The sequence below is a fragment of the Poromitra crassiceps genome (genome assembly GCF_964638095.1).
Source record: "Poromitra crassiceps genome assembly, chromosome: 3".
NCBI lineage: Eukaryota > Metazoa > Chordata > Actinopteri > Beryciformes > Melamphaidae > Poromitra > Poromitra crassiceps.
This window is the reverse complement of record NC_139625.1, coordinates 84065298-84137386: the sequence shown is the minus strand read 5'-3', so window position 1 is coordinate 84137386 and position 72089 is coordinate 84065298. Positions and strand designations below refer to the sequence as shown.

Genomic DNA, 72089 nt, shown 5'->3' with positions numbered 1-72089 from the left:
AGCTTGTCTGTAAAGTGGCTTCACTGTATGCTTTCTTGGACATAATATTACTTTGCTCAATGAGTGACAAATTGTGTTTTCGGATATAGGGGCTATCAGCTATTTTATAGTTGTCACTTAAAATGACTTTATTTAATAAAGTCAGTGGTGTGAGTGTGAGAGGAATTAAATCAATAGACAATAACATTGGTGTGTTTAAAATGAGATATTCCACTAAATATGGCTAAAACAGATTCAAACATGCAAAAAAGGCCTAAAAGCTTCGCCCCCTCTGGGCTGATAGGGTCGCTCCGGTTTCTCTGAGTTGACGTCACAGCCACATCAAAATGGCAACTTGCATCGTTAGTGATAATCACATAATTATTATAAAGACGTTTGTTGAAGTTTTAACACAGAATTTGAGGTCTTAATTATAATGTTAACGTTTCATATGTGTTTGTGTCATCTGTGTTTCGCTCTGTGTGAAATTCAGCATGTTCGGTTAGCATTGTTCGCTAGTAGGTAGCTACCATGCTAACGCGGGTTGCTATAGCAACAGTTTGGTTTCCTCCCCGAGCGGGAGGTGCAGCGTGAATGCAAATCTGTCCGGGCCGGAGGTTCCGTGTTGAAACTTACGGCAGTCCGAGTTGTCTTGAATGCGATATTAGTCACAAGATCTTTTTAATGCTTTTCACTGGTTGGATTTGGTAAAACCCACAGAGAGACATGATACCCATATTTCTGAAATTATGACTTAATTATCAAATTAATAAAGTCCATCTTAGGCAGCAGACTCCTGACATTTAAATGTGAGAATTTCAGGGTGTCAGCAGCTCTTGTGGTGAATTTAAATCAGCAGAATTCACATCATAAGAGGGAACAGAAGGAGCAGGATTGACAGAAATATTCACCAAGTTGCCGTCTATGACTCCACTTGGCCTCTAAATATAGCGAGGAAGATGTACAAAACAATAATGTAATGTATCTCGCGATACATCATGTTTGTATGCCAGTGGGTGGTGCTAGTGAGCGAGATGGGGGGTATCGGTGAGAGTGAAGAAGAGATGACTACAGGTGACAACACTAATATATCCAGTGGCTGGAGCTGTCCCTCGCTCTTCTAACCAGGGATGTAGGCCGGGTCCCCTTTAGTGAAGCCGTTGCATGTTAGATCGCCGCTCTGGCGGCAGGTGCCAGTATACGTCACAAGGCCCGCCTCCCCATGTTAGTGGATGGGGAAATGGACAACCCAAATAATCACAGTACCAGGGGCGTATCTACGGGTGGGCCTGGGTAGGCACAGGCCCACCCACTTCTTGCCCTGGCCCACCCAATTTTTTTATTTATTTATTATTTTTTTTTTTTTAATTGGTTGTTTTCTAGAGGCAAACTTGCTGCTGCATTGCTAGCCAATGGTTTGTTACTTTTGTAAAAACGCAGGGCACATCATCTCCAGAGTCTAATGCATGACAACTTCATGACATCTAGGAATTTTGTTCTCTCTGTGGATAAATAAACCAGAGGGCGTCTTGTTCAAACTTGAAGCAGCCTCAGTGTTGTTATTTTTTAAACTCACAGCAGTATATGGATCAGTGGTTCTAATTTCTGTATAAAGTAACAGTATACACACAAGTATAAGCATTCATGTATGCAACATTTGGCACCTATATGTAACCTTTTAAGGTTGAGATAATTGTATTATCATTATATGGTCCAAATATTTCAGTAAAGCACTTGAAACACTTGAAATATTCTTGCTTGGGTGGTATCATTCTACTTGAAATGATGGTCAAATGCATTATTTTTAGTAAAATAACACGTCAAATTTTTCGGGCAGATGCCCGGCCGAAGGCCGGGCATCTGCACCCCTTCCTATCCAGGCCCACCCAATTTGATCCAGGCCCACCTATAATTCAATTTCTGCATACGCCCCTGCACAGTACACGTCAGATAATTTTTTTCCAAAGGTGGTTTGTATCATTTTAGATAGTTATTATCATGCTAATGCCTGTGCAAGTGATCATTTTTCTGATCAATTTGTTTTTAAGTAGTTATTTGACATATAAAAAGGGATGATTGACAGCTGTGGCAGCCAGTCTCAAGCCGTCATTGGCTGGAGAGGCTCTTCATATTATGGAGCTAGCGTTAGTTTTACATAGACAAGACAAGACACAGTGCTGCTTTGATCTGTTGTACCAGACATATCGATGGACCGCAATAAAAAGGACATTGTTTTGAGAAAGGTGCACGAGGAAGTAACGTTGGTTGGGGACTGAAGTAGTAAATTCAGAAAACATGTGTTTTATTAGTTACTCCAGCTACGTTATCAGTTATTTTAATACACAATGGTTTTAATGGACACAGGCTAGCATTAGGTGCTTGTGTTAACTGGCTGTTTTGCATTATTTGTCGGCTTAATATTACTATAACCGAACAATGATAGCTGGAATAACTTACCAGGTTTTCCAACTCCCGGCTATAACATTAAGCCTACACAAGTGTACACAACCACCAGCCATTAGCTAATCGCTAATGGGTTAGCGTTAGCTTATACAGACACTGGATTTTTTATTTTTGGTAGTAAAGCAATAAACGTTTTTATATCTCAGGGAAGTGCTTTGACTGTGGGGATGTTCGTTCTTCACAACCTCCTCTCTTAGCTGTTGTAAGCATATACAGAGAAGAGACCAGGCAGCCTGGCTAACACACTCGGCTAACGTTACCACTGAGTTATATTAAATAGAACGTTACTTGGCTGCCCTACTCACACTATACCAGTAAACAACGTAGAGTAAAGCGTCAAGGTTAGATTTGTTAAACCAACATTTGCGCCAAAAGGAATTAAATCATAAAGTTAATCAAAATGCCACGGAAACATTAGGCTAATCAACACAGAGCTGCAAACATCAGTTCATCTGATAATTTCCCCCAGTGAGAGGCTGAGAGAAGCCCTGGTTCGTCTTCAGCCCCGGAGGTCTGACTTGTCTGGCTGATACAACTCAATCTCCGACAACGAAAATCAGATTTTCGTACAGGCATCATTTTGATAAACTGATCTCATAGAGGGAATCTTCCTGGTTACTTTTGGCGAGGCAAAAAATATTACAACTTAAAGTGCCATATTTACAGAGCTAGACTGTATATAAATACACAACGCACTGTGCACAAATCTAGAAACAGCAGCTCTACATAAGAAAGTTCAGAGGGGCGGGGACCTCACAGAGGTTCTAACTCAACGGACCTACTGCGCATAATCTGGTTCACTGATCTGGCAGGATTTTGGCTTCACTCGACCCTGCTGGGCGGAGATAGCCACGCTCGGTCCATATTTATTTATGTCAATGCTTCTAACCACATGGGGGAACTAATGTGGTCTGCAGGGGAGAGGGAGGTTTTTAGGTGCGGACCAGGGAGTGACCGGAAGTGGACATGCTCCAGCCACTTCATGACCGGCTAGCCAACTGTGTGTGTGACTTAAGTGCGACTCAAGTCCAAGTCCCCATCTCTGTTTCACAGCAACTGTTTTGAGGTGGTAAAGCAGGAAGTAAAGGAGGTGTAACCAATAACACGAATGAGCACCCTGGCACTGGAACACCTACATGGAATGGAACCATCATTAATGGTGTTGGTTACACCTGCTGTACTTCCTGCTTTACCACTTCAAAACGGTTGGTGTGAAAAGCGTATTAGTTCAAACACATGACTGATCATGCTATTCTAATCAATAGACTGAGGAAAATTGGATGGTATTTCTGAAACACTGTTGAATTTCTAAATTAATTATTTACTGGTTCATTAGTAAAGATCGTTAATATTATGCTATTAATCAATTTGTTCAATCAGTTTCAGCATAATAGTCCCGCATCCATCTGACACTGTTTGACACGTTTTCAAGTTGTTGAGTTCCTTTCAACTCTGTTTTTTGCTGTTGGTTTTGTTTTCCACAGACAGACAGACAGACAGACAGATGGACAGACAGACGGGGTAATCAGCAAACAGAGCTAATGAGAAGAGCCTGGATCCACTCTGCTGTGTGCCTGTCAGTCGCTGCTGCCTCTGTGACTAACACACTGCTGGATAAAGGACTTAATTGGCTTCAGACACACAACCAGATCAATAGACGACCAGAATAAATACAGCTACTGTCATACCTAGAAGAGGAGCACAATAATATCTGTGGACATTAAAATCGGACCTATACTGTATCTTATCTTTTTTCCATCTGTTTCTTCTTTTCACAACTTAATTGGAATATTCTTTGTGTGCAGGATGCTATTTCTAACCTTCATTATGGACTTTAAATTGCGTTATAGAGCATTTGACAAGATTTTAGTTTGTTTGCAACAATGGAACATTTCAGTCACAAAGTTGTCAGAATAGAAGAAACGGGAACCTTACATCCAGTAGAAGAAAGACGGATGGACAACGCTAGGTACAAAAACACCTTCTAACATGTTGAATTTGACATTCTTTTCTCCATTTCCTCAGCCTTTAAATGGGCTAAAAAATCTTCTTCTTGCTATGGCTCGCACAAGGCTAGCTGCCATCCATGCTTTTGGCATATTCTGAGATGAACCACCATTAGCGACCATTCACACTTTAAATTTCTCACGCGCTTCCCGCCAGCCCCTCCCGCCGTCATCCATCCGACCAATCATGGGCAAACCTCTCAGCCGTCCCGGGTGTTTCAGGAAGAGCTCCTGTTGCCTGGAGAAACATGGAGTGGGCGAGGGGGGAGGGATGAGGGGAGGGGTAGGAGCGGAGGGGGGGTACGGAGATGGCTACGTCCCCCAGAGATCCATCTATGATACCATGTGCCTCAACCAGCAGATCGACGGCCACCATCACCACCCGGGATCCGTACGGCGGGAGGGTGGAGCAGGGGGTGAGGGGAGCTTCAGCTACTCTGCCAGCGGCTCCCTCAGGTAGGGATGGTCTGACTCACTGGAAGCAGGCTGTGGGGATAAGCTCTGCCATTGGCTCCGACCATTTCAGTCGGAGCGAATGGGAAATCCCTTTCCGCTCCCTGCGTGTACCGCTCTCAAATGCCTCCAGGCCAGGGCTGTGAGACAACAACAACGCTAGCTAACAAGCTAGCGTTGCTACATGTTGAAAATTACAAGTTTTGGTGGAGATTTGGATTGTTCAATAAAGCAGGGCTGCTTGCTACTTTCGGGGGATGGTTGTAAAGATAACGGAGCATTGTTTTCCGCTATACTGAGAGTAAGAGGAGCCAGATTCCCTCCTGCACTGATACAGTGCAAAACGGAGCTAGTCTGGCAAGTGATAAAGCCATAATAATGATAAACCGTGATAAAATTCCTGAAGGTTAATTACTATTTCAAATGTTAATTATCATTAAAACCGTGTAGGTTTGACTACCGCGATTACCTGCTGCACTGATAGCACTGTTCGTGTGTTTACTTCAAGTTTATTGAATGTGAACGTGTCGCCTGTCCAAATTGCACCAAATCCTATTGGCTATGTTATAATTGTAATGTTTATGCAAACAAAAAGTGCATAGGGCTGCTAATTTTATTTGTGGTTTTCAAAAATATGTATCAGTATACTTTCTGAACATTTTCAGCACATTTGAGCAATATCGCGATAATACTGATAATCATGATAATTTTGGTCACTATAATCATGATATGAAATTTTCATACCATTTCATCTCTACCCTCAGGGTCAGCAGGTCCCCAGCGGACATGTTTGATCCACAGCCCCGCTCTTTAACCCCTAACCCCTCGTTTGTGCGCCGACTGGACGAAAGAGCCATCTATGATTCCTTGAAGCTCGGGGGTCAGGAAGCGGAGGGAGGCAGCTGCCATTCACCGGGACATTTCCCCTGCTCAGTCTCCCCGTCCGTCTCCTCCTTCTCGGCACCGGGAGCATCTTCCTCATCGACCAAGAAACACCATCATCACCATCACCACCACCAACATCACCATGGAGACAGCACAAAGAGCAGAGATGGCCGACAGTCCTGGAAAGTCTTGACACCTCCGAAACACCTGGAGTGTCTGGAGCTTTCCACAGGCGATATACTTGACAGAGAAGGGGCGTATCTGAACCCGGGCCTGCACCCTCCCCCAGGAGGCAACTCCTCCTCTCTTGCCTCCCCCCTCATTTCCCCTTTTTCTGGCTCACCTCTCTCTTCGGGTTACCACACTCCGGTCTTTTTCTCCCCCGCTAAACCTCGCCCTGCTCAGACTCAGAGTTTGCGATGTTCACCTCCTCACGTCACCCAGCCAAGGCTTTACTCCCAAACCCAGAGCCTCAGACTGTCTCCCCCCCAAGAGCTGAGACGGTCCCCCTATCGAGCCCCGCTGGTCCAACTGTCTGCTCGCGACCTCCAAGAGGACCTGAGGGATCGAGGGTGGGGCCGGGGTGAGAGAGAGAGGGAGTGGGAGAGGGAGAGAGAGAGGGAGATGGAGAGAGGATGGGCAGAGCGGGAGTGGGAGAGAGAGCGGGAGAGGGGGAGACTGGAGAGGGAGAAAGCCAGGGAGAGGGACAGGGAGAGGAGGGATACATCGGCGAGCAGTTTTGGGACTTTTGGGTATGGTCGAGCAGTTCCTCTGTGTTCAGATAGAGACTCTGTGTTTTTAGAGCCCGACCAGGTTCTGGATACCACACCCCTGTTGCTGCCCCAGGCCTCCCCCTCAACCTCCTCCACCACTGCTCCCAGGATGGGCACCGGGGCTGTGGGGAGGAACAGAGCCGGATCTAAGGTTGGACCTGAAAGTGTAGATGGGGGTATGGTTTCTAAATTTGACAATATGACTGCAGGTATGATGTTAGTTGACAGCGGAGTTGGGTGTGGGCGGAGGTTAGGGACTGAGGTTGGGGCTGGAAATTTGTCAGAAGCGAAAATCAGGCCTGGAATAAAAACGGAAAACTCAGCTGGAACTTGGAGTAAATATGATAACGGGGCAGGAGCTAGCATTGAAAATGGGGCTGCAACAAGAATGGGGTCCCAGGTGGTGGCAGGACCAGGAGGAAGGCTATTTGAAGAAAACAGGCAATCTGGGGTGAAGATTGAAAATGGGCTATCAGCTGTGCATAAGGAGGGACCCAGGGGAGGGGCAAGGGGTGGCGATAGAACTGGAGGAGGCGTGACCAAACCAGAACCTATTTCTGAGACTAGACCTTCAGTTACAGTTAAAGTTGAGACTAGATTGGGGCCTGGAGATAAAGATGAGATGGGTGTGGGATCTGGTCCAGGAACTATGGTGGAGATTGGGCCTCGGGTTGAAGTTATAGTTAGTTCTAGGCAGGTGGGTTTAACTGAGAACAGGACTGGAATAGAAGCTGAAAGTGTAAGTAAAGTTAATAATGAGGTTGGAGTAGGAGTGGAGTCCAGAGTAGAAGCTAAAGTTGAGACTGAAGCTAAGCGTGCCCCTACAGCTCGGCCCGAGTCAAGAACAGAGCCTGGAGCTGATAGTCAAATAGTGTCTAAGAGTAAAACTGAGACTGGAGTTATGAGTGAAGCCCAGAGTAGCACTAAAACTACCAATAAAGGTCAGACAAATGTTGGGGCTGGGATTAAAGCTGAAACTGTTCCTGAAGATAAGACTGAGAAAATGTGTGATGTGGATAAAATTGACTCTATGCTCATGGATAAAGTTTCCAGACCCCAGAAGTCCAGAGTGTCCGGGTCCAAGCCCAACACCAGGACTCGGCCTGGCACTGCCACGGGGCTCCGACCGGGCGTGGTCAGCCCTCGACTAGGTTGTGGGCTGGGGGACCTTGAGTCGACAAGCCCTGCTGAGGGCATGGAGTCCACCTGGCCCAGACGAATCATCGTCAGGAAGAGGACTGTCCGGCAGGGTGGGGTGCTCCACAACCTCCCTATTCTCCCTCCACTCCCCTCTGTCCTTTCTGCATTGGAGAAGAGATACCCTCACTGCCGCCTTCTTCTCCGTCCAGGCCACTTGTCAGAGAACCCGCTAACAAGCATAATAAACCCCACGCTAAGTGTGATGGGACGGTGCTCACTTAAAGAGCCTTCCCACACAGAGACGGGACATGGGGCCGCTTTGGTGGTCAGGTCTTCACTGAAGGAACAGAACTTAGAGCAATGGAGGGTCTCCAGAGAGCAGGAGGAAGCCATGAGAACCAGGAGCAAGGAGAACCAAGAAGAGCCAAAGAAGGCAGAGGCAGAGAGGGAGGAGAGAAAGGGGAAGGCGGAGAAGAGAGAGAAGGGGAGGAGAGAGGATGAGAGGAGCAGAAATGAGGAGAAACAGGATAAGGAGAAAGAGCAGGTGACTGTTATTGTAGCGGTGGTAGAAGGACGAGAAAAGCTAGAGAGAAGAGCCCAAGAACATGATGACAAAAAGGAGGAAGTGAAAAAAGACCAAATTCAAATGAAGTGTGATGAGGTGGAGGAGAGAGGGATGGAGAAGAAGAAGGGAATGCAGGAGAGACCTGGAGAGGAGGAGGTGGTAGTTGTGGCTAAACTAGAAGGAGAAGATATTGAGCTGGAGGGAGGAGAGGGAGAGACAGAAGAAGCAGAGATGGAGACTTGGGATGCCATGCTAGGGATGGTCAACACATTATGGGATGACCGCTGGGGTAAAGGGGGAGCAGGTGGAGGTGATACAGACTCCTTCTCGGGCTCTCTGCAACGTTGGCCTCTCCTCCGACCGCCAGCCGGCTTCGGAGGTTCCCACCCCCCCTCCTCTGCAGCCTCGGAGCTCAGCCTGACAGAGCTAGAGAGGAGAGCCAGGGAGGTGGACTCAGACCTCGAGCACCTCGACCTATCCCGACCCCACAGGGACACACAGGGCTCATACCAAATTCTCCCTGAGCCACAGAGGGAGCGAGGTGACATGTACCAAACGCACCCGGGGAGAGAGAAAGCTGCTCTCTTGACAGGTACATGCAGTTGGATTGTCTCTGTATGTTTGTTTTCTCTGATCTCAGTTTTTTCCCAACACGTTCTAACTTGTTTGAGGTAACGTGTCCCAGAGCCTTGAGCACCACTCCGCACCTGTGGGTTCAGGCAAAAGTCAAGTACGCCATCGGGATCGTCATCCAGAACGTTGGGAAGTACCACGCAGGGGACGGTAGTACAGTACCACTCGGGGAGGGGAGTATTGGTTGGCATATAGGTGGTCTTTAAGTTTAAGCATTGGGTGGGTGGTCTTAAGGTTAGGGTATGGATATGGTGGTGGGCTTAGGGTTAGGGAGACCCAGGGGTCGAAATCCCTGGTCTCCCATGGAGTCCCCCATTCGTAGAGACCCCCATTGGGGGTCGGAGCCCTCGGTCTCCAGAGGAGACCCAGGGGTCTTCAAGGCCCAAGACCAAGCCCCTAACCAAAAACCAGAGAGAGGGTCCCCTCTTCCGAACTTGTTCTGGACGACGAGCCCGACGGCATAGTTGACCTTGAGTGCAGAGTGCCTTTTAACGGTCCGCCCGTGGTGCCTTCCATAAAACGCTCAAGAACTCCATGTTAAAAAATCCGAACTATCCCTTTAAGGACCAAAACAAAATGCCTGACAGAAATAGTATGAATTGACCAGCCACGATCCTCCTCATTTGCGTGACATAACATAATAACATAACATAATCGTGGGGCGGTAGATTTTGAACGATGCACCAATGCACACAGAGAACCAGACTTCTGCCATGATACTATTGGAGCTGCAACATTTCTTGCAGCAAAAGGCAGAAATGCTGACCTGTGATTCAGATCCTCCATCGTTGGAAGTGATGATACAACTTTGGCCTGGACACGTGAGACTAGATGATGGACTAATGACTAATGAGACCACATTTCCATTGTCTTGACCAGGTGAGCAATGAACAGTGTAAATTGTATGTTTCTTCTCCTGTTTCATTGTGTTCTGTCTGTTTCTCAGGAGTGGGAAGCAGATATCAGGTCATTTTAGAGCTCAGTGCTTTGGCCCCACCCCCTTCCACGACAGAGACAGACCCACCTGCTGTTGACTGGTCAGAGACAGACCCACCTGCTGTTGACTGGTCAGAGACAGACCCACCTGCTGTTGACTGGTCAGACCCACCTCCTGTTGACTGGTCAGCCAAACCTGCTGCTGGCAATTCCACTTTTGGCTCCAGGTAATTGTCTGAGGGTGTGGCTCTGTGTGAACTGCTCTCCACCAAACATTAACATGTCTGCTGGGTCGGAAAGCGTAAAAACACCGAAATTGTTACAGTATAACAATGAAATAACCATGAAACTGTAAGTTTGTTGTTTATTTCAGTATTGTCTCACTGTTATAACTGTTGTTCTTTGACTAGCTGGCTAATGAATGGAGATGTCAACCAAACCAAATCATAGCCTCAGCCAGGTAGAGCAGAGCTAATGGATCCACAGCTACTGTCTGTGTTGATCAACCAGGGTTGAACCATTCTCTCTTTCTCTCTCAAAGTGGTGTCCTGAAAGAAAAAGACAAAGAATGATGCTCTGTACTTTTGGAGGAAATCAAACCCATGACCTTGGCTTTAAAAAAGTAACTTATGATAATTGTGATGTGCCATACTCGACATACTGACTCATACTGACAGGATACTGGTCACCAATCTGGGAATCCATCGGGTAAAAATTAAAATAAATTGTACAGAGTACATGCGTTATTATTAGGAGCACTATTATCTGGATTTTCTTCGACCATGCAGACAGACTTTCATCCAAATCAAAGATTTGTCTTGAGAGATGAACTGGTCACTGAGAGAGCATTATGAGTTGCGAGGGCTTTGGTGATAGCAGACAGGTGGGATGTTGTAGTCTTCTTAGTGCCTTGTGTTTTTCTAGCTCTGCTAAAGAGGACAGCTCTCCAGACTCCAACCTCACCTTGGAATCGGACTCCAGTGGCATCTTCCTCTCCTTATCCAATCGGAGCCAGGAGGAGACGGCCTCTGACAGCGATCAGCCAATCAGTGGCTCCGACCTGGGCAGCAGCAGCACGTCACTGGAGAAGGACGGGGAGGAGGCGGGTTCAAAGGAATGGGGGCGGGAGGAGAGTGCAGAGCTCGACTGGTGCTACCCATCGCTCCTCAACCAACCTTCACATGGAGATGACCAAGGAGATGGAGAAGGAGACCGAGAGAGAGAGAAAGCAGGGGATGAAGAAAGTGAAAGAGATGAAAAGAAAAGAGGTATTGTTACTATCGTTAAGAGCCCATTCGACCATAACCCCTCTCTTCCTTTGTCTCCCTCCAAACAACCGATCAAACAGCTTCTAGATCCTAATCAGCCAATCAGAAGCTCAGGCCTGGACTGCGGCGACTTGGACCCCTTTGTCCAATCGGATAGCTTTGTTTATCTGGCCGTATCTGCAAGACCCACCTCCCAGGCTAAAATCACTACGTCGAAGGAAGTGTCCGGCCATGACACACACCAAGACAGCCTAGAGAAAGGCTCAGAGAGCTGGAGAAAGAGCTTGGCCCCGCCAAACACACAGGAAGTCAAGCCGACTCATCTCGCCCCCCAACAGCCAGAGGAAGGAGACTTTCTGACCACTGACAGCTTTGTCTACCTGGCTGCTCCAGCCTGCCTCCTACTGGGCCCAGAGGGAACTACACCCTACAGCGCTAGGTATTTATTTAACAGCAGTGCATCTTTGTGATTATTGCCCCGCTTTTGTTCATTGGTTGTAATTCAGTGTAGGGGCAGAGGAATAGCTGAAATATCATTTCACACCAATTTTGTCATGATAATGATTGGAGAAGGTGATTTGATTTTGTAAAATACACGGACGTCTTGTCGTGCAGTTTGTCTTTTATTAACTTAATTTGAAATAGTCTATTTTCATTTGAGAGCAACATTTTGTTGTACACTACACTGTCCAATATTCTTGATTTTTATGTTTACTCTCTTGGTTTGAGTTAACTGGGTGGCAATCTGGGCACCCAGAGTCTCTCAGTTTCACGACTAAAAAGACACTGGGACAGACAGCTGATGTTTTGCGGTCTCCGGTGTAGAGCAGATGTCCGTGCCAAAACGTCCACTTCTGCCGTTGTTTCCAGTCTGACAATGTCTCTGCAGCTATCTGTTGGTTTATAGAGATGAGCCCAAATGCTGTCTGGACCTCACATACCTACAATCGATCAACTCCAACTCCATTCTCACATCTACTGACCTGTAAACCATGACCACATTTAGTCGTCAGACTGATAGACTTTGGGTTCCCAGATCGAGTGGGTGGAGTTAAGTGCTTTGCATCTTGACTGATGATATTGATATATTTGGCTCTTTTTCTTTTGTTTTCCCAGGGAATCAGATTCAGAGAGTTCGGGCTCTGGCCCTGTTGATCTGTCAGTGCTGGGCAGTGGTTCAGTTGCAGGGGACAGCGACTGGGACTCGGACCTGTCCGACTCCGATCTCAACCCCTCATCCAGAATCACCGGCGCCAAAGCTGCAGCCGCTGCCCGGCCCAAACGGCCAGCTGCCGAGCCGGGCTGGGACCTGTTTGGAGAAACCACTGAGCCCGAAGTCCTCACTGAACTCTTCTCGGAACAGGACCAAAACAACAGCAGCGAAGCAGAGAATGTCACTGGGGTGACCACTACCATGGCAACATCAGCAGGGTCTCCCACTGTGACCACTACCATGGCAACATCAGCAGGGTCTCCCACTGTGACGCAGCCTGTTGCTGTACCAACGAGGGTGGCGACAATAGCAGAGCAGACGTCAACAACAAAGAAGGTGACGTGGCAGTTCAAACCTGCCCAGAGGTCTGTCTGCACAGGAAGTAGAAAGGAGAGAGAGAAGGAAGTGACGTCGTCGTCATTTGTGAGGTACAAGGAACTGGAAGAAGGCGAGACGCATAGACCCTCGCCTTCATCTTCCTCATCATCGTCACCATCATCATCGTCGTCTGGTTGAACCATGACAAAAATGGAGAGGTCTGTCTTAGTTCCCTTCCTGTATGGCTTTTCAGGACCTAAGAAAACATCCGCGTCGGCTACAAGTTTTTGACTGGATAATTGAATTTTGCGTCTATTTAGCTGCTGTCATTGCCTTCCTACAGTATACCCCTGTGATGTAAGACAGGCTGAATCAAAGGCTATAGTTGGTTGGTACATTTTGTTAGATTAACCTACATAATACCATACATAAGAAAATGTTTAAAAACTAACAATCAAACTTATTTCGAAACTGGTTAAGTTAGGGTATTGTTTAATTTTGCGATGTATATGCAATGGGGATTCAAGCAAAACAGAAGCCTTCAGGTTGAGGTCATATAATTATGGAAAATATGTCTATTAGAATCATATTTAAGTAAGATACTGTATGCACATTGTTACTGTCACAAACAGTAGCCTATCCTTCACACAGGCTGTCAAATGTTTGAACACAGGGTTGGTTTACTAATTATATCTTCTCATTATTATTATGAATCTAAATAGAAAATACTGCTGTGGATTCTCAGTTCTATTGAATGTACTATGCTGTTATGGGAGAAATCCACCCTAAAACACAATTCACATATTATCAGTGTCTTTAAAAAACAAATCAAGAAAAAAAAAAAAATTCAGGGTCATGTATTTTCCATTTTAGAACGCATTATCAATGATTTGGCCAGTGTCATATTAGCTACAAACAAGTTTTACTGTGTTGGCATTCACTTATAATAAAACATAGGAGAGAAAAGATTTCTGTAGGACTATGAGAATATTTTAATCTTCTATCAAGAGGTAACAGTGAATGCAGATGTGTCTCAGGCTTTTTCATAGAACAAAATAGACCTTCCCCACATTTAACTCCCGCTGTTGATATACTACATGCTTTACAACTGGTATTTAAGTCAACTTTACAGTACAATGTACAATGTATTTTAGAATTACCTCCAACTTTACAATGTATTTAACTGTCTGTCAATAACTTATTTTGAACACTGAGGTAATTGTATAGTTATAACTGCTATGTCCTTGAGCGAAAATGAAGAAGTACAGTACTGGAAAGGGTTAGTAATAATGTTGAATGTAAATGTTTTATTTATCAATTAGATTTGAAATAGTGAATGTATTAATTGAGCAATATGCTTACAGATTTATGCTATATTCTTTGTTTCATATTTGGAAAGTGCTGCCTGAGTGATGTGTATAAAAATGGTATGGGTGGATTTAATATTTATTTAATTATACAGCCAAATAAAGTAAATTGGGGAGTGGATCGTAAATTCACTCACATGAAAAGGTGCAAATTGTAGCATCAACATCAAGATATTATTGCCAAATGAATTGTGTTACCTTGGTATAATTACTATCAACAAATGACACCATGTTTGAGACGATTGGTAACCTCTATCTCACACTAGTGGTATTGTTAGTGCTGTATTTCTCAAAATTAGCACATTTCCTACAAACTCTGTTGCTTCCTGTGTTGCAAAGAGGATGTTGCTGCTCTTCCCCCTCCCTAGCCCATTACGTTGCCCTCTCCCATCGCCACCGTCCGTGGTGTGAGGTGCTGTTTCACCAATTAAACTGTTTCCAATGTCGCATCGCGACGCAAATTTGAAGATACTAGGAATCTCGCGCGCTACTGTATGTGCACTCGATTCCTAGGGTGGAGACTTTGGAAATGATGCGCCATGGCTACAGTTATGGAAATCGCCCGCCCATAATTGCTCCAGTGACATCACTGATGACATCATCACTGATGACATCACACCGCCCCACTTAGCCAATTTTAACTAAGAAGATTCACATGCTCTCATGTTTTGCTCCCCAGGGAGGGCTGCACTGGGACAAAAAAATGGCCCCTGGGATTTTGGCCCCCAGACCGACCCACCACAATCGACCACACATGACACCACACATCTTCACGCTCCCCTTAATCTATACCAACCGTGCCACTACTGAAAACAAGCTGTTTTATGGGCCGGTCAGACAATTATTTTCCAATTTTTCTCTCTCTTTTCATTTATTTAGAAGGGACAGATACACATACATATAACATTTACCAAAAAATGTCTGATGTCATGTATCACATTTGTAGCCTAAGCTAATTTGCAATGCCCGTCCCTATGTTATTAAAAACAGTAGCCTACAGTAAATTACAGTAAGAAAATAAATATAAACATAAACAATGATATCATAAAATCGGTCTTTTCTTTTTTCCGCCTGACCGGCCCACAGGGCATGTTGGCCCACCTGTATGCCAGATGGCCAGCCCTGTTCCCAGGTGTGCTGGATTTATTGTTTCACTGCTCGCCGCATGTGCAGCGTGATAGTAATATCAGACACACTGAGAGAGAGAGAGAGAGAGAGAGAGAGAGAGAGAGAGTGAGAGTGTGCGTGTGTGTGTGTGTGTGTGTGTGTGTGTGTGTGTGTGTGTTGTAAATTCCAAAGGTGATGGGTGAGGGAAACAAAATGGGGCTCCCTGGTGGTCAATGGAAAAAAACAGTCCAGCATTCAGCTCTTGATTTTAAAATAATACCCTATACCTGCAGTGTGTGTGTGTGTGTGTGTTGTGTGTGTGTGTGTGTGTGTGTGTGTGTGTGTGTGTGTGTGTGTGTGTGTGTGTGTGTGTGTGTGCGTGTGCGTGCGACTGGGTTCCCACAGTAAGACCTATACCTCCAGTGTGTGTGTGCTACTGAGTTCCCACAGTAAGACCTGGCCATTTCCCATAACACTGCCAACGTCTAAGGGGGAATTCCCTCCCAATTTGCAAAATGAATTTTAAACCTAATAATTTTCTGAATTGGGGTATAAATAGCCACATGAACTATTTATAGCCAGGTACAAATAGCCACATTTACACCTGGGGGTAAATATAGTAAAATCGGATATTTACGGTTGCAGATAGCATCTGCCTTATTCCACTGCAGCATGACTGTCTCTGTTCTCTCTTTGTCCAACTCTTTGTCTATTATAATACCAGAAACAGTCGCTGCCATGACAGTCTACTGTACCTGCATCTCTGTATTTTTATTTTATTTTAGAGCCACAATATTGTTCTAATATCAACAACTAGCCAACATATATCAAAGCTGGTGGGCTTTATGGAAAGAGTGTGACTCCAACTGGTTAAAAGTTATTATCGCAGCATAAGTGTTAGCTCACAGCTAACCGCTAGCTAATGCCAGAGGCTAACACCACCTATTATTTACTGTAACTATGTAAATGTACTACTGTATTATCTGAATATCATACGTCACTCGTCAGACCACTACAATGCCTGACTTCATCACCTATTTTTACCAACAGCTTATTTTTAGGACTTTGAGCCCAAAATAAGGTTATTTGTAAACAAAACACACTTGCAAACATGGTGGCTAATCAACAGACCAGGGCAAAACCCAGTAACACATGAAATATTAAAAAAATGACAAAATACACTGGAGGTAACTGAAGAGGATAACCCATAGGGATAAACATGTTGTTTGTGTGTGCTGGAAGAACAGCGCCCTCTTCCTGTTTTGTGGAATAAAGCCATCCAGCAGATGTGTTGTCAAATCCAACCTGGTGACAGTCCAATGCAGTGTAAAGGCTGACAGTGACCGTCTTCTCAGCAGGTCTTGTTTATTCATGGTAGTAATGTCTCAAACGTATTGTTGATGTGACTATGCTACATCTAGCACCAAAAAGAGTTCATTAAGAGCACAGTCCTGTACAGTATATCCAATGTATTTATCAGCAGATAACAGATGAAGAGCACAGTACTGTACAGTATATCCAATGTATTTATCAGCAGATAACAGATGTGTGATGGGAAGGTGAAAGTTGTAATTATTGTCAGTTACACATGTAAACAATCATTCTTGTTGAAACGTGTTTTATGAAGGCTATGGCAGGCTGTGGGCGTGGTTATGAAGGCTGTGGCAGGCTGTGGGCGTGGTTATGAAGGCTGTGGCAGGCTGTGGGCGTGGTTATGAAGGCTGTGGCAGGCTGTGGGCGTGGTTATGAAGGCTGTGGCAGGCTGTGGGTGTGGTTATGAAGGCTGCGGCAGGCTGTGGGCGTGGTTATGAAGGCTGTGGCAGACTGTGGCCGTGGTTATGAAGGCTGTGGCAGGCTGTGGGCGTGGTTATGAAGGCTGTGGCAGGCTGTGGGCGTGGTTATGAAGGCTGTGGCAGGCTGTGGGCGTGGTTATGAAGGCTGTGACAGACTGTGGGCGTGGTTATGAAGGCTGTGGCAGGCTGTGGGCGTGGTTATGAAGGCTGTGGCAGGCTGTGGCCGTGGTTATGAAGGCTGTGGCAGGCTGTGGGCGTGGTTATGAAGGCTGTGGCAGGCTGTGGGCGTGGTTATGAAGGCTGTGACAGGCTGTGGGCGTGGTTATGAAGGCTGTGGCAGGCTGTGGGCGTGGTTATGAAGGCTGTGGCAGACTGTGGGTGTGGTTATGAAGGCTGTGGCAGGCTGTGGGCGTGGTTATGAAGGCTGTGGCAGGCTGTGGGCGTGGTTATGAAGGCTGTGACAGGCTGTGGGCATGGCTATGAAGGCTCTGGCAGGCTGTGGGCATGGTTATGAAGGCTGTGGCAGGCTGTGGGCGTGGTTATGAAGGCTGTGGCAGGCTGTGGGCGTGGTTATGAAGGCTGTGGCAGGCTGTGGGCGTGGTTATGAAGGCTGTGGCAGGCTGTGGGTGTGGTTATGAAGGCTGTGGCAGGCTGTGGGCGTGGTTATGAAGGCTGTGGCAGGCTGTGGGCGTGGTTATGAAGGCTGTGGCAGGCTGTGGGCGTGGTTATGAAGGCTGTGGCAGGCTGTGGGCGTGGTTATGAAGGCTGTGGCAGGCTGTGGGCGTGGTTATGAAGGCTGTGGCAGGCTGTGGGCGTGGTTATGAAGGCTGTGGCAGGCTGTGGGCGTGGTTATGAAGGCTGTGGCAGGCTGTGGGCGTGGTTATGAAGGCTGTGGGCGTGGTTATGAAGGCTGTGGCCAGTTGTGGGCTGACATAAATTCAGCATAGTGGAGGGGCTACTTCCATGCATGCCAAGCAAGTTTAGCTGCCTGATATTATTTAAAGCTGCACTAGGCAATTTTGCACACTGGCAGCCAAATGGCAGTGAGTTAGAAGTAACAGTTTGAATTTTGAGGACTTCATTACCCATAAATCCTTTAAAGTGCCATCAGTGGTGTGGTGGGGGTGGATTTCATTCTCAAAGGAACACGCCAACATTTTGGGAGATTCGCCTATTTGCCATATTCCCGATAGTAAGATGAGAGGATACATGTCCTTCTCTTCTCTGTGTGTCCTGCTAGTTAGCTTAGCACAATGACGGTGCAGCCACATCTAGGGCTGACGCTTGGCAGTATTGACGCTCGACGCTTGGTGGGCGTGGAAATCCGGAAGCAGCAGCTAGCTCCCAAGCTAGCTGCTGCTAGATTTACTTTGCTCCTTTGAAAATTGGTGTTAGAGAGGAAGTGGAAGAGGACAGGAAGGGTAGGGTAGGTCCTAGGACGAGCTCAATTGGCTAGCTTTGTACTTTGTCAAACTCCACCCCGCCCCCTCTGTTGCCCACTGTCACTTCACAAGCCTGCTACGCGTCGTCTGGTCTCCCAGCATGCTTCGCGAGGCGTCGAGCAGCATGTTCAATACAAAGTGGATGGGCAGCAGCATCAGCCCGCGTCAAACGAGGCGTAGATGTGGCTGCACCGTGACTGCTAGTCCGTGGGACTGGCTACACATTCCAACAGCATCAAAGCCCTCTTATACTCTTATGTACATGTTGTGACTCATGCATTCACCACGTTATTAAAGAATCATGCAAAATTATTAGACATTGTAATTTTGGTAGCAAATGCATCGCCAAAATTACTTTCCTGACAAAACCGGAAGTTCCGGCTATGTGTTTGCTTTGAAAATGACAAAGTCTCATCATTTTACATGATCATTTCATAACGTGGTGAATGCACAAGTCTGCTCTGCCTGCTTAACGGATTAAACCGTACAGGCGTGTGCTCTGCAGCGCCAGTTTTGGCGTCTAGTCTATTTTTTTGCACAAGCGATCGTGTCAAGCTGGGCAAGAAGTCGCTTACAAAACAGCCTATATTTCTCAGTTGTGTCAACACTTTTACAGTACGTGTTTAAACAGTGAGCAAGAGAAACAAGCAGGCACACAGAGAGAGAAAGTGAAAGTGAAAGTGAAAGTGCAGAGGAGCAGATCGGCTTGTGACTGGCACGGTGTGAATGGCCACACATGAATTTACGCTTGGCTGCATTTGCAACTAATACGGGTGTATTTTGACATGAGTTGTGTTGTTGTTGCCTTGTGCAGCTTTAACTGCCATTATAAACATTCATGCTCCGTCCTCGGGTTCTCAGCTCCCAATCAGGGTACACTAACTGGAGTTTGGCAGCACCAGTCAGGTGGAGGTCACTGGTGAGTTTGAGTATAGACGGTTTTAACTTGACAACATAAACATTCTAAATTGACCCTATAGCTTTACTTCCTGTTGCAGTGTTCGTTAATACAATAGCTGAGAGGAAATAAGCTCTTTCAAAACTGTTCCCTAGCAACACAATTCGGTGAAAACCGTCGATACGTCCAAAAATTAAGTGTTTTGTTAGAATATCTGTATTTTAATAAGCTGTGAGCTCTTTATGTTTGACTGTGAATATTTGTCTTGAGAAGCGAATGTTAATCAGGGCTGAAAGTGATGACTGACACAGAGCCACTTACACTTGTTGCCAGGCAATTTCCTCATCTGAATCATGCCAGAACACGTGAGCAAAAATCCAAGTTTGCATTCAGAACAAGTGGTCAGGCTCACATTGTGCTATTCTTTGAAGTCTGAACACAATCCAGGAGCCGTTTGCACAATATAAAGGCATGGAGAGGATGTTGGAGATGTTTGTGCACCCATGGGAGACACCGGTGCAGCCATGGCTATAGATGGAGTTTAGCACTGCCAGTTTCCCCTGGCAGCCATGTTGGCTCCACCGGCAGTTTCTTAGTGATTCTGTGCCAGCTCTGTTTGGCGATGTGACGTGGAGGGCACTGTTGGAAGCCAATGGTTCCTGGTTCTAGAGAAGGGGCAGCAACATGGCATCCATAGCACAACCTCGACAAACTGTGTGTAGTGTTCAACTGACTACGTTTACATGTGGATTAAAGGATAAGTTCACCCCCAAAATGAAAGTTTCCGTCATTATCTACTCAGCCCCATGCCGCTGGAAGGACGGGGTGAAGTGTTTTAGTTCACCAACTTTCAAATGTAAAAAAGATGGGGGGAGGGGGGCTTCATACTGCTCACCTGATGTAATCCAAGTCTCCACAAGCCCTGAGATGCCAAGTTGACTTGAAAAACATCATTTACACCCTGATTTTGGCTGAAATCGTCACTTTAGCCAGGTGCAAGAAGGTGGGCGGTGGATACTGTATAGTTTGTCACCATCCACTTCAATTGTTTAGGAGGATTGTGAAACGGTGTTTTGCTGTGAAACAAAAGGACTGTTTTGTAATGACTGAATTCACATTTTGTGAATTCGTCATACGAATGTATCTTAAAGGGATACACACACAAATGAGGGATATATACACGCAAATGCTGCATCAGGTATCAATGGGTTAAGGACAAATAACTTAATGTATCCTATTTCACAGAATCTTGTAAAATCCACTAATATCAGGCCATATGCATTATATTTGGATGTAAATGCTGATCACTGTTAAAGCTTATAAGACCTGAATCTTAGTGCAGTAGATGATTTGTATGAAAGCTTATTGTGTGCATTGCAGTATTACCAAGCCTTGTTGAAATGCATCAATGTACAAATAAAGACTCAACTTGATGGTGAAATAATTGCATGTTTTTTGTATGACCTCCCAGGTCTTTTACTCTGGTCCTAACTAGTCTTTTACCTACTGTAGCTAGGCCGATATTTGGCAATATGGCAGCCAAAAAGGTTCACATTGCATAGTTGCCTGAGTGCAAACGTGCTTTTACCAATGAATTTAGGAAGCTTCTTTGAAAGTAATACATTGCGGTGCATCCTGGTGGCTCACCTGGTAGCATGCACGCACGCACGCACACACGCACCCACGCACGCACGCACGCACACACACACACACACACACACACACACACACACACACACACACACACACACACACACACACACACACACACACACACACACACACACACACACACACACACACACACCTACACACACACACACACACACACACACACACACACACACACACACACACACACACACACGGTCACTTCTCATTCTTATTAGTAGATGCTGCTTTCAACTGAGAACAAACATTAACAAAGAGAATGCTACCTTAACATGAAATCAACATTTCCCCACTTTGTGCAATCTACAGTGAATAACGTTTGGCGGGTTTAAAATATGCCAATGTTCTAATACTGACTTCTTGTTCCAAACTTACAGGCTGGAAAGTTAGTTTTGGCACCTGGTCAAGTAGCCTACTTGTTTGAGTTATTGATAATAGCTCTATCAATCCCATAGAGACATTACGCTCATTTTGTTATTGGCCCTTCAATTAGTGATGATGAGATGAGATGAGATGAGATGAACTTTATTATCCCCGAGGGGAAATTTGTTTCAGACACAAAGGTTTGGTACAACTGCTGCTTAACATATAATGTCAGTAACACAGATACACAAACAACAACAATGCACATAAGACAAAGTTTGGTTCCATCAGCACAGAGAAATGAACTCATGTCCCCAGAGGCGTGTGGGGGAACTCCCACCAAGTGAAACAACTTGGCTTTGGCCAACAGAAACTAATCCTAATTAGTCATAATGGTGAACCAGCTAAGTGTCCGCAGTAAAGTGCAATTTGTGCCAATGTCACAGGGAAAGAAGACAGCAAATGAATACATTTGGTTGACTTTATTCCCTGCAGCACTGGAGCAAAGCGCAGTATACCAAAGTGCGGCCTCAAAAGTGCATTGTAACTCATCAGGATTAAAAAAATAAAAACGAAATAACCTGATAAATAATTAAAAAGTGACAAATTCCATTTCTGATGGGACATAAACAAGGTCAATTAGCTGCCTGCAGGTTTGACTTGACTGACATCAGTCTCACATCTTTCTGGAAGAACACTGATCTGGAAAAGTTTAGTTTAAGATTTGTCTAGAAAATCTGATGGTATATTTTATAGACTGTGTGACAAACAGACTGTCAGCTGGCCCAATAAGTCACCACAGCCCCTCTGCTGGCTATGTATCTGGCACACATAGATTAACTATTAATTATGGTAGTCTCTCTCTCTCTCTCTCTCTCTCTCTCTCTCTCTCTCCCTGGCCTTGTTCAGAGTGCTCTAATTAATCAGCCTTAAATAGAAGGACGGACCTACATTACTGACACCACGCCTCCTACACCATCTACTATTTAATACACAGATGGCGCAGGCTGTGTGTGTGTGTGCGCGCGTGTGTGTGTGTTTGCGCGTGTGTGTGTGTGCGTGCGTGCGTGTGTGTGTGTGTGTGTGTGTGTGCGTGCGTGCGTGCGTGTGTGTGTGTGTGCGTGCGTGCGTGCGTGTGTGTGTGTGTGTGTGTGTGTGTGTGTGTATGTGCGTGTGCACGCGTGTGTGCGTCTGTGTGTGTGTGTGTCAGTATGGGTAGGGGCATGAGAGTTGAATCTTAATTAAAGAGTTGGGGTCAGTTGACTCTTTATTTCCTTGAGCGGTTGGAGAAAAGTGGCCTAGCAGGTTCCACATGCTGTCCTCTCCAAGCTTCATCCTTATCGCCGGTGGTTTGAATTCAGATGCTATTTCAGTTCAGCACAATATATATTACAGTTACCAAAGAAAACAACAAGTCCTTGCTTTTGTAATACCGGTAAACATCTTGAATGATCCAAATGACACACACATTGGAAATCTGTTTTGTCAGTCATCAGTCTGATGACTATAAGGCCATGTTCAGACTAGGAGGCCAAATCTGACTTGTGAACTTTAGTGACCTATTAGTGACTTTATCCAGATCGGTTGTATGAGTCTGGACGCTCCAAGTCTGATTTGTGTCACTTGTCCCAAACCACATATGGAGGTAGTTTCCAATCTGCTTTCGACTGATGTGACTTCAGTGCAGATCCACCAAATCTGATTTGAACGTCACTCGCAACTCGTCATCAAATGCTTCTGCCCAGGAAAACCACGTCCCCAACGTACGTATTTACTGATGCCCACATCGTTACCATAGCAACCCATGCAGATAGGCTGTTTAGGTCTGGACACACAGATCTGACTTGAGAATCAGATTTGTGGCAGTGCTGACACACTCCCAAATCAGATTTGGGAAACCAATCAAGATAATGATGATTAATGACTTTATCAGCCAATCAGATTTGCCTGTAATGTGAACATGGCCCAAGACTCTGGGACTAACGTCTGATATTTCAGGGTTTCCGGTGTAGAGCGCACGTCCACACCAAGACTTCCGCCTCCGTGCGCCTTGGTCGTTGTTTACACTCCAATTGGCGCGAGAATGGAGTTGGAGTTGATCGATTGGAGGTGTTGTGGTCCAGACAACATTTTGGCTCATCTGTTGATTTCTCCAGTGCCTTTCTATACATTATGTATAGAATTGTTGTGTACATTGTATAAATTCTTATATGCATTGGTTCAACACAAGTTAATATCAAAGCATTGGGTTATTGGGGTAATATTGGAATGTATTATTAAGAATAAGTATTGATAGGGATATGTGGGTGGATTTATGATATTGTGTGTGTATGGGTAAGTTTGTATACGTATGTGTATATACATACATATGTATGTATGTATGTATGTGTATACATGTATACATGAGCGTGTGTGGAGGAGCGTGGGAGTTGGGATATGCATATATAGGGATGTATGAATTTGTTTATGAATGATTTGGGGGCAGGACTCGATAAGCCTAGGCTTCTTCCGGCCCCTTTTCAAACAGTTTGCTTTTTTCATGTTTGAGTTTACGTATTTTCCTTTTGCTGAAGTCTATTAGACTGTTATGTTTACTGTTTTTTTCACTTTATGTATTGTTTTAACTGTTTGAAATAAATCGTTTCAATCAATCAATCAAAAAACACCATTCAGCCTGCACTGCTGCGTGAGAAGCTCCCAGAGATGCAGGTGGACGCCTCCACAACCTCTTGGATTATTGACTACCTGACAGACCACAGTTTGTGAGATTTAGGGGATGTGTGTCCGACCAGGTGCTCAGTAGCACATGGGAGCACCACAGGGGACTGTTTTCTCACCTTTCCTCTTCACCCTGTACACCTCGGACTTCCAATACAACTCAGTGTCCCGTCATCTGCAGCAATTCTCAGATGACTCTGCCGTTGTGGGGGGTGTCAGTGGTGGAGAGGAGATGGACTACAGGGGACTTTTAAGTTTGAGTGCTTCAGAATATCAGACACACAGACATCAGACTGGTCACTCCACGTATGAATAGTGAGTCAGGAAAGACCGCTTTCATCTTTTATGCTCCTGATAGATGGAACAAGATTCAGGACTCTCTCAAACTCCCACAGGTCCACTAGTTGCATAAATATGTTGAATAGAAAAATAAGCCAATTTAAAAACAAAGCTAATTTAAAAAATAATAAAGAACCTGAAATCGAATTGGTTTAATTTAAGGAGCAGCATCTCTAAACTGAAGAAAATAAATGTATCTATCCATCTATCTAGATACTGCTGAGATAGATATAGATATAGATATAGATAGATACAGTAGCTAGATAGATAGATAGATAGATAGATAGATAGATAGATAGATAGATAGATAGATAGATAGATAGATAGGTAGATAGATAGATAGATAGATAGATAGATAGATAGATAGATAATAGATAATGGTGAAGTACCGTAGACTGATTTATATGTGGAAATATGTCCATACAATAAGAAATGCAACCTAATAGTGTTTACCAATTTTTATTTAAGACAACATACAATTACAATAGACAATTTTAAGAAGTACTTGTTAATTTTGCTAGATCCAGTATCTTTGGGTCATTGAAAAGCGCTATATAAAATAAATGAATGATTTATTATTATTATTATTAGCCTTAGTCGTTAGGCCTAATCAGATATGGTAACACTGAATACCTGAGGAGCAATTGGAAAACAAAGTTGTTTTTCAATTTTTTCACCTAGAAATTAAATAGTGCTATGAAAGATAATGGACCAAATCCAAATGACGTTGACTTTGAACAGAAGTGCTCTGCTCTGCATCACATCTCTGTGTTCCTCTGTGGGCTAGCTGCTGGAAACACAGGCCCAGCTTGGAGGTTCACCCTCTGCACTCACACCAAAAGGATGGATCTTTGACAGTGAAATCATTTGACATTTCACCACGTCAATAAAACATTCAATTTCATCAGGCGGCATGCTTGGAATTTGACAGAGGAAGCCGCGGAAGTGATACTGAAAGCTGTAGATCAGAGATGGGCAACCTCAAGTGTGGCCCTTGGGTCAACTTCAAAACAATAAATGAATAAATAAAACAAGGCAGACGTTTTTGGGCGAAGCTTGAATATTCCACTAACTAACCAACTAGGTTAGACCATTTAGGAGACCAGAAGAGTACCATTTGTTATTATTGGCGGAGCCTGGAGTGGGGTGTCTCTAAATGATCCCTCTCTGGCTATCTCCTAGCCTGCATCTGCATCTTTACATGTCTCCTGTCTGCACAGACTCTGTCCTGGTTGGAGCAGACACATTGGTGCCAGCCTTCTCCACTTTCCTTCCTATGGAGATCCGACATGGCAGGATTGAATGTTTCATGTTTCACTGTCACATAGGCTCAGTCCTTGTATGAAAATCATCAGTAAATAGTTCTACTTCCTGTGTCCTTTGGTGTAATAGATGTAGCAGCCACTTATATTTAGCTGCCCAGTGCTCTTGTCATGTGACCGCCCACCAGAAAGAAACCACTGAGTGACCTGTTGGTCCCATGGATGTATAGAGCTCAACAGTCACATGACTTGATGTCATGGATGTATAGAGCTCTACAGTCACATGACTTGACAGGCCCGTATCTAGGGTGAGGTTACTGGGTGGGCAATTGAACATTTGGGGGGGGGGGGGCAATGAAAATAGTCATACCAAAAAACAACTCTGTTGCATTATATTCTAACACTAGGTTCCACTAGGTGTCCACATTGTGCTGTGGGTAACCTAAGGATGAACTTTCACTCAGGGGACAGGCCAATGTTTACAAAACTCCTATTATTAAAACTATTTGCAAACTAACTATGTACATACCAAACTAACTAACAAACTAACTATTTACACAACTGTTATTATATTCACAAGACTTTTAGTCTTAAAAGTGAAAAGAAAACAACTTTGAAAGCAGATTGATTTACCATAAAACTTAAAAACATCCTTCATCCATAATTTCAATAATCAACTCCATAACAGTTATTTTCATTGGATGACCTTATTTCTCAAATCAAATTAAAGACTAGTGCAGTGAGACTTAACCATAGCTAAAAACTATTTGCCATTTAGCCTTCAAACCTAAGACTTTTAGTCTTATTCAAACTCAAACTGAAATTAAAACTTTGAAAGCAGATTGACTTTGTTACCCTAACAAATAAATAACAATCCTTCATCCATAGTTTAAAATAATCAACTCCATAATATTCTTTGCATTGGATGAGCTTATTTCTCAAATCAAATTAAAGCTATAACTACTGATAGGTGCCCTAAACTAACTAACCCAGTGGTCTATTCTATCTGATATGATTGACACGCCTATACCGCTCGAACCAATCCTTCTTCTACTCAATGATGATTCGCACATTGTATTGAGTGAGAGACAACGCAAGTTATGGCTCGCGGGGTTAACTGCCGCTAAGAAGCTGATAGTACAGCGTTGGTTACCGCCACACAAACTGTACATTAAGAAATGGTTAGGTTACTTTCAGGATGTGGTTATGCTGGAACTGTCCACGGCCCGGGTAAACAAGGCCAAGGACACCACCTTTCAAATGTGGAAGGAAGCTGCCTCTCTAATAACAGATCTATTGAGGAAATAGAATATACTGTATCTGTACCACTGATGTGAATACTTACCGAGATCGGGGGGGAAGGGGGTGCTGATAAGAATGTATGTGTAAACTGTATGATGGAAAATGTTGAACTGCAATAAAAATAATTGATCACAAAAAAATCTCTAAGATATCATAATTTTTCTATTTTTAAACATAAAAAAACATGATCTGCCTACACAAACCTACGATGGAACGATGACATCTTTGATTGGTGGAGCTCGCTGTATGGTCGTCTGTGATTGGTGGCCTACATTCATTTCTTTCTCTGGCAGTTGTCCCTCTTGCTATAGGCTACTACCAATGTAAGACATACTGTAACTTGCTGAGTAAAGGACTAAAACCACCACTGAGTGACTGAAACTATTAACCATCAACCACTACGAGTCACGTTGCTTGCAACGTTATGTATCAGCTTGAGTCAGTTGAATCAAGTTTGCCGGTTCGTTCATATTACTGCACAGAAATGCGTCTATCTACATAGCATTAGCCATGGAGCTAATACCTGTAATGGCCACTGGTCAAGACCACTGACCACTGGTCCCGCCCACTGCCACTCAGAGTGCTCTCCCATTGGCTGAAACGCTCTGTCACTCAATCATCCGCTAATCTGATTGGCCAGAAATGCCGGGATGCATTATGGGATGAAGAGATACTTCACTCTTAAGAGTAGTTTATGCCATAATATATATTTTTTCTAGTACTGTACCTTGTTCTTTTTTCAGTTGTTCAGTTGTTGTTTTTTCAACTCTGGCCATGATTCACCAGTTGGCTTTGTTGCACGCTTACAACTCTTTAGATAAGGATTTTGAATGTGAATGAGAACGTGAATGAGAACGTGAATGAAAAAAATGAATGGCAAATATTCTTCCAGGGCAAAAGGTGACGTCACGATGTCACGTGACTGTTGAGCTCCGTTAAAGAAACTGGATAGGGTAGCACATGCCCACAGGGTATGGGACACGCCCACAGGGTATGGGACACGCCCACAGGGTATGGGACACGCCCACAGGGTATAGGACACGCCCACAGGGTATGGGACACGCCCACAGGGTATAGGACACGTCCACCCATTCATTTGAATGTAAGCAGAGCATGAAACATTTTGAAGTGGGTTTTCTTCCTGGTTTTACTTCCGTGATGTGCGGCCCAAAGTCCTGTGGAATGTCTGCTTGTGTTCACGAGAGAGCCCAGGCCCAGAGTTATAGTGACCAGAGCCATAGAGAGAGAGGGAGCACCAGATAACTCCTCTTGGTGGATTCCGAAAAACAAATGGCACATAATGTAAAACTTGATTATCAAAGGAGTGGTTTTTGACTTTGAGTGACACCCGGAAAAAAAAAATCCCCAAGTTTTACAGCTGTTGCTTTCCCCATGTAAGTGGATGGGAAAAACTCTTTCTGGGCTGCCCGTGACTTGCAATACCGAGCTTGGCCACCATGTTCAATTTGCTTCACAGCTCAGAACTGTTCCCCCGGGGGCTTGTCTGGTCCTAGAGCGTGGTGCTTGCAGTGGCCTCTTTGGCTTTCTCCCTCCTGCTTAAGCTCAGCTGGCTCTCTGCCAGTGTCGGATCAACCCTCCTATACTGGGATCTGGGTGGGGCTAAATTGGTGACCTCGTGCGTGTCAGCGAATAGGACCCTCTCGTTGTCGTATCGGACCTTCAGCGCTTTCTGGATGCGTTTGGCGATGAGGTAGATCATCTCACAGACGCACATGAAGACACACACGGCGCTGGACACCACCATGAACAGCGTGAAGATCTTTTTCTCAGTGGGCCGGCTGATGAAGCAGTCCACCGTGTTTGGGCACGGCTCCAGGGAACACTTGGATAACCTGAGTGAGGAGAGGACCACAGGTCAAAGGTCAAACCTGCTGTGACAGGCTAGAACACAACAAAACACAATAACAAGGAATGGACTTTCCACTTGGGTCCTTCTCGGTAGCACTTTACATTACAGCTTGGTAACAACATGGTAATAAAGAAGTAATAGTTAGGTAATACGATGTAATTACCAATTACCAGTAATAACCAGGTAATAGCTTGCTAACAATCGGTATAGTAATTAGATTGAAATTTATGTAACTGGGTAACAGGGCCAGAAACAAATGGTAATCTATAATCTATTAGTTTTGCCTCATTGCCATCTTTAACTCTGTTTCCCCATTACCATTTGTTCTGGTTCTGTTACTCTGACCCTGTTACCCTATTAAATACATTTCAGTCTAATTACCCAGATACACCTAGTATTACCCCCCTATTACCATGTTGTTACCAAGCTGTAATATGAATAATTTGCTTGTTTCTTCAACCTGTGTATGTACAGTATGTATGTATGTGTATGTATGTATGTATGTATGTATGTATGTATGTATGTATGTATGCATATATATGTGTGTGTGTGTGTGTGTGTGTGTGTGTATGTGTGTGTGGGTGTGTGTGTGTGTGTGTGTGTGTGTGTGTGGGTGTGCGTGTGTGTGTGTGAGAAATGAACACCATTTTATGATTTTTGAAGCGTAAATGCAATTTTCTAAAATCGTGATTTTCAGAAAATGCTTCAAACATCATACAATGGTGTTACTTTGTGAAGAGTATCTTGCTGAACACAAAGATTGCAGTTTCATACACTTTTGTTAACCACAGACCCAGGGTGAGAATTACATGGAGGCCATGAGGCCATGGCCCCCATTGCCTCTCCCTCTGGCCGTGATGGCCTGAGGGAGTGCCTTGGCAGTGCCCTGCTACCAGCCTGCTACTGTCAGTTGCTTTAAAAGCATCAGTGGTTTAATGTAGCTGCCCAATGAAAAGGATGTGTCATTGGTTCATTTTAACACACATTTCAGAAAAACTGCCTTTGTGCCCTGACATGTGGCCTCATGCCCTAAAAGAATTGCGACGCCGAAGGTCAGAAGGTCAGATGGCCTTGCCCCTAAAATGACAAAATTCCCAGCCTGCACAACCCTCATTTCAGGCATATAACCAAAATCCCCATACTAAAATTGATTTTGAGATGAAGGAACCACTAACTTCTAACTTCCGGGTTTTAGGACCCCAGATTTAGGACCCCAGGACGGGGTCGGTATGACCACGCCCTCAACTAATTTAATTGGTCGCCAACTGCTTCTTCTTCATCTTCTTTTGGGGTTAACCTATCCGCCTAGGTGATATCCAGACTATAGAAAGGTGATATCTGATTTGCATCCAAAGACCGCTTTTCAAACAGCTAAAATGCAGTTACAACATCAACGTCTGACAAAGCACACACCTGTATAATCATTGTGATCAGAGAGATGATACAGTATTGATTATTGTGAAGTTATTTCTCCAGAGTGACTTTGTTCCAGCATCATGATTGAATATAGCCTCCTACTGCAACATCTGTCTTGGTAGAACAGTCAGTGGTGCTTTTCCAAGCAGTCAGATCGGGTTCAAATCATCTCTGTTTGAAGTTACAACAATGTGAGGCCTTCTGAAGGTTTCATCTTGCGGTTAAGGCAAAGATTGGGTTAATAAAAAAGATGTTTTAGCTGTGTTGTTTTTTTGCTACCTAGAAAGCTAGCAGAGCAGCAACCGGCCTGTTCCGGTCACGTCGGCCAATGAAATTAGCTGGGGGCTTGGTCATCCCGACCTCATCCTAGGCCTGGTACTCTATGCTTGGCTACCAGAGAATGACGTTTGTAGCATTACCTGGGCATGTCGTATCCATCGTATATCCGATACAGTATATAGAGGAACGATGCGTCGAAGCCAGCTTTGAAGACCAAGCTAAGCAGATAGGTCCACCATAGCCCCCCTCTCTTCTTGCCAGGGTTACGGTACAGGTGAGAGCCCTGGTGCCCCGCCACATATTTCCTGTCCTTCTCTTCGCGGTATTTCACGTGAGCCACCACCATGAGAGACGGACAGGTGACAAAGATGAGCTGCAGGGCCCACAGGCGGATGTGGGAGATGGGGAAGATGCTGTCGTAGCAAACGTTGGTACAGCCAGGCTGGAAACAAGGTCAAAATACAGCATCAGAAATATAACAGTGATGATGATTACGCACGCAGGTATTACACACAAGCCCTATTCGCAATCTGCAATCATTACAAATCACCAGAGGTCCCCAGATAATACTTATCCCGTGCGAATAGGGCAGCGTTTGTTCACACCAGGTGCTTAACAGAAGCTGAAGCTAAAGCCACGCTGAAGCTGAGCTCACACTAAACCGGTCACTCACACAAGAAGCACTCTCTTCTCCTCAGCGCCTCGCTCGGCGTGCCTTGACCCCGCCCACAACTTCCATTGACTTCATGCCTGGCAGCTTCACGCTTGGAAAATAGAACTGAATCCTGAACGATCGCTTGAGCACAGCTTCAGCGTGGTTTGAGCGTGGCTGGTGCGGCTGGTGTGAACGGCCTCGCCTGTTAACAAGGACGCCGAAATGAAACTTGTGGCTTCAGTGTAGCTTCGGCGTTGCTTGAGCGTTGCTTCGGCGTATTGTGTGAACGCCCTGAAAGTCTTTGCTCCTCTCTCACCTGTCAGGTATTACAAAGTATTTGGTCCTCTCTTACCTGTCGGGTATTACAGACAAAGTCTTTGCTCTCATCGCCCCAGACCCTCTGTGCTGCCACCACGAACACCAGCACGCGGAACACGAACACCATGGAGAGCCAGATCCTCCCGAACACAGTGGAGTATTTATTCACTCCACTCAACAGGGACTCCAAGCCAGACCAGTTCATCCCTGCTGCCTGCCGCACCAGTCAAACGACCCTGAAACACAAGAGAATCACAAGTCAAACAACCCTGAAACACAAGAGGATCACAAATCAAACAACCCTGAAACACAAGAGAATCATGAGAATCAGCAACCCTGATTACAAAAGTAGAGTCTGCACACCGCATTGTAGACTATTTGTTGAGGAGCATTGACGTTTCGGTCGTGGCGACCTTGATCAGAATGAAGCAGGAAGTGACAGAGCACTCATATAAATAGGTCACATCCCCCCACCAATGGGTGGAGGGAAAAACCGGTCAGGTGAGAACAATCAACCATACAGGTAGTCTCGTTTGCCAGACCTCCCTCCCTTCCAGGAGAGAGTAAAGCCCTATTCGCACAGGACTAGTATTACCTGGGGACCTCATGTGATTTAGAAATGACCCCCCGACGTCTGTGTTTCTGGGGGTGCATTCACACGGGATAAGCCAAGTCTGTTTTACTCAAATTTACTGACATCCCCGTGGAGTTGCAGCCTCCAGCTGGCTGGATAAAGTAAGCAGCAGAATCATTTGGATATTGGACATTGGACACTCCGAAGAGTGCTAGTTTGTCTTGTAAGAGAATAAACATCACTCACAAGAGATGTGTGTAAGACATTTATAGTCATGATTAGATGTATAGATCGTATAGATAGTATGTAGATCTGGAATGCCCTCCCCCCTAATCTGAGAGCCGCTCGCTCTGAGCTCTCGTTTAAAAAACTACTAAAGACTCATCTGTTTAGACAGGCTTTTTAGTCATTCTTAGCCATTGTTTTTACCTGTTCATCCTCTGTGTATGTTTTTATGTTTTTGCTTTTTCTTGTATTGTTCCTGCACTTATATTTTTGTGCTGCTGTTTTAATGTGTAAAGCACTCTGTGCATTCGTGCTGGGAAGGGTGCTATATAAATAAAGTTTTACTTACTTACTTACTTACTAGTAACTTACTTACTTATAAAAAAGTAATATAGTCACCAGAGATACCGGACTGTACCAAAACCACTCATAATGGGTAGTATGGGGTGTAAAAAGCCACAAAGCTAGAAAAGACCACAAATTCCTACACTGGTAAATACACAGTAAACAGACAAGGTACAAAAGGCAATAGTAAATATAAAATATAGATGTAGAAAAAGGCAGTTTCTCTGCAAAAGGTAGGAGAGGCAATAACCGTGAGTATAAGTATAACATTTAAAAATAGAAATAGAAAAAGGGAGAATGACCTCCAGGACAACTTAAGCATGCAACACTGATGTCAGACAGGATGCAGGCTGATCAAAAACATCTAAGGTGATATCCCCACAGGTTAAAGGTCAAACAACCCTGAAACACAACAGAATCATGTTTCAACACCCACATGACAAGATAAACAACCAGTGGTCTCTACCAGGTGAAGATATCGTCTCTCCAATCAGTCATACTATAAAGTCCCCATCGAATATCATTTACAACTATAACTGCCAAAACATTGTCTGGGACTAGACAGACCTTCGAATCCACCCACTCCACTAAGCATCTGGTATCGTGATATGCAAATGATATTTCTTGGTTGAACAAATGAATAACCAATCAGCGCTAAGGGGGACTAATGATTAGCCAATCAGCGTCACTAAACAGCCCAACGGCTGGGACTAAGCCATTGTCGAGTGGTTGTCAAATGCGCAGAGGAGTAATAACAGCAGTGGCAGCTGTTTTAAATCAATTAAACGTACCAATTACTTTGAAATATGAATGACACTCGGCTTTGAAGGAATTTATTCAAAAGGGAGAGGGTTTTTTGCGCTCTTCCGACTGGATTAACTAAGATTAGATTCAGGTGGATGCGTTGGTCTCTAGTGATTGGTTACTGGTTAGGGGAAATGCAATTCACCTGGGCGAATCCCCTATTTAGAAATTGGTTAAACAAAGGCCAATCTCTCAGACTAGAAGATGACAATTCAGTCTGATATCAGGCTAGCCAAAACACACTTTCTGGACAAAGTGGAGCAATGACTGATATTTGGTCAATGTGATTCTTTTATTGTGTCATCTTAGGCTAGAGGAAATTGGTCAGAGTGCTGCCAGGATGTGATTTTTAGATTTTTAGATCTGCTCCAAATACTGTAGATCTCTCTGGGTGTTTGCTGGGTCTGTTCTCTACATTATGTTCAGATCAAATAGATCTCTCTGGGTGTCTGTTCTCTACATTATGTTCAGATCAAATAGATCTCTCTGGGTGTTTGCCGGGTCTGTTCTCTACATTATCATCAGATCAAATAGATCTTTCTGGGTGTTTGCCGGGTCTGTTCTCTACATTATCATCAGATCAAATAGATCTCTCTGGGTGTTTGCCGGGTCTGTTCTCTACATTATGTTCAGATCAAATAGATCTCTCTGGGTGTCTGTTCTCTACATTATGATCAGATCAAATAGATCTCTCTGGGTGTTTGCCGGGTCTGTTCTCTACATTATCATCAGATCTTAATGTTGACTCAATGAGGCTAAGATGTGAGTGCCACACCTTGACATATCCAATTGACGGAAATGTCATTTGGCATGAATAGCCTACAGACATACCAGCTGCACCCCAGGGTGAGCATGCACAGGCTTGCTTGAAATTATTCAGACACCACACACTTCGCCACTTTTAACTAATATATGTGCAGAGGAATGTGCTGGCCGAAGACGAGGATGGATTCAGCCTCAGAGAAGCTAACGCGACCTGCTAAGAAGAAAGCTTGGGAACAAAGTTTTATGAGCTATCGGCAACCCAACCTATAAAGTATGTTTAGACAGGGTACGGTGGCGCAGTCGGTAGCGCTGTCGCCTCACAGTTAGAGGGTCCTGAGTTTGATTCTCGCCTGGGACACTGTGAGCGCTGTGGTTGTGTTCCCCCCCCATATCTTCAGTGCCTACTGCCCAGGTGGGTTATCTCGTCGTAAGGGCCTTTCTCTCTGTGTGGAGTTTGCATGTTCTCCCCGTACCCCCCAGGGGGTTCCTCCGTATATAACCCCCCCACTAAAAACATGCAGAAGATCAGATCGTCATCGTCATCCGACCAGTGACGACAACATCCGAAGTTGGTCCCCGGGCGCTGTACGAGAAAGCGACCACTGCTCCTGGCCTGCCCCTCGGAGGAAAGGACATGCCTGGATGGGTTAAATGCAGAGGACACTTTTCACCGGCCACCATCAGCATGAGTGTGTTGTGGCCGCATGCATGTACTGTGGTGTTCGTGTGACAATAAAAGACGGGCTTGTCCGTTACGAGAGTTTTTTGTTTGTGTGCTGGCCAACAAGCTAGCTAGCTAATGTGTGTAAAGTTAGATAATAAATGACAGACTACTTCCCATGCCATTTCAAAATAAAGGTCCACCTACCCCCACCCCCCAATGCAAGCAGCGGTGGCTTTTGCCTTTGCGGGAGGGGGGAAGGAGTGCATTACTTTTCAGTTTTCACTCACTAACACTCACTATTCATCTCATCACAATGCACATCCGACAAGCAAGGCTATCGTTACTGGCTTGCTAGCTGCTAATGTTAACTACAGATCACTAACTGCCATAAGTAGCTGTCCAAGATGGCAGACCAGCTCACGCTTTCTGTACGTGTGGTGCAAACCGGGCAGTAATGCTGTCTTTACGTTAAAGACCATCAGAGTGCGGCGCTACTTCCTGGTTACAGCTCCTGACTCTGGCGAATGCACTGCATGCATGCACTTACTCACACGACCACAAGAGGTCACTTCATAAACTGGTCGTTTTAATCCACTTGAAAATCGACCAATGTTGTCATTTTCCTTGTGAGGGTCTGTGTGTGTTTCACAGTTTACGTTACCTAGATACTTGATTGTGTGTGTGTGTGCGCGCGCACGTGTTCCTGCAAACAAAATCTTATGTACACACTAATCAGGTGTTGAACAGTGTGGTGGTTTCCATATCGACAGTGACTCACTTTTAATTCTCTCACTGCAAAGCATCAAAAACACACATCAATGCATATGGTTGTGATGGATTATCATCCAGTCTCAAGGATTTCAGGATTTTCACACAGAAAATCAGAATTTCCACCCTAAAATCTTACTTCCCCCCCACAGCTATTGGAGGATGCAGTTTAATTATTCCTTCATTTTTAAGTTGACAATCATCTTTATGAATTCATAAGCAACATAATAGTAAGTGGTGTCAAAGTGATGTATATTGTGTGAGGATAGGGTCATTCAAGGGTGACAAAGCATAAACAATGCTTTTCTGAAAATATATACAGTATATATTTTTTCTTATATTGCTGGTTGTTTGCCTTATGCTGATTTGACTGGAGGTGACAGTTCCCCCTCCTTGTCAAAATGTAGAATCCACATGGGATCTGTAACAGCAGCATATGGCTTGATCCATTGGCTGTATACGTGCAGTGGTGGTGGATCGCTCAGTGTTTGGAAAAGAGTCAAATATTTAGATTTCAGAGAAAACAGGAGTGGCTTGGTTTGGAGTGTTATTCTCTGTTAACTCTGTCTACTCTGGATTACCTCTGTGTCCACTAAGGTTTCAGCCTTCATGCTGCAGTCAAATGCATAGCAGCATATCTTCACAGTCAGTGAATGCCTACTGTAGCAGTCTGCAATACTCTTCACAGTCAGTGGATGCCTACTGTCAGTGGTGTAATGTAACTAAGTATAAATACTTAAGTACTGTACTTAAGTATTTTTTCTGAGTATCTGTACTTTACTTGAGTATTTATATTTCTGTCAACTTTCACTTTTACTCCACTACATTTCCAAAATAAAATGGATACTTTTACTCCACTACATTTCCCCCAAGCATCTTAGTTGGGCTGGCGTGCGAGTGGGGTAAAACCGCCCATATATCTCATGGGCTGACTCGCCAAAAGACGGTGCTGCGGCTCTAAACTACAGGTTTGGGGGTTCTAGAGCAGAACACAAGACGTCTGCTCAGATGTGCGTTTACTGCGGTGGTTAAATCCCTGATCGTGTCTGCCTGGGCTGGGCTATCAGCTAAATTCTAACTTTGCTGAATGGATAGAACGGGGTTTTTTACCCCACCCTGACCACGCCCCCAGCCAGGCTGAGCCAGCTAAACCAGCATCTATGACGAGGCGTGGCCTCAACCTATTCCATTTGGTGGCTGTAATGCAACATAACGTTGTTTGCCAGCGGCTATAAAAGTCAAGAAGAAGAAATAGACTTCCACTCAAGCCCAGGCATGTCTTTTGCTTGATTTTTTTTGCAGCATTTACTTGTACTTTTTACTTTCAATACTTAAGTACATTTAATATCAGAAAATTACTTTTGATACTTAAGTACAGAAAATATCAAGTACTTTAAGACTTTTACTCAAGTAATATTCTAATGAGTGACTTTGACTTTTACCAAAGTCTTTTTCTGGGAAGATATCTTTACTTTGACTTAAGTATGGTTTTCGAGTACTTTATACACCACTGCCTACTGTAGCAGTCTGCAATAATCTTCACATGTGAATGCCTATCAGTCTGTAATACCCTTCATAGTCAGCGCCAAATGCATTTATTACTAGTTGTGTCTTGATTAGTGGGTTTTTAGATACACTGAATTTGGAATGTGAAATGGCGCATTACCTCTTGAAACAGGTTAAGTTAACCTCAGTGCCTATAGTAGTAATACTTATATTCCCTCATAAACGGGCTTCTTAATCTTTTTCAAACCTGGACCCAAATACCAGGAAGAAAACATAGGACATATTCCATAGACCTGGGCCCATGTTGCACAAAGCACCTTAGATTAAGATGTCCCTTAGAGTCAGAGTTAAAGTGTCCATAAAATAGAATCGGCTGCACAAAACACCCTTAAATCTTCTCCATAAGGTTAAACATTTTAAGGAAAACATAAGCACAAGATTTAAGTGTACTTGTGTACTTGTGTATGTGTGTACTTTTACCATCTCTGGAGAGATTGTTAGTTTCAGTGTTCTGTAGAGAGTTTAGTATCCATATTGATGTAAACTGAATTCTTCGCATTTTGAGTCAAACCTCCATTCTCTCTGTTCTGCTCAGTTAGCTGTCAGCATAGACAGATTATCGCATGGGCAAAGTGGGCAAGTGTCCAGAGTCCTCCTGAGCCAATGAGAGCCCTTGGCCCTTGGCTGATTTTATTTGTTTTTAAGGTGTATGTTTTGACTTCTAGAGGCTACATCCTGTGCTGCACATGACATTTATAGAAGGAAACACACTTTAAATGGTAGTAATTGCTACATGTCAAAATAACTCGTACAATTTCAAAGTAATACATGCTGTGTGGTTGTGGGTTGCCCTGCTGTTGTGCGAGCAAACTACTATTTGCATGTGTGGGTTGCCCTAAGGCCTAAGCTGTTGTGTGCCGGTTGTGTTAGAGTTGGACTGTCTGGACCAAATGACCATTTGCATGTGTGTCGGTAAGGGGCGGGGCCCATGGCAAGTTTGTGTCCATGGACCCTGGTCATGACAATCCATCCATGGCCGTCAGAGCCTCATATCGGTCTCGTAAAATTTTACTATTTTACTTGAGTTTCCCTTCAAAACAACAACCAGTTTGACTGTGATATCCACCGTGAATTTCCTTCATTAGAGATTGATATCAACCCTAAAAAAGGGGTTGAATCTTTTTTATTTATTTATTTTAATTTTTTGATTGCCCAATCTTGCCACACCTGAAGCGTCTATCTGACTCATAGTGAAAGCAAGTTATTCCCCTTGTAGGCTTTTCTTTGAGGTGAAATGGAACATGTGGCTTTCTTCGTTGAGTTGTTTTACAGGTAAATGAGAGAAAACACTGTTCACCTGTGCTTTGAGCCCTTGTTGTATTATAGATATAATTTTCTCTTTTTGCTGTGGCTATGTCATGCTTTACAAGAAACTTTGTATATACATGTACCATGTATTACTACACTACTACATACTATGTATATATTTTTGTAAACATTATGGTTGGGTTGGAGACGTGGGTGATGGGGAGATGACAAGCTGTGTGCATGTGTGTGTGTGAGTTGCGCATTTCCTGTTTTGTGTTCTTTTATGTTGTTCTATGACCCCCTCGAAAATGAGATTTTTTCTCAAGGGGCTTACCTAAATAAAGAATAAAAGAATAATACTCATAGTGAAAGCAAGTTATTCCCCTTGTAGGCTTTTCTTTGAGGTGAAATGGAACATGTGGCTTTCTTCGTTGAGTTGTTTTACAGGTAAATGAGAGAAAACACTGTTCACCTCTGCTTTGAGCCCTTGTTGTATTATAGCTACGTAAACACATTGTTGCTATCCTTTTGTGTTAAAGGCTCTGGTTTGCTGTGTAATCTTAGCTTGAGTTGAGTGAAATAACCAACAGAGTCAAATAAGCTTACCTGCTGCTGAAAGCTGCCTCAGGCCCACAACAGCTCGATCTCAACACAGAAAAACACACTCATACAGCAATATAACTGCTCTCTCTCTCCCCCTCTCTCTCTATCTGTCTCTCTCTCTCTTTGTGTGTTTGTATCTCTCTCTGACTCTCTCCCTCTCTCTCTGTCTCTCTCCCCTCCCTCTCCTTGCTCCCACCTCCTAGAGATCCTGCCAAACCAGATTCAGCAGCTGCTACGTCATCACACACACACACGCGCGCACGCGCACACACACACACACACACACACACACACACACACACACACACACACACACACACACACACACACACACACACACACACACACACACACACACACACACACACACACACACACACACACACACACACAGGTGTTTAAAAGGATCAGCTGGCAAGCGTGCATGTTTTTTCTCCTTGCTCAAAGTCTGTGTGTGTGTGTGCATGCGTGCGTGACATTATTGTATTCTATGTATTGTTTATGAGGTGTTACTTTACAGGTTGGTTGGGAGTGTGTTGGGAGGTGTATAGGCTTTCTGTAGGACAGGACAGGGCATGTCGTCGGGTGTGTGTGTGTGTGTGTTTGTTTATTTGTGTGTGGCATGTCATCAGGTATGTATGTGGGTGTGTGTGTGTGTGTGTGTGTGTGTGTGTGTGTGTGTGTGTGTGGAGGGGGACATGTCGTCAGGTGTGTGTGTGTGTAGGGGGGGGGGGAGGGGGGGCAGAGAGAGTAAGAGAGAAGCCACACCTTCGTTCTCGTGCTCAGTGGTGGAAAAATGTAAACATTTACTCAATAAGTACAGTTTTGAGATACTTGTACTTTACTGGAATATTTCCACGTGATGCTACTTTATACTTCCTCTACATTTCAGAAGGAAATAGTGTACTTCCTATTGCACTACATTTATTTAATTTATTTGTTGTTACTTTTCAGATGCAGATTTGACACAATGAATAATATAGCAAGCTATTAGAATACAACACTTTGTTAAAGATGAAACCAGTGGTTTCCAACCTTTTTGGGTTTTGATGTTTTACTAAAATCAGTGTGTAGTCGGGTCACATTTCACCTGTCTATGAGTTAACAGCTCCACCAAATAATGATTTTCCTCTAAACCTCACATGGTTTCACTTCAATAAATGATCCAATATTTCAGCAAAAATCAACGATTAGAGAAAAAAATCCAAAACCTGAAAACAGATACAGTACCACCTAGGTTTTTTTCGTCTCTACCCGCACATTATTTTGTTGTTTTCCTTTTGTCTGTTTCTGTTTTTGTGCAAATAAATAAATAGATAAATAAATAAATAAAACATATCAGTCAGAGAGACCAAACCACTTAAGACTTTAATTACTTAAATACTTATGTAAGCTTTTCCTAAAGTAGGATCTTTCATGCCGGACTTTTACTTGTAATGGAGTATTTTTACATTGCTGTATTGGTACTTTTACTTAGGCTATATTAAGTAAAGGACCAGATTACTTCTTCCTGGTTGCGGTCATATAGTCAGAAAGATCAATAATCAAATCTAATCAAATCATACCAAATCAAATTAAAACTACTCTGTATGGAACTCATTCCTACAGTTATTGTGGGCCACTACAGATTATTTTAAATTGATTCAGGTTGAAATCACTGAAGTTAAATAGTCACAGCGTCACATAATAACAGTAGGCTAAAAAAAACAATCAAATATACATAAGAATATAGTGAAAACAATTACACTACAACATAATAAATGGTATATGAATGAAAAAACTATGAAAATATCGCCTATGAATGACAGAATATATGCAGAGTGTGTAAAGTGACAGCAGTAAAACAAACTGAGACAAAATAAATGAAAATATACTGTGGCCCTACACTATGACAATGTGAAAATACAGTAGGCATTACTACAGTATCTCCCTCACTTGCTGCGCCTTCTCCCTCTTCCTGCTCTCTCCTCTGAAGAGACCAGACCAGCACATCCGGATCCGGGTAAGTCCGAAAGAAAGGAAATGTTGTCTTCAAAATAAAAGCTTCGTTTTTCGTAAAGAGGAAGCACGGGATGTTCATTGGTTTTATTGTTAAACTTGTGGCCGGAAACTGTTAGTCATATGATGGCTAGCTTGACATTTTTCATCTGTTCGTGTTCAACAGTCAACATGTCACCTCTTCTGACTCTTGTTTGTTAGAAACGTTGGGTTTTTAGAGAAACTACTGTTTTGTAAGTGACCTTAAGTTTGATATTATGCTTTTGACATTACTGTTTGTTGTAGCTAACGCCTCTTAGGCCAGTGTCATCTGGCTGTTGTTTCCAAATGGGTGAATTTGTTAATACTATTAATAGCGCCTGGCTGGCGAGATGGTTGTTGACCTGGTTTGACATCAGTTGGTTAGCCTACTTAGCTAGATCCCAACTTGTGCTAACGTCTTCCCAGTCAGTCTATACGTTAGGTTATGCCCCTGCTTTGTGTTGTATGTGCATTTCTGGAGGTTGTAAGCTAACGCTAAGCTAACATCAGCTAACGTTGTTCTGCGTAACGTTAGCTAACGGCTTTTACCCCGCTAGCCGGGCGCTTCTGGCTCATACGAGCGCATTAGCGCCCGGCGAACGTCACGCATTTCCCATTTTACACTGTGCCATTTTCACGTCTAGGTCTAAAAGCCGGCTCCTACCTGAGTCTTCACGTGAAGTGAAGACGCTATCCGATGCAAAACATCCTCTTCTTTTAATGACACCTAGTTGTTGCATCCAAATTGTTGCATAAAATCCACTTTTCTGTCTCTCAAAAACCGAAAAGCATTTATCTGGAGCACCGCTTCTTCTTCTCTGATCTGAAGCAACCCGGAAGTCTGCTCGAGGTGCTCCAGATAAATGCTTTTCGGTTTTTGAAAGACAGAAAAGTGGATTTTATGCAACAATTTGGATGCAACAACTAGGTGTCATTAAAAGAAGAGGATGTTTCGCATCGGATAGCGTCTTCACTTCACGTGAAGACTCAGGTAGGAGCCGGCATTTAGACCTAGACGTGAAAATGGCACAGTGTAAAATGGGAAATGCGTGACGTTCGCCGGGCGCTAATGCGCTCGTATGAGCCAGAAGCGCCCGGCTAGCGGGGTAAGCTAACGGCTAACCGACTCTCATTTCATTTCATGTTTATTTGTGTAGGGACAGATATACTACAGAACATTTAACAAGAAACTGTCTGATGTCATATATCATATAACATGTAGGCTATAGCCTAAGCTAATTTGCAATGTTTGTCCCTAGATGTTATTAAAAGCAAATATACAATACAATACAGTAAACATAAACAAAGATAGAGCAGTCAGCTTTCCAGTCATACCCAAATGATGTAATTCCTAGACTTTTTAGGGGCCCTTATGCAGAAATATTCAAATGCAAGGCGAAAATAACTAACACATTTATAGATTACTGGCTGCATGCAAAAAAAGCATGTTTTTGCAAAAAAAAAACTGCATGGGATTAGCATAAAGTGGGCATGTGTGTAAAGGGGAGACTCATGGGTACCCATGGAACCCATTCATTCAGATTTGAGGTAAGGCATCAAGGGGGCCTCTTTGAAAATGGCCATGCCCATTTTCTTTTGCTTCCAACTTTGGAGCGTTATTTAGCCCCCTTCCCGAAGCATGACATGGCTGCTACCAATCCATCATGCATTAGGCATTCTAGTTTTTGGACGATATCAGTATCTTCACTAGCCATAAAAATGCGTCCGCTAGAGCCTCTGAAACACTGTAATGTTGGCCGTGGACGTGTCTTGGAGAAAGGACAGGTGCTTGCAGCACCACCTGGGGTCTGTCTGTGCACGTCCCTGATATTATAACATGTATAGCCTAGGCTAATTTGCAATGTTTGTCCCCTAGATGTTATTAAAATATAAATAAATATAAATAAGGATATAATTGGCATAGAACATCGAGTTTACATGCATACATAGACACACAGACACACACACACACACACACAAGAGAAGGACAGTCTATGGACCGTTTCAGAACATAATGAGCGTCTCACGTGGCTTATTCTTGTCTAACTTAAACCTCATGCTTGTGCGTCAAAGCCCTCGCTGAATGCGCTGAGGGGTGTGCCGCGGCTAGCTGCCGTGCAACTCCTCAAAATGTGACTCGACACAGCTGATGTAAACAGCGCAAGTATAATATAATGTAGATGGGGAGACAACAGGAGAGAGTGAAAGCTATTACCTATGCACTACATTCTCTCCTTGGGCTAACTTCTTTTTATTCTATTTATTCTATTTTGCTGGAGACTCTCCAGCGACCCCTCGTCAAGCTGACGTTCGAGTATATGGGTCTAGCTGCCACCGGCAAGGCTCCAAATCGAGGCTATCTCACAGTAGGGCTGGGCGATATGACCAAAATCTCATATCCCGATATAAGTCATTTCATATCCCGATACCGATATATATCACGATATAGCATATTTTCTGTAAATTCTATTTATAGTTTATATAAAATGACCACATGCCATGGCCATTTATTTATGTAGCAGTTGAACCAGTTAAAATGTTGTCAAACCTCACAAAGGATACATGCATTCAGAATACAGATAAGCATGGCTACAACACAAATAATAATAATTAGTTGCAGGGCAGTAGAATGAAACACAAACTGAACCACGCCACCAGTTCGATTTTCAAAGAGGACACTAGCATTTGATGTGTTTGATTTAAGCACTAATTTGGAATCATATCTAAAAGCTGACACTAGGCGGCAGTATTTCTTTAGTCAACGTCAAAATACCTACATGTTCAGTAGAAGAAGAATAAAACGGTAGAAGAAGAAGAACAACGTTAACCAACACAACTCACACAGGGAAAGCTAAAAGCTAAAGCTAACGATAGACGTTTTGTTGTCAGCCCTCAAGGGATTTCCTTGGGATGATGAGAGGAGATGTTTTGCCAGGTTTAACGTTAGGAGGACACACGCAAATATGGATCAAACGCGGACTTAACACAGCGCAAATGCCTGGGTAGACTAGGCGGACGGAATGGAGGTAACATCTCCCTGCTCTTTAGCCTACTCACAGCTGATTTGTGCCACTTATAAAGGGACGCAACGGGCTTGTTGACACAGTCTGGTGCGTGTGTGGACTGTGGACGTGAGTAAAAAAGAAAGCACAGCGTCATCCAAATGACGGACAATATTGCCGTAAAGAGTGTGATTTGCAACACAACGATATAAACAATAGAGCATCATATCATATGAAATACATTTTCTATCGTCCAGACGAAATATATCGTCATATCGCCCAGCCCTATCTCACAGGCATGTTTTCAACTTTAGCAAGTGTGCAATAACATTACGTTAGTTGCTGTGTTGTATTCTGATTAGTATTGTCGACTAGCATGTGCCAAACAACATGAAATGATTAGGTCATTTGCTGATCTAGCTAATGTGAGCTAGGCTAGTATGGGGCCAAAAGCGTAGCACCACGGTCTTCTGGCGGAAAAACACACCATGGTGTTCCAGCGGGAACAGCTCCAAAAAACAATTGTGCTCTGAAAACATGGCGTCATAGTAACATCAATAAATGTGATGCACGTTCTCTAGCTATGTAGATACATAACCCAAAAAACATCTTTCTATGGGGGACAAATCAGAAACACCGCTGGGGGTGGGTCTTATGGAGGAAGACCATGCCCTGCCACTAATGCGCACCAGGCTCACTCTCCTTCGAGAGAGACGCGAGGTTATAGACGGTTTTAACTTGACAACAAAAACATTCTAAATTGAACCCCCACTCACTTCCTGTTGCAGTGTTTGCTATGCACATAAAAGAAAAAAAAACATTCAAGTGCAGGACTGACCATTCCATGCAAACCGTCTATCAAAAGTAACGATGTCGAGTGAATATTTCTGCAGTTTGCCGAATGCTGAGAAAAAGGAAGTGCTGTGGGGTTGCGCTCTGGTGAAAACCGTCTATAGGGAAGATAGTAAGGATACTTACCAGATGAACCAATTTGAAAAGTTGACATTTTAAATGAGGTGCTTTGTGAATCGTGTGTTTGACGAAACGTGGGGCAGTAACAAGTTTCAATGCTACAACAGGTTAGCATCAAGCTAGCGGGCCGTTGTTAGCCGGGATCCAGAAAAGCAGCATCATCATCAATGGTGTGTCTACATCCCAGAGCCGTCACATCTTCCTGTGTCTGCTCAATGAACCAGCACTTCAGCTCCCATCACAGTGAGTATCCTGCACATACCCTGCACCATACCCTGCACCAGCTCCATCACAGTGAGTATCCTGCACATACCCTGCACCAGCTCCATCACACTAGTGAGTATCCTGCACATACCCTGCACCAGCTCCCATCACACTAGTGAGTATCCTGCCCATACCCTGCACCAGCTCCCATCACACTAGTGAGTATCCTGTCCATACCCTGCACCAGCTCCCATCACACTAGTGAGTATCCTGCCCATACCCTGCACCAGCTCCCATCACACTAGTGAGTATCCTGCCCATACCCTGCACCAGCTCCCATCACACTAGTGAGTATCCTGCCCATACCCTGCACCAGCTCCCATCACACTAGTGAGTATCCTGTCCATACCCTGCACCAGCTCCCATCACACTAGTGAGTATCCTGCCCATACCCTGCACCAGCTCCATCACACTAGTGAGTATCCTGCCCATACCCTGCACCAGCTCCATCACACTAGTGAGTATCCTGCCCATACCCTGCACCAGCTCCATCACACTAGTGAGTATCCTGCCCATACCCTGCACCAGCTCCATCACACTAGTGAGTATCCTGCACATACCCTGCACCAGCTCCATCACACTAGTGAGTATCCTGCACATACCCTGCACCAGCTCCATCACACTAGTGAGTATCCTGTCCATACCCTGCACCAGCTCCATCACACTAATGAGTATCCTGCACATACCCTGCACCAGCTCCATCACACTAGTGAGTATCCTGCACATACCCTGCACCAGCTCCCATCACACCAGTGAGTATCCTGCCCATACCCTGCACCAGCTCCCATCACACTAGTGAGTATCCTGCCCATACCCTGCACCAGCTCCATCACACTAGTGAGTATCATGTCCATACCCTGCACCAGCTCCCATCACAGTGAGTATCCTGCCCATACCCTGCACCAGCTCCCATCACACTAGTGAGTATCCTGCCCATACCCTGCACCAGCTCCATCACACTAGTGAGTATCCTGCCCATACCCTGCACCAGCTCCCATCACACTAGTGAGTATCCTGCCCATACCCTGCACCAGCTCCATCACACTAGTGAGTATCCTGCCCATACCCTGCACCAGCTCCATCACACTAGTGAGTATCCTGTATCCTATGCATCTGCTAGTCCTGCCCCTGGAGTAGAGAATAGAGGAGGGAAATAGCGCTCGCAGCTGGTTAGCAGTGATGGAATATAACGTAACATTACATTGACTCAGGCTACTGTAGTGTACTACTTTACATGTTAGAGGGACATATTCTAGCCTACTTTCTAGTCTACTCCACTGCCTGCATTGCAACTGTAGTCCATTACTTTTCAGATTAATATTTGTTTAGCATGTAAAATATGAGCCGTTAAAATGAACTGTTATCTCTACATAAAAAAAGCCATATAAATGATCAGCTTACACAAAAGTGTCTTATTTCCTTTATCGTGAGAAAAAGTCCAAATCGAAACCTGAATAGGGCAGGTGCAGAGCTCGAGGCAGAAAATGACAAAAGAAAAGAAAGCTTGCACACTGCAAGGCTCCAAGAAGTTGAGTGTATTTATTTTCCACCGGTCAAATAAATACACTCAACTTCTGTCAAATAAATACACTCAACTTCTGTCAAATAAATACACTCAACTTCTGTCAAATAAATACACTCAACTTCTGTCAAATAAATACACTCAACTTCTGTCAAATAAATACACTCAACTTCTGTCAAATAAATACACTCAACTTCTGTCAAATAAATACACTCAACTTCTGTCAAATAAATACACTCAACTTCTGTCAAATAAATACACTCAACTTCTGTCAAATAAATACCGTAAATTCCGGACTATAAGCCGCGGCTTTTTTCCCGTTTTTTGGCCTTTTTTGGCCCCTGCGGCTTATATAACGGTGCGGCTTATCTATGGATTTTTTCAGCAAACGGCCACTCGGGAACCTCCAAAATCTATGGATGTTGGTATGAGGCAGAACGAGAGCAAGACAGACATTACGAGAGCGAGACCCTGATTGGATGATGTTGCAAAAAATGTGCCTCGCGACCTGATTGGAGCACTGTGCCACTACTCTCTCTCAGCCACTACAGTAAAACACCCTCCCTCCTCCCTCGCTCCGGGGGAAAATTGGCAGCGATTGAGCCTGAAAGACAGTCTGAATGAAATTGAATGTAACATTCCCAATTCTATGTATTACATTCTAAAAAACTAACGGCAACATTTTGGAAGGCTAAGCCACACAACTAGCTCGTTGTAATCTAACATCATGCATGCTTCAAAAGATGGAGAACTGGCTGTGTTACGACGATGGCGGCGAGAAGAAGAAGGAAAGAAGGAAATCGAGCAGCAGCACGTAACCTTGGCATCAGGGTGTTGACACAGAGAGCAGACGGCCGAGGTGCCGTTCAGATCCGACTGAAGGCTCAAGTTTGCCAGTGGATCCTGACAGCGTGGAGGAGTGTCAAAACATCCACGATCACCAACGGGTTCCGAAAGGCTGGACTGCTGCGTGATGAAGAGGAGGACGCCGCCACAGCTGAGGGCCTTCAGAGGCTGTTCGATTCCGACAGTGACGAAGAGGAGTTCGTTGGTTTTGAGAGCGACAACGAAGGAGAGAGGAGAGTGGCTGACGAAGCCACCCTGAGCCTGTTCGTTTCCGACACTGAAGATGAGGACTTTGGTGGTTTTAGTACGCAGGAAGAAGACGAAGATGAGGATTAATGACTTGACTTTTCTGGTTACAGCCGTGTACTGCACCTTAGCCTAAAAGATGAAGACGAGGATTAATGACTTTTCTGGTAGGCTGATTACCGTATATTTTAAGCAGCCGTGTTACTGCAACTTTAGGCTTACGCGCTTACTGTCGTGTTACAGGCACTTTATTTTGCACTTTAAAAAAAACACATTTAATTTAGCCATTGATATTGCCTCGTCAAGCGCTGTAAGCTTTGTTTTTTGTTATGGTACTACTGTAGGCTATAATGTAGATCAGTGGTTTTCAACCTTTTTCATGCCAAGGACCCCTAAATTTACACAGCACAGTACATGTTCTGTAGCTACTATTGCACTAAATGGTAACACTTGAATACGTTATGCAAATATGCAACTTGTTTTGTTGAAATGTTAATAAATGGGAGCTTCCCCAAACAGCCATCTCTTTCCCGACAATCCCCTCTGTGCACGAAGCCTTACATATGGTAATTAAACATCAAAACACCCGCGGCTTATAGTCCGGTGCGGCTTATATATGTAAAAAACAGTCAACTCTGCAGGTGCGGCTTATACACCGGTGCGCCTTATAGTCCGGAATTTACGGTACACTCAACTTCTGTCAAATAAATACACTCAACTTTTGTTCTTTCCTTTATCACACAGATGACTGAAAAAAGGAGAATGGTCAGTAAAGTGTGGGAGTACTTCACCAAAGACAATGACATAGTGACCTGCAATACCTGCAAATCAGAGATACGCCAGGGATGTAGCAAGTCCAGTCAAAAGAATACAAGCAATATGTTAAAAAATTCTTCTTAATAAAGTAATGTGTTTAAGAAAGCAGCTGTCTGTACTGTAAAGCTGTGTTCACACCGAGATATTTATTTTTCGCTCTGTCGCTCAAGTCAACCCTTTGGAATCGCTCTGTCGCTCTGTTTAAATCGCTCATCAACAGGCACACGAAATGACGGACATGTGGGGGATATAACGTTACGCAATGTCATGATATTTGTCCACTACGAGCCACCGTCATTGTTTACAAGCTAAGCCTATCAGCTGCTCCTAATGCGAGCTGCATACCGGTAGTACAGACTTCACTTCATGTCAGCTGTCAGCCTGTCAATGCGGTTTGTTGCCACACAATAAACCAGCGGTTTGTTCCAAGCCAGTGGGATCCTTGACTCGCTCTCACACGGCAGCCAATCAGCATTGAACAGCGAGCGACTGATGCCAGCGTATTTTCGCTCGAGTTGGAATATTTCATCTTGAGCGACGAGCGTATTTTCTCCCTATCGCTCTGTCTCTGCCGCTCGGACGCCCAGCGATTATTCTCCCAGGCGAATATACGCTCAATCGCTCGTTTGCATTGACTTTGTATGTAAACTCGATGCCAGCGACAAACTTTAATAGGTCGGTGTGAACGCACCTTTACTGTACCTTTGCATAGTCATGTCGGTGCAAAATGTGTGCACAAACCACATAGAAAAAGGTCTGTTCTCATTCCAGCTCAAAAATTCACTATCGGCCGCCATATCGGTTATCGGTGATTTTCCTCATCTCTCTAAAATCAGTCATCGGTATCGGTCAGAAAAATCCTTATCGGTCGGTCTCTAGGGGAAACCCGTAATTACACATCCGGAAGAACTAAGCATGTCAACCGATAACCGTTTAACTGATAACCGACCGCCGTTCCGGTGACTTACCTGGTAGAATGCATACAAACAAAAACTTAGTCCTTCGCGCGGCCGACCCGGGTTCGAATCCGACCCGTGGTCCTTTGCCGCATGTCATGTCATCCCCTCTCTCTCACTCTCTCTCTCTCCACCTTGCATGGTCAAAGAAAAATGAGCTATAGCCTACAATCTATTTCTTAAATAGGTCATGCAGGCGATGTGCTCTGTCATTCTGTTATCTTCACTTTTAACTGTCATCCTCTTCAATTAAATTGTTTCACAAGGGATGACTGTCTGTCAGGGTACAGAGCTACATCGCCAAATGACAGACATGATATGTCTATGTATCATATATATTTCTAGGCTATGCATTGATTTACAGCTATGTTGTGCCCATGGAAACAATGGCACAACAACCTACTAGTTTAATTTAGAATAAGGTCTTTACTCTTTACAGACAAGGGGAGACCTCTCACCTGCCTAATTGTTTGGACCGGCGGGGTCTCGCTCGCTGTGCTCCTCCTCCTCCTCATGTGCAGGCAGACAGGCAGCCTACATCATCAGTGTGCCCTGCTGCCTGCTGTCCTCCTCCTCCTCCTCATGTGCAGTAGACAGACAGCCTACATCGTCAGTGTGCCCTGCTGCTCGCTGTGCTCCTCCTCCTCCTCATGTGCAGCAGACAGACAGACAGCCTACATCGTCAGTGTGCCCTGCTGCTCGCTGTGCTCCTCCTCCTCCTCATGTGCAGCAGACAGGCAGCCTACATCGTCAGTGTGCCCTGCTGCTCGCTGTGCTCCTCCTCCTCCTCATGTGCAGCAGACAGACAGACAGCCTACATCGTCAGTGCGCCCTGCTACCTGCTGTCCTCCTCCTCCTCCTCATGTGCAGCAGACAGACAGACAGCCTACATCGTCAGTGTGCCCTGCTGTCCTCCACTGAAACACACGCTCTGCACCGCACGGGGAAACGTGTAGGTGATGCGCCGCCAACTTCGCCAGCCAGGGGAATGCATTAGGCTATAAATAGTACATTTTAATCTTGTCGGTTATTATGGTTAATGATCGGTTAATGAGCGTCGGTTGTTAGTCAAAATCTGCCATCCCTAGGAACAACAGAAACTACAAGCTCTGGCATGATTACAACGGCTCGGTATTGGAAACTACGCAATATTGCGGAACACGGATGATCCAATCTGTCAGAGAAGAAGCTTGTGCAGCAGGTAGGTAGGTGGTGTGATTGCTGACGTGTATGAAGATGTAAAGTCATTTGAGTGCAGCCTGCGATGCCATGTCGGGGTGCTACTTGGAGACTGAGAATGATTAATGAGGGCTGAGTCTGGCGTGGAGGCGATCTCTTCCACAAGCTTCCAATGCTCCACAGAGAGGCTGTACTTCAGCCCATTCATCACAGAGAGGCTGTACTTCAGCCCATTCACATCTGGACAGAGGAAGTTGTCACCTTCCAAAGAAAGAAAAGAAGACAAACTTTCAGACCAGAAGGAAGTTTGATGGTTTTATGATATTTTTTAGGGATGTCCGATATTATCGGCCGATATTAGCATAAAAAAATCGATATCGGAAAATATCGGTATCGGTTTTCATGCCGATTTTTTTTTTTTTTTTTTTTTTTTTTTAAATACAGGGGGAGTCTCACTGAGAGCAATGCTCTCTTTTTCAGGAGTGCCCTGTTCACATTCACACACACATTCATACCTGGAAGCTGACCAGTACAACCACAGTCTGATCTGTTGGCCACTGAGCAGCTCCACTGGAGCGGTTGGGGTTAAGGGCCTTGCTCAAGGGCACCTCAGTGGTGGTAATGAGGGAGGGGCAAGCGCTGCCTTTTCACTTTCCCCACCCAGATTTATCCTGCCGGTCCCGGGGATTGAACCGACGACCTTCTGGTCACAAGCTCGCTTCTCTAACACTTACAACTTTAACACAACATGCATATTATATATTAAACTCTTCAGCTACATTAAGCTACATTATGTAACTTGTTACGTGAAATTTTGGTGGAAAAAAAGCCCGCTTATATCGGTATCGGTTGATATCGGTTGATATCGGTATCGGAAATTAAGAGTTGGACATTATCGGATATCGGTAAAAAAGCCAATATCGAACATCCCTAATATTTTTATTTATCCTTTATTTAATCAGGGGAGTCCCATTCACATCTAAACCTCTTTTTCAAGCAAGCCCTGGGGTATGGTATGGTATTTGACACATGTTCACACAAATAAATACAAATATCTTGTCCAGTTTCCATTTCTGCTCAGCAGCTAGCTAGCTAGGATTTGACTAGTTTGCCAGTTGGAGCTAGTAAGCGACTGCACAGGAGACATGGAAGTGCGGAAATGAGCGGATACCAGTCTTATTTTGACGCGCATATGCTGCCTTATTTTTTGACGGGTAGGCGGGAGCGTTTGTGTCTGTCCTGAGAGACTATTGGCCTCCCTTCATTACCTGAATGTCCATGTCTCTTCCCCTCTCTCTCAAACTGCACTTTCTTTTTTACCTTTATTTATACAGGGAAGGCCCTTGAGAGCAAACTCATTTGCCATAGACGCCCTGTTACAGTGCATTTAGACATTTACAAAAATTACAAAATGACAGTACAAATAGAGATAAGATACAAAAAGAAAAGAAAAACAAGAGCATTCCCTATGTAACGTACCTTCCTCTATGGAGACCAATCGCTCCAGTTTGAGAGTGTCCTGGAGCCTGTTCCATTTATCAGGAGCGTAAAAGGAAAAAGCATTTTTCCCCGATTCACTATTCACACGTGTCCATGTTTCTTCCTCTCTCTCAGACTGCACATGTATGGCGTTGGCGAGACTTGGAGGGGAGTTCTGCCAAGCCCAGCACCTGCTGCTTATTGTGGACAAGTGAACAGGAGACACCAGCTAGGCCCAAACACTGCCATCCACACACACAGGTGGGCCCTAACACTGCCACATGCACACGCACACAGCTAGGCCCAAACACTGCCATCCACACACACAGGTGGGCTCTAACACTGTCACACGCACACGCACACAGCTAGGCCCAAACACTGCCATCCACACACACAGGTGGGTAGTAGCATCTAGGGAGGCAGGCACTGTCTTTATGCATCAGAAGGTTATACAATGTTGACCATATTGCAGTCCACTTACAGCAGAGACTAGAGGTTTATTCACAGCAGAGACTAGAGGTGTATTCACTGCAGAGACTAGAGGTTTATTCACTGCAGAGATTAGAGGTGTATTCACAGCAGAGACTAGAGGTGTATTTACAGCAGAGACTAGAGGTGTATTCACAGCAGAGACTAGAGGTGTATTTACAGCAGAGACTAGAGGTTTATTTACAGCAGAGACTAGAGTTTTATTGACAGCAGAGACTAGAGGTGTATTTACAGCAGAGACTAGAGGTGTATTCACAGCAGAGACTAGAGGTTTATTCACAGCAGAGACTAGAGGTGTATTCACAGCAGAGACTAGAGGTGTATTCACAGCAGAGACTAGAGGTTTATTTACAGCAGGACTAGATGTGTATTCACAGCAGAGACTAGAGGTTTATTCACAGCAGAGACTAGAGGTGTATTCACAGCAGAGACTAGAGGTGTATTCACAGCAGAGACTAGAGGTGTATTCACAGCAGAGACTAGAGGTGTATTTACAGCAGAGACTAGAGGTTTATTTACAGCAGAGACTAGAGGTGTATTCACAGCAGAGACTAGAGGTTTATTTACAGCAGAGACTAGAGGTGTATTCACAGCAGAGACTAGAGGTGTATTCACAGCAGAGACTAGAGGTGTATTCACAACAGAGACTAGAAGTTTATTTACAGCAGAGACTAGAGGTGTATTCACAGCAGAGACTAGAGGTGTATTTACAGCAGAGACTAGAGGTGTATTTACAGCAGAGACTAGAGGTGTATTCACAGCAGAGACTAGAGGTTTATTTACAGCAGAGACTAGAGGTTTATTCACAGCAGAGACTAGAGGTTTATTTACAGCAGAGACTAGAGGTGTATTCACAGCAGAGACTAGAGGTGTATTTACAGCAGAGACTAGAGGTGTATTCACAGCAGAGACTAGAGGTGTATTTACAGCAGAGACTAGAGGTGTATTCACAGCAGAGACTAGAGATGTATTCACAGCAGAGACTAGAGGTTTATTCACAGCAGAGACTAGAGGTTTATTCACAGCAGAGACTAGAGGTGTATTTACAGCAGAGACTAGAGGTGTATTCACAGCAGAGACTAGAGGTGTATTTACAGCAGAGACTAGAGGTGTATTCACAGCAGATACTAGAGGTTTATTCACAGCAGAGACTAGAGGTGTATTCACAGCAGAGACTAGAGGTGTATTTACAGCAGAGACTAGAGGTGTATTCACAGCAGAGACTAGAGGTTTATTTACAGCAGAGACTAGAGCTGTATTCACAGCAGAGACTAGAGGTGTATTTACAGCAGAGACTAGAGGTGTATTCACAGCAGAGACTAGAGGTGTATTCACAGCAGAGACTAGAGGTGTATTTACAGCAGAGACTAGAGGTGTATTCACAGCAGAGACTAGAGGTGTATTCACAGCAGAGACTAGAGGACGTAACATCACTAACTAGATGTGTACTGACCAATCCAAGTACATTTCAATTTATGGTCATTCATGCCCTAGTGATGGTTACATAAACAGGTGCATCATTTGCCTGGATTTATTAATTTGATCACATTTTTGTCAAAACTGAGTTATTCACATTCACATGTTGAAATGATGTTGAAAACTTTGAAGCTCAATATGTCAGAACTATCCTGAAGGCAGATAGACCCTAAGATCACAAATGATTGTTGTCCACAATCCAGACCTGTCAACCTGCATGCATTTTTCCTATCAGGCACGCAATTTGACACCAAGTACGCTGGTACGATGTGTCACTTGAAACTACGCAAACATGCCTGTTAATTCAATGCGTTTCCTGCTTTGTGAATTCTGGATCTTACCTACATGTGTGTGTGGCATTGTGCTCATAACATGTATAACTAACGTTAGTTGTAATTTATCCCGGCGCACGCTGAAACTGGCACGAGTGGGTGGAGTTTTTTCCTTTAATTTCTTCCTCCATAAAATGAACGGTGCTCCCGGTGGGCTTATTATGTAATCGGTGTTGACCCCACCACCGTAACACCGACTGCCGCAGCAGCAAGCCTACATGTCCTCAAGCCTACATGTCCTCAAGCCTACATGTCCTCAAGTCAAACGAGTGTGACTTATCTTGTGACAAGCAAACTTTTTTCACACTTGGAGTTTGACGAGGGAATTAAGGGCAATGCGCTGAGCTCAGTACGACTGCAGACCTCTGCCAAGGTGTAATGTTATGGAGCCATGACGCTGTTTAATAAGTGATTAATATCTGGTTGCAAATGTAAAGTTAAATATCAAAGAAATAACAAACTCAAGTATTCTACTTATTATACTATAGGGGACATCAAATCACGGCATACCATGTAAAAGCTTAACAACACTATGCCCTTCATGTGTGCGTCATATGATGTGCGGCTACTCAAACTATTTTTCCAAGGTTGGCAGGTCTGACAATCAAGTATGAAAAATGAATAATAATCAATTTAATTTTAAAACAATAGAAAATAGGCTAGAGTATACAGTAGCCTTTCGTTTGATTGTACACTGTTAAACAACTTATTGAGGGACTTTATCCAGAATAGGTTAACAGATGAACACTGTTCAACCCTGCATTGTTTGTAAAATATTGGTTGTGTTTGTAGGCCCTTACTGCCACTCTGTGCTACCCCTATGAGGACGAGCCAACCTTCAGTCTGCCCACTGTCCCGAGGAGAGGAGGAGGCTTCACTCTCACCCTGGAAGTCTCTCTGTCCCTGCCTCTCTTCTCCTCTGCTGCTCTGCCTTCCCTGGCGTGCTCTCAGCTGCCCAAGCCTTCTCTGATTGGGCCAAACACATTAGAAAGTTTTCTCTGATTGGGCCAACACTTTAGAAAGTTTTCTCTGATTGGGCCAACACTTTAGAAAGTTTTATCTGATTGGGCCAACACTTTAGAACGTCTTCTCTGATTGGGCCAACACTTTAGAAAGTTTTATCTGATTGGGCCAACACTTTAGAACGTCTTCTCTGATTGGGCCAACACTTTAGAAAGTTTTATCTGATTGGGCGAACACATTAGAAAGTCTTTGCTGATTGGGCCAACATATTAGAAAGTCTTCTCTGATTGGGCCAACACATTTGAACGTCTTCTCTGATTGGGCCAACACATTTGAAAGTCTTCTCTGATTGGGACAATACATTTGAAAGTCTTCTCTGATTGGGACAATATATTTGAAAGTCTTCTCTGATTGGGCCAACACATTTGAAAGTATTCTCTGATTGGGACAATACATTTGAAAGAAAGAAAGGACAGACCTCCCCCCCCCTCTGTCTTCTTGACCCTAACCAGACTTTTGTTATGTTATCCAATGCAACATTTACTTAATTTTTTTGGTTATTGCCAAGAACAGTTTGAAATACTTTGAAAACCTTTTTCGTTGTTGTCTCAAGACAACATTTGTGCTTTAATTTTCTTTATTCAGAAGACATTTTGTAACCCAAGTAGCATTTTGATATTTTTTTCCCCTTAGGTCATACTAGTGAATTATTTTAATGAATCAATTTGATAAAATTGAATTCCGCCCCAAGAAGACTTTTGCCTCACCATAAGCAGAACACATTTTGAAGTTTTTCAGGAATCATAGGACTTTTACTTTGACTGCTGTTGGAGTCCCAGTCTGTTTTCACCCCCATTAAAGTATTTATTTATTTATTTATTTATTAGAAGCCCAGTGTCTTTGCTGCTCTTCTTCTTTAGTAACAGCCTTTTTCTGAGTGTCACAATGAACCGGCCAGCACCAGTGGAAATCTCCTACGACTGTCTGAGATTCCTCATCACACACAACCCAACCAATGTGCAACTGGGAAGGTTTATAGAGGTACCTTTCACTTATTCATTTGTGTTTCATCATGTCAAAATGAAAGATGCATAAGGGGCCGTGTCGACAGGAAGTGGTTAATTGAGCTTCCAGCTCCTTTCTGCAATTCATTCTGGATGGTAAGGACACGCTAGGAGCGCTCCTCTTCCCACCACCACACTTGGCTTTTTAGCGCTCTCGGCGGCTAGTGTCACTTTTTCCCGACAGCAACAAATAAGCGCTCTGCGTGTGGATTGGAAGTGCTCTGGACATGATTTATGAAGCACTCTGACCTGAATTGTTTTGTTTTTTTTGCACACCGTAAAAACAAACAGAAAGACAGATACAAGTATATGCAAACAATTGTGCAGGTACGAGACAGAAACCACAAAAGGCTTATGCGAGCTAGGTCACTTACCTCAGAAATTAAACTAAAGTTAAACAGCAAAAACAAACAATATAAACAAGAACAAGGGAGGAGAACAAAGGACAAAAAATAAAAGCAAAGACAAGAAAACGCGAAGAAAAACGCTTCCTGTCGACACGGCCCCTAAGGAGATAAACTGTGAAAATACAAAGACACCCCCCAGCAATATAAAGGTAGCAATAGAGGCATGTTGTGTTGAAAATGTGTGTGTGCTTGTGTGTAGGATCTGAAGGCGTATGGAGTGCGAACCGTGGTGAGAGTGTGTGCTGCTACATATGACAAGACTCCAGTGGAACAGGAAGGCATTCAGGTCCTGGTAAGTGACATCCCCAAAGGTCAAGCTGGAAAGTCTGTGATTCCTCACTCACAACCAGACGGTACTTCCCGCGATTTCACTGCAAAAATGGCAAAACACGTTCCGCAATTTGCAATTTTTGCCAGTTACTGCAATTTTGCCACAAGAAATCACATAAAACATTGCAAATTGCATTAAAATGTTTGAGAAAAGTCACTGTAAAATCTGGATTTTTATTGCAACAATCACAAAAAAATAAAAATAAATCTCCTGTAGGGACTGCATAATGGGATTGAAATCCTAAACCTCTAATTAGGACATCAGGATGCACAGAAGCTGCTCCCACTCTGCTTCCTGGAAGTCTTTGAACATTCATCTTCACTATCAGCATCTTTTAAAGGTGATCTCCACACATTCAGTCAGCCTAAGCATCTACCAGGAGCAACATGTCCTCCTACCCAAACCACACAATAAGTCCGTTTCCAATGACTCCCAAAATAACAGATATGAGCGAAACGGTGCGTGCTGGTGATACGCATAAATGACATCACTGGTCCACAACTTAACTCAAATCAACTCTCAATAACTGTCAAACTAAATGAATGTCTGCAAAACTGTTTTACAGTTTTCAGATATGTGTGAGATTATGTGCAAAATAAATCAGCATTGTTTTTCGGTGGAGTCTCCGTTTAAGGTTCTGATTTGGGTTACAGTTCAAAACAGGACACATCGGGAGGCGAACCGGGTCTCTCTCAACCAGGAAGTTACCGGTCCACCAATCCCAGCCCTTCCCCCTTACGTGTCAGCGAGCTATTTCAATATCAGCCCGTCATTACGTTAAAGACCACCAGAGGGGGGCGCTACTTCCTGGTTACAGCCCCCGACTCTGGCGTATGCACTGCACGCGTGCCCTTGCTCACACAACCACAAGAGGTCGCATTCGTAAACATCGGTTGTTTTAACCACCTTCAAAATCAACCAATGCTGTTGTTTTCCTTCTGAGGACCGCCTGACCAGGAGACCGTGAATGTCACCTGATTATATTTTTTAATAGTTTTCCCTATTTCTGCGACAAAACACAAATGGACCAGGGTACATTAGACTTAATCTTGATTCCATATTGGTGTTTCTGCAGGATTGGCCGTTTGATGATGGCTCCGCCCCCCCAGACCAGGTGGTTGATGATTGGCTGAACCTGCTGCAGACCAAGTTTAGGGAGGAGCCTGGCTGCTGCGTGGCTGTACACTGTGTAGCTGGCCTGGGACGGTGAGTATGGACTACATACATGGGGTTATGTTGATTATAATTCACCCTTCGCTAAGCCCCTCCCTAGAATGTCCATTGTCCAATCCTACATTAGCAAGCATAACTAGGCGTGAGAGGCCTGACGAGGTTTCTCAGAACAAGGGAAAATACCAAAGCAGTGTGCACATGGGACCTGCAAGTCCCAAAGCAGATATCCTCCAAAGCCAAAAATGCAAGAGGAGAGATGTCAGATTAAACACATTGTTAGGAACATGCACTTTAATCATTTTATGAAGCTGACATTGCTTACAGTAGCTTACCGTACATAGCGTAAAACTTCAATTAATAGCCGTGGCATTTAATTGCTTCAATCACTGAATTCACCATGCGTATATTTCTCACGAAATTATAGATCAGCAAAGATGGGAAATAATATCAAATTGTTTATTTAAACCAGTATGATTAGTACTTGGATAAAAAATACAGTATAGAGATCTGGTTTGACCGTGCCACCTGCTGCTATTTGGTGTGTTTTTCAGTACAGTAATTGTTCCGTGCAGCTGCATGGAGCCATGTCCATTGTGACATTGAAAACAAGTGAATGCATGTTAATTTACTGACCTCGGACATAGTTGAAAATTGCCCATCTGAACACAAGTCGAAATTAATGAATTAACTAACGGAAAATACCCTGGATAATGAGTCGCTCAGCTGTTGAGTAACCACTTACTCCTGCCAGGATCTCATGGTACTGTAAGTAAACAAGCCAATACACTGTTTTCTGACTCTAGATCAAACCTTGAAAACCTTAAGAGTTACACAGAAACGATGGTGATGCTCAGCCAAAACCCGGAGGCAGAGGAAAGCAACAATCTCCCACGAGAAAAATGTCCAGCTTGCTACTCAAACAGCGGGGTACCAAAGTCACTTTGACCGAGCCGAAGCGCTGATAACACGCACTCGTGACGGTCAATCAAACCTGGAGGATTTTTTTCACCAGGCACTTGCGAACGTACTAGGGATGCAAGCAATTAATCGAAGATCGATTACTTGCTCATTAAGGATTTACTCGAACACGTGAAATTGACTCGATCTACTATCAAACAACATGTAGTTTCATATGACATTCTACAGTAGCTGTCAGTGAAATGGTGTATTTTCAAAACACGTTTCAATGAGCATGCCAGAGGGCGCACCCGGTGCAATAACTATGAGCAGGCAGTCATCTAGTCTGCAAAGAGAGGAAAGCAACAACGAGAACGGCAGCTTTTGCTAATATAAAGCGTCTGAAGTGAACAATAGGACAAAATAATAGTCATTCTATGTACACATACAACACAATGACCATCACAATATCCTCCCACTGGCTCCTCCTCGTCTCAGCTGAGTCAACACACCATCCGCTCCGTGTTTGAGAGGAACAGCAGTTTAAAGTGAACGTAGCCACATGTGCGTGGCTTAAAGCTGACACAAATGTCTGTATCCACCTTATTTTTGAATAGCTAGCTAGCCGCTAACATTAGCCACAGTTAGTAGCCGACTGCCCACAATGCATTACGTTATCCCAGCACCCGAACGACACGGCTGTAGAACAGAATGGCTCTGCTGTAAAAGGGTAAAATCCTCATAGACGTTTTTTTTGTCAAGTTAAAACCATAGAGTCTATGGCATAGATAGACTGTAAAACCTTCTATTACACTGGAAGCGGAAGAAGCACCCATGAGGCATCATGGCAGCTAGAAATAAGGTGGATAGGCTTCTACGTTTTTATATGTTTCACAGGCTATTAGGGCTGTCAAAGAATATTCTATATGAATATTATATTATAAAAATATTATATATAAATTATGTTATATTATTCACTAATCGTGTGTTTGTGTGTTTATCAGAGCTCCTGTGTTGGTGGCTTTAGCTCTGATCGAGAGTGGGATGGAGTATGAGGATGCGGTGCACTTCATAAGACTGTAAGTACTCAACTCTACATTCTACTCTACTGTTAAACGACTCCACAGTTTTCTGTCTAAAGCCCTATTGGCATGAGACTCATATTACCTGTGGTCCTCATATGATTGACAAATTACCCCCAACGTCTGTGTGTCATGCCGCGCATTCGCACAGGATAAATAAAATCTGTGTTTTACTCAAATTGACTGACATTGCAATTGGTACCGCCAGCCCAAGGTTACTATAGGGTTCCCATGGTCATGGAAAACCTGGAAAAGTCATGGGAATTAAAGTGTAACTTACCCCCAAAACACTTTTTTTCAGGTTTTAACCAATATATATATGACTTTGGGGGTGGTGTGTGAAGAATTCTGGTCAGAATTTCCACATTTGAGACCAAACTGTTACCATTGTACCATTTGTATCATTTTCAGCAGCATAAGTTCCCTCTATGGGTTGAACACTGCTTTTTTTTGTGCCCTCAAATGAATGGGATATTTGGTACATCGTGACGTCACGGTGGGTTTAGCACGCGCCCCACTCATGTGAAAAATTGTTTTTTTCCCCATTGATTATTACTGTAGTTCACGCGGCGCGAGCCCTTTAAGAGCAATGCATCCATGGGTAATGCCTACTGTGGCTAATATTAGCCGCTAGTTAGTTATGTTACATGGCAGTAAAACGCCACTGAATGACCAAATTGATATAACTTTTAACCATTTCGAGTAACACTGTTTCCATACGGATCACCAGCGTTAGTTTGTTGTTTATAATGTGGCTATATTCATAACGTTTTCTATGATATCTATCTCGGATACACTGAGAATACTGGGAGGCGGGTCATAGCGTCTCTGTCGATGATTTGATTTGACAGTTCTGGGCACTGGCATTGGCGTTGGCCAATCCTGGCCTGTTCCACCCCCAAGTCGATTGTGTTCTGTGTTCTGGCGCAAAGCGAGTGGGTTTCAGGATGAAACAGTCTCGAGCCATTATCGTTAAACTTCCTGGAATGCAAGTTTAACTAAACAGTTACCGGTACATGTCCTCTGCATTCTACATCAAATGAAGACATTGCGAGTTGTTTTATTTGTATGTTACATACTTATTGGCCAAGATATGTTAGTTTATGGGGGAGGAATTCTGCCAGCTAAAGAAGGCAGTATAGGCGGCCATCTTGCCTGCAGAGTTTTCAAATCAAGTAGAATACCGTTTTGCAAGAAATCTGGGGGGGTCAGTCCCTTGAAAGTCTTGGAAAAGTCATGGAATTTTGTTGTGTGCAGTGAAATTAATGTTTGCAGTAATCTTCCGTGGATAACCTTCCACATAATGTAACATAAGGCACATTTATTTTCTAGCTGTAGCTATAGTGCTTCTTGTATTTCCAGGATGAGCATGCTCATCATGAATGACTCTGTCCATTCATTGTGTTGTAACTTTGCCCTGATGAAGGTCATGTAGACCGAAAGCTTGGTACCTAATGCTGCCTACACACTAGAGGATTTTCAAATCTTAACCGATTTTAAAAACATGAGAGACCACAGACATAAGGACAATTTCATCAGATTTTAACATTAAAATCGCCTGAACGCACACACTAGACGATTCGGCCAGACTGCGAGACCACACACCAGCCGTTTGAAGTACAGACTCAAAGCGATTCCAGCAACTAGACTGTTAGGCTGTTTATATCCCACAAAACCGCAATTTGTTTCCCACAGACAGCCGCGGATGGCTCTCCAAACATGCGCCGAGCGGCGGGTCCACTACAGGCAGGCAGACACCCTCGCAAAATGAGCTAAAACAACGTCCTGTCTGAGAGCTCATGTTGCAGCATATCCGCTCCCTTGGGGCAAACCGCTCCGCTCGGCGCATGTTTGGAGAGCCATCCGCTGCTGTCCACCCTGTTTAAAGCTGCTGTGAGGATGCTGGGGAGAGAGGAGCTACATGGCACTGCTGTTGCCACAACTCGTTTGTTGTGAGCGCTGCATTAACATCCGGGTATGACGCGTCGACGCGTCCCGGTCTGCGCTCTCATTGGCTATTGCGGGTTCCGTCGGGAGACAGCCATCGTAAATATCAAACATGTTTGATATGCCCGATTCGAGATCGGGCCGGCTCCGATTCAATCAATAATTTATTGACACCAGACACTTGACAATTATTTTGACAAAAAATCGGTTGAGACTAGCCTCAAATCGGGCCACGCCCCCCCAAGGGGAATCGGGCATTAAATCGGGCCTTTTATCCTCTAGTGTGTGGGAAGCATTAGTCAAGATTTTTGCATGGATCCAAGTGTGCAGAACCTTTCTTTTGGCTTTAATCTGTTATGTGTCGAAAAGTAAAACGTGAGAAAACTGGATTTAAACATTCCACAACATAATATTTTCTAGCGGTGGCTAATATTATCATTTGACCTCTGTGTTTGGTGAAAGATGGTAGGTAATTTGCGGGATTAAGATCACAGACGGCCTCCGCAATGACAGTATTACAAATCACATGAGGTCCCCAGGTCACTAGTCCAGTGTGAACAGGCCTTTAAACATGTTTTCTTTATGTTATCAGGAAGCGGCGTGGAGCCTTCAACTCCAAGCAGCTTCTCTACCTGGAAAACTACAAGCCCAAACTGTGTCTGCGCTCCAAGGACGCTAATGGACAGAGCTGCTGCCTCCAGTAGGGGGCGACACCGCTAACACACCAGACATTCTCATCTTTTGACGTTAAATGGAAAGTCGATGTTAGACTCAGATTGAAAACACTGTCTGTACTTCCAAACATCATGGTGCTGTCCTCTCTTTGCAGTGGTTCAGCTGACCACATGTTTTTCAATGTCGATGAGCTTTTCAATGAGTTTGACACTGGGATTGACAGCACATGAAGGCAGTGTTAATGTTGACAGTAAATTAGTAGACTTAGTTTTAGTCATTCTCTTAGCCATTTAGTTGGAGTCATATTTCAGTCATCGGAAATGTTTTCGTTTTAGTCTAGTTTTAGTTGACTAAATATACGATTTTAGTCAACTAAATCTACTCTAGATTTAGTCAACTAAAATCGAAAAGGCTTAGCTAAAGTGTAATGCATTATATAAATGCTTCTCTAGAATTTCCAAACTCATTGGAAAGATCTATGAATCTGTTATTATGGAATGGTATTAAGGTTTGAACGTGCAATAGAGACACAGATTTAACTGTTTTAACTTATCTTCTGATTGGATCTCTTCCCAATTTGTCTCTCCCTAACATTTTTGTCTATAGTTTTTTTTTGTTGACGAAAATGTCAATAGATTTCCTCGTACTTTTTGTCATCACAACTTTCTTTTTATTTAGTTAATGTCTAGTTTTCCTCAGTGAAAAAGGGTCATTTTAGCCTAGTTTTAGTTTTAGTCAACAAAATGTACACTGCATGAAGGACAGCAGTGTGAGCTTTTGGTTTGACGTCAAAAAATGAACCTCAAAAACCAGAGGCATTCGTGACGAAAGAAGCAACTCGTGTTTCTGCTACCCAGCCTGTCGGCTCATACTAATAATAACTTAAAGCTCAATTGGATAAAAAACAAAACAAAAAAACATACTTGATCCAAAATATTATACTCTCAACTCACTGTTACTTACTGGAGCAGCTGTAATAAGTGTGCGTTGATGCTTTTCAGCGTTTGAGCTTTGCGATTGAGATTGGTCATTGTAAAATTCTGCTTTTAGGCTGGATTTGACATTTAATCTCCGTATTGTAGCGCAACATGTGTTCTTGATAATATGTTAGAAGCAGTAAGAAGAAGTCGGTGTTTGAGTTCTCTATGACATCATCATTGTTCTATAAGTGTTTCAATCATGAGAGACCAGAGGGTAAGGTTAATCAGCAAGCTTTATTAAAGTATGGCATGGCGATAGGATTCATGGCCTGAAGCGGTATGACATTAATTCTGATGGCGTGGCAGCATGGCAACTGATTCTTTGGCGTAGTGACTCCGTGGCAGGATGCCTTTTGGCGTAGTGACTCCGTCGCAGGGTGCCTCTCTTCTTGAGGCGGGAGGGCATCTGCTCGGAGAACCCCCCCCCGTAGGGGATTCTTCGGGAGTCAATACATTGGTGGTGGACTGGGGAGGTGGGTGGGGTGAAACGCGGCTTCCAGAGGAGGAATTGGATCAGCTTAATGCAGCGGCTAGAGGGCAGGGAACAAGGGCTGTGGTGCGCTCGGCGTGGCTATAAATACTGTCACGTCATAGCTTCGGTACTGACGACATTAACGCCGTCACCTAGGCAAGTGCGTCACTACTGCACTGACGGCATCAGCGCGTCACTCTGGGATTACTGCACTTGTTGACACGCTAGCATTACATGTGATGCTGAGGTCGCTATGTTTCTAGATTACATGTGGCGTGGGGCAGCGTGTCTGGTCTTCGTCTTGAAACTAGGTCGAGACCATCATTTCAATCATGAGAGACCAGAGGGTAAGGTTAATCAGCAAGCTTTATTAAAGTATGGCATGGCGATAGGATTCATGGCCCGAAGCGGTATGGCATTAATCCTGATGGCGTGGCAGCATGGCAACTGATTCTTTGGCGTAGTGACTCCGTCGCAGGGTGCCTCTCTTCTTGAGGCGGGAGGGCATCTGCTCGGAGAACCCCCCAAAAGAGAGAAACGTCGCCAGCCGGTTGGCTCGGCAGCACGGCGACTTACGGCATAATTCGGCGTTGGCGTAGTTCGGCATAATTCGGCGTTGGCATAGTTCGGCGTTGAACTCCCCCCCAAACTGACTGACTACAGGCTGCTCGGCACCTGGAACACTTGCGGGCTGCTCGGCACCCGGAACACTTCGAGTCGTCTGCTGAGGTCTTGCCGGATTAGTTATGTGACTACAGGCTGCTCGGCACCTGGAACACTTGCAGGCTGCTCGGCACCTAGAACACTTCGAGTCGTCTATTGAGGTCTGAATTAGTGAAGCTGCCTCGGTGTTGAGATTTGGGTTGAGCCCCCTCGGTTTTGAGATTTGGATTGAGCCCCCCCCCTGACTACAGGCTGCTCGGCACCTGGAACACTTGCAGGCTGCTCGGCACCCTAGAACACTTTGAGTAGTCCAGGGGTCTGGATTAGTGGGGAGACTACGGGCTGCTCGGCACCCGGAACACTTGCAGGCTGCTCGGCACCTAGAACACTTTGAGTAGTCTGCTGGGGTCTGAATTAGTGGTGTGACTACAGGCTGCTCGGCACCTAGAACACTTGCAGGCTGCTCGGCACCTAGAACACTTCGAGTAGTCTACCGTGGTTGGAATTAGTGATTTGTTGCGGGCTGTTCAACGCCGAGCACTTGCAGGCTGCTCGACACCTGGAACGCTTAATCTATTAGATCAACACTAATTAGTGGGGAGACTACGGGCTGCTCGGCACCCGGAACACTTGCAGGCTGCTCGGCACCTAGAACACTTTGAGTAGTCTGCTGGGGTCTGAATTAGTGGTGTGACTACGGGCTGCTCGGCACCTAGAACACTTGCAGGCTGCTCGGCACCTAGAACACTTCGAGTAGTCTACCGTGGTCGGAATTAGTGATTTGTTGCGGGCTGTTCAATGCCGGGCACTTGCAGGCTGCTCGACACCTGGAGCGCTTAATCAATTAGATCGACACTGATTCGGGGAGTCCACCACCAATGAATGTGAAGTCACGGCTATTGCGAGGAATGTAGGGATGGATGCCATGTGCTTACCGTGTGACGCCTAGGGGAGGAGAGATCTTTGGGCAGACAATATGGCGGCCTGCTCTGGTCGGATGTAGGCCGCGTAGGCTGACGAGGACCAGCGGCCCATCTGTTGCAGGGAGGCGGAGGACGCCCCTTGCGCGGCGGCTGATGTGGCCGCGCCGATCCTGAAGGAGTGGCCGGAATAGTGCTCCGCTGGGAGGTTGCACATCTGGATGATCCGCTTGAGGTGGAGAGTGAACTAGGCTCTTGTCATGAGATGGAGGGGTGAGATGAGGAACAGGGGGGCGGACGGGCCGGTCTGGGGTCGAATCCCTAGGTAGCGGGCCATGGCGGCAAAGGTGCTAGCCATGTGTTTGTGAGCGGTAATGTGCTCGCTTTCCGTGCTGTTCTGGGACGGTTTGTTTACAGTTTTATGCGTCGACTAGCCAGTCGGAGAATGGAGTTATTATGGCACTAGCGGGTGCCTGCACGAAGTGAGCAAAATTTATGATGCACTTCTGGAAGCACTGCAATAGCTGCTTGTATGTGTTTTAGATCTATTAGTTGTGTGGTTTTATTTTATTTTAGTTCTTTCTTATTGTGCTGTCTGTGTTTGTGTACGTATTTTATATGGACCCGAGTCTGGAATGAAGTTTATGTATATGACTTTAGCGCCCCCCTTGCGCTATAGCTTCGGGGAGGCGCTGGAAGGGAACACTTGTTCCGCGCTCCGCCGGCTTACTCCGGGGCATCGCTACTGCTTGAACTCTGGAAATCTTGGCCAGCAGGATAGCACGTTCAGATATCGCAATTATAGGCATGCATGAACTAACGCCCCCTCCGCAAGCGGCATGATACCAGGAGCATTATTATTGTGAGTGATGCAAGGATGCGGTGACGCACGGTGATGACGGCCCGGCAATGCCTGGAGAAGCCTGGACACCAATAGTCGCTGAATGGATATTTTTAACTTGCAGCATTGTTACCGTGGAGTGAGAGTAGGCCTATATGTGGAGCCGTATACCGATGATGGGCATCGCCCGCCGCACGGTTAAATGTCCGATCATATATATATGTATGTTATATGTATATATACTGTATGTATATTCAGTGAGCAGCACGGCTTCTGTTAATTTGACTGGGTGGCTGGAGCATCGACTCGGAGAAAGGTATATTCAGTGAGCAGCACGGCTTCTGTTAATTTGACTGGGTGGCTGGAGCATCGACTCGGAGAAGGGATTTTTTTTTTTTTTTTTTTTTTTTTTTTTTGTTAAAACGGAATCTGGCTGTCATTAGACATTGATTAACTGGACGCTATTGCTAACTGATGCCTTGAACGTCCGTTTGCAATGATTCTGGCTGGCTGTTGACTATTGTAAATTGTGCAATAAATGCAATGAATGCAATTTGAGCACGATGTGTGAATACATTTGATGTTAATTGTTTGGGCCTAATTATTTAACACGTTAGAGATGTGTGTAGTTCTCCATGGATTTAGCCTCTTCGTTTTGCTCTCGAATGCGCCAGGTTATTTAATTTCACGTTATTGGATTTAATTTCACGTTATTGGATGAACTACTCAAAGTGTTCTGGGGTGCCGAGCAGCCTGCAAGTGTTCCAGGTGCCGAGCAGCCTGTAGTCAGGGGGGGGGCTCAATCCAATGTAGTCACACCACTAATTCAGACCCCAGCAGACTACTCAAGTGTTCTAGGTGCCGAGCAGCCTGTAAGTGTTCCGGGTGCCGAGCAGCCCGTAGTCTCCCCACTAATCCAGACCCCTGGACTACTCAAAGTGTTCTGGGGTGCCGAGCAGCCTGCAAGTGTTCCAGGTGCCGAGCAGCCTGTAGTCAGGGGGGGGGCTCAATCCAATGTAGTCACACCACTAATTCAGACCCCAGCAGACTACTCAAGTGTTCTAGGTGCCGAGCAGCCTGTAAGTGTTCCGGGTGCCGAGCAGCCCGTAGTCTCCCCACTAATCCAGACCCCTGGACTACTCAAAATGTTCTAGGGTGCCGAGCAGCCTGCAAGTGTTCCAGGTGCCGAGCAGCCTGTAGTCAGGGGGGGGGCTCAATCCAAATCTCAAAACCAAGGGGGCTCAACCCAAATCTCAACACGGAGGCAGCTTCACTAATTCAGACCTCAATAGACGACTCGAAGTGTTCTAGGTGCCGAGCAGCCTGCAAGTGTTCCAGGTGCCGAGCAGCCTGTAGTCACATAACTAATCCAGCAAGACCTCAGCAGACGACTCGAAGTGTTCTGGGTGCCGAGCAGCCCGCAAGTGTTCTAGGTGCCGAGCAGCCTGTAGTCAGTCAGTTTGGGGGGGGTTCAACGCCGAACTATGCCAACGCCGAATCATGCCGTAAGTCGCCGTTCAGGTTTCTCTCTTTTGGGGGGTTCTCCGAGCAGATGCCCTCCCGCCTCAAGAAGAGAGGCATCCTGCCACGGAGTCACTACGCCAAAGAATCAGTTGCCATGCTGCCACGCCATCAGAACTAATGCCATACCGCTTCAGGCCATGAATCCTATCGCCATGCCATACTTTAATAAAGCTTGCCGTTTAACCTTACCCTCTGGTCTCTCATGATTGAAATGATGGTCTCGACCTAGTTTCAAGATGAAGACCAGACACGCTGCCTCACGCCACATGTAATCTAGAAACATAGCGACCTCAGCATCACATGTAATCCTAGCGTGACAACAAGTCCAGTAATCACAGAGTGACGCCGTTAACGTCGTCAGTGCAGTAGTGACGCACTTGCCTAGGTGACGGCGTTAATGTCGTCAGTACCGAGGCTATGACGTGGCAGTATTTATAGCCACGCCGAGCGCACCACAGTCCTTGTTCCCTGCCCTCTAGCCGCTGCACTAAACTGATCCAATTCCTTCTCTGGAAGCCGCGTTTCACCCCACCCACCTCCCCAGTCCACCACCAATGTATTGACTCCCGAAGAATCCCCTACGGGGGGGGGTTCTCCGAGCAGATGCCCTCCCGCAGACCATCATATGACATCATCATTGTATAAGCTACATAGAATGCTCAGTCAGTGGTCTGTGCTTTCACAGGCTTTCTGCTTTTCACTCAACAATCCACTTATTGATCCATCCTGATCAGCCCGTAGAGAGCCAAAGTCACACCCTCTTCTGCTTTAGGCATACCAACCAAGGGATTACATCCGGCATTCTTTTTTCCATAGATGTTTCGTAAAATGCTTATAATTTTTTTCCCCAGCTATATTTAGTTTTTTCTTTCAATGTAACTGGTTGAAAATGTAATATTGTTTGGCCTGCGACTCCTTATATTTTTCTGTATGTGGCCCACATCCAAAAAGGGGCGGCCACCCCTGTTCTATCGTCTCTCCTGATTCGAAATATAACCGAATCACTTGATTTGACCAAGTAAAACTATTTTACACAATGTCTATTATATGGAAAAATGAATGGCGGATGAAATCCCTTGGTTTGTATGCCTAAACCGGACGAGGGCGTGGGTTGGGCTCTATAGAGTACCACAGGGATGACGTACTTTTGTAGGCTTAACCAGAAATCGCGCCATGTTGGGTTCTTAGGGGGAAAGGCTATGGGATTTGTGTGTTGAGCAGGATAATCTTCACAAACGAGGACCACTTTTATGACTTTTTAAACGTTTTCTGGAAAATCGAGTTGAAAGAAAATGCATTTACGCTTCAAAAGTTTGTTTGTGAAGATTATCCTGCTGAACACAAATTTCCATTCCCATAAACTTTTGTTAAAGGGATACGCCAACATTTCTGGCCGTAATGATTTATACAGAAACGTAACCGTTTAAAAATGATGTAATTGCCTGGGTAGACGTGACCTCCCTGTTTTCTAAGTTAAAACAGCCCCGAAATATGGTGGGGATGCGGAAACGTTCATGGCACCTGCCACAGGTGCAAATTAGAGCCGTGCCAAGTCATCTGCGACCCAAAAATGTCAGCGCAAACTGGATTTGGATGGTCTTAAGCACCAGAATTATTCACAGGTGTGGCCAGGCAATGCCTGGGCGTTACATCAATCAAACCAATCGGATTCCCATGTCGCAATCGCTGTAATACAGTTTGCGAGAGGCATGCAATATGCTGTAATTCTCTCTATGCATAATTTGGATAGGCCTATATCACAATAACATCACATCATATAGCCTACCTGTTAAAAAACATCTGTGATTTGATGCAATTTGGGTTCTTTTTCTTGACTGGGAAATAGAATGTTTGCAGCGGGGAAACTGAGACAAGATCAAAGATGGGAGGATTTAGAGTTGACTCACTCGTGCCAAGGACAGAGAGATGGAGAGAGCTTGTCGACAGATCGTCTGTGGTGCCAACGACCCTCCCGGTTATGGGATAGGTGAAGGTGAATAGCCTATTGCAAGTAGGCTACAATGTCCATTGTCCAACAAGTTTTCTCAATTCATTTGATAAAAGTTTCTCATTAAATTATCTGCTAATACCCCATTTTAGCAGCAGAATTTGATGTCCTGGCGTGGCACGTCCGTGCGTAATGACATATCCAAAAGGAAATCATCTGTGCTGCGCAGCACAGAGATTATGGTGCGCTCAAGCGCAGCGGGGTATTTTAGTGCGTAAGAGGTGCATGCTGACGATAGGAGAATGCCTCTGTCCCCACATTTTTGCGCCGAAACGCCTGGTTTGGCATGTGGCACGCCTACCCCAGTACAATTATAACAGGCATGCGCTTGTGCATGCCCCCAATTTGCATTGCGTGCGGCGTTAAACCAGCGCAAAACCAGCGCAAACGCTAAATTACCGCTTTTCCGACGATAGGGCCCAAAGACATCTACATTCTTGTTTTAGTATCGCCAAATAGGCGAAACTCTCAAAATGTTGTCGTATCCCTTTAACTCATTGCCCGCCATTGGCGTCTCTAAACGTTATTTAAAAAAAAAAACGTTTCCCCGCCATTGACGTCATCGGATGTGAAGTGTTTTCACCGTCATGTGATAGATGGCTCTCTTACTCACCTTGTGAAATAGTACAGCACGTCTAAAGGTGTACAGCATCGACCACGATTGTCTAACAAAACCAGGAAGCAGAAAAAAGCAAGAATCTCTCATCAGAAAAGGTCCAGAGCAGCACAGCTCAACGGCATGGCTCTAAATAACTAAAGAACGGATGAAGGTAGAATCAAACTTTTCTTTTCATATGAAAGACGATCGCTCTCTTCTTTCTTTTGGGATATTCAGTCTTTACGTAGTCTATTAGAAGAAAATATTCTGTGGGTCTTGGAAAATTAATGAAAATGATCTGAAAAACTGGCGGCTTTATTTCATGCATTTAACTGAAATCCCCATACAAAAATCCCCTCCACTTTTCCCCGTACGAACTGAAGTGCTGCTTCTGGACTCATTCCTGCTGTACTCTATAGAGAGCCAAAGTAAACGCCACATCCTGCTTTTCTCCCTGTAACAGCGTGTGAAGAAATATGAATGGTGGTGAACGGAGAGATACGTTACTTTTATATCCCGTTTGAATTGTGCCACGGGGTACACATGTTCAATTTTGTCAATTTAAAAGATAACTATGCATGTCAAGAAAGTCGCAATTTGTCCTGAAACTGAAACGTAAGGTTTAGTTTTGTCAATCAACTACATCTCGTGTCGCACATTATACGTCACACCATCAACAACAATGGACTGGCAGGAGAGACGTCACTATGGTTGTGCGTCGTCTTTCTGATTTATAACTTATAGTGCCACAGTTTGACCACACACTGCGACTTTCTCGACTTGCAGAGTTTTCTTTTTCATTGACAAACATGACATGTGTTACTCCCCGTGGCACAATTCAAACGGGATAAAAAAAGTAGCGTATCACTCCGTTCACCACCATTCATATTTTTTCACCCGCTGGTACAGGGAGAAAAGCAGGAAGTGGCGTTCACTTTGGCTCTCTATTACA

The 72089-nt window shown here is 44.4% G+C and overlaps 2 protein-coding genes across 2 annotated transcripts; one reads left to right on the top strand and one right to left on the bottom strand.

Moving 5' to 3' along the window:
• Positions 1–24783: 24783 nt before the first annotated feature.
• On the bottom strand, positions 24784–39106 carry gjb9a (gap junction protein beta 9a). The gene is made up of 4 exons (XM_083633356.1): positions 38998–39106; positions 31467–31668; positions 30600–30901; positions 24784–28747 (listed from the first exon to the last, which is right to left on the bottom strand). Exons 2-4 carry the CDS (start codon positions 31635–31637, stop codon positions 28405–28407), a joined length of 816 nt encoding a protein of 271 aa, XP_083489482.1. The 5' UTR covers positions 31638–31668; positions 38998–39106; the 3' UTR covers positions 24784–28404.
• A 17382-nt stretch (positions 39107–56488) lies between these two features.
• On the top strand, positions 56489–63160 carry LOC310773397 (protein tyrosine phosphatase type IVA 2-like; the record flags this gene model as incomplete). Its single annotated transcript, XM_083633270.1, has 5 exons — positions 56489–56596; positions 57226–57318; positions 58433–58563; positions 60432–60506; positions 63049–63160. Exons 1-5 carry the CDS (start codon positions 56501–56503, stop codon positions 63158–63160), a joined length of 507 nt encoding a protein of 168 aa, XP_083489396.1. The 5' UTR covers positions 56489–56500.
• Positions 63161–72089: the final 8929 nt, after the last annotated feature.

What these genes read in the sequence shown, in the direction of transcription:
- gjb9a (XM_083633356.1), bottom strand. Translation starts at nt 31,637, where the DNA reads ATGAACTGGTCTGGCTTGGAGTCCCTGTTGAGTGGAGTGAATAAATAC. An exon ending in TTGTCTGTAATACCCGACAG is followed by an intron (nt 30,902 to 31,466) that starts GTAAGAGAGGAC and finishes CCTTGTTTCCAG; the next exon opens with CCTGGCTGTACCAACGTTTG. An exon ending in GATGGATACGACATGCCCAG is followed by an intron (nt 28,748 to 30,599) that starts GTAATGCTACAA and finishes CTCCTCACTCAG; the next exon opens with GTTATCCAAGTGTTCCCTGG.